Consider the following 69,518-nt stretch of genomic DNA (forward strand, 5'->3'; position numbering starts at 1 on the left):
ATACGTCATGCAATTGGGACGGGTTATATCTTGAATTTGGTAAGAGATAGGAAAAAGTTGTTTATGTAAAAGTTCAATGGTATGATAATGTATGTTTTTCTGTGATTTCATTTTCTTCGTGAATGCAACGATGCACTCAAAAAATGCAAATCCACTTTTTATTTAAATGGAATTGCATTTTTTTTTTACTTGTGTCAACTCCTTGAAACATTCTGCATAAAAAAGTACTATGGTAGTATTAGAACTAATAAATGGAGGGACCTCGCGTCTACACAGTAAAAGTTGAATATGTGCAACAATTCATATATTCAGCCGAGGTGTCGAATCTCGGATTATATGCGATGGCCAGCCAAGCGTGAACGTAGAAAGGGACAGACAGTGGAGGAGAGAGCGAGAGGTCCAATGATCAAAGGAAAGAGCCGAAACATATCGGTGTGACTAATACTAATTGAATCAAAAAACTTTTTTATTTTTGACTTTTTTTTAGTGAAACTTTTACTACCGCATTGGTGAAATTTTTCTGATTAAAATGATACCAAATACGATATAGTTTGAATGGGGCGAGGTTTGTTATGGGGTGCTGTGAAAATCCAGGCAGACGGCAGTCAAATCTTAGCGAAAAGGGACAATCTCGACATGCAGAATGAGAGAAGGACAGCATGACTGTAGTGCATCTCACTCAGCGTTCGGGCGTTGTTGCCTTTTTCGCTTGCCTTCGTAGCACAGTTCGAGTGACGTAATCAAGCTGACGCTTGATTCTGGCTACGAGTCCAGATCGGCAGCCTTTCTACTTAGACGCCACCTTATAACTACTAGCTGAACTAAATTTGTCACGTAACTTGCTCTGTAGTATCCAGATAATGGCGGAACTCGTCTTTGGGAATGCTTTTACGGGAATCGGTTATTCGTCCTTATATCAAAAGGTCTTGAGCTGAATAAGGGCTCATTCGAAAGAGGAAGGTTCAATGAAGGGTGCTCAACAAATCGTTTTAGTCACATAACTGTTATAGTTACTTAAAATGTACTTGGATTCAGCGGGCGTATTTTCTCGATTTTTCCTCTACTTTGGACACTCATATTATTAGATATCAACACAATCTCGTTAAACCATCGGTTGAGCCCCCTGCATTGGACCTTCCTCTTTCGAATGAGCTCTCACCCAGCCCTATGTGTTCTCTTATAAGGACAAATAACCGATTCCCGTAAACCCATTAATAGGCCCATTTTTGCCGGTAATGTCAACGCGCTGCATTACCCTAGTCTACCCGCTTAAAGCAACTGCATCGACAGCCGAAAATCGACGCAGCGTACAGGGAAAAAGCAAGTTTAAATACCCGTGTACGTGTGAGACAATACTAACGCAATCAAAATTTAAGATTAAAACCTTTTTATTTTTGAATTTTTTTGTTATGAAAATGTTACTAACGTATTTGTGAGATTTTTCTGATAAAAACAAGATCAAACATGACATAATTTGAAATATAATTATTTATTTACTTATTTATATCTAAATAAGTAAAAATAATTGCAAATTGTATGGTGTTTGGTCTTATTTTAATCAGAAGAACCTTACAATTACATTAGTAGAAGTTTCATTTAGCAAAAATGAAAAATAAAAAAGTTATTGTTGAATTAATATTGTTTCACTCAAATGGTTTTTCTCGGGCCCTTTAATTCTCGAACCTCTTTCTCTTTCGCTATTTGTCCTTTTCTACGTTCGCCAGCATTGAAGAACTCGCTCCAGCCGTGTTGTTCTTCCAGCATCACATTTTCGTTTCCTATTCATCCAATATTTGGGCGTAACGCAAAATCAGGAGAGTCCAGCATAATATCACATTCTATGCTGAAAAAACATACTAACTTATCTGTCTAAAAAAATTTTAATAACTCTGGCAACAGATTTATTTTCGGGGTGCTTTTCATAAGTAATCAGTATTTCACCAAATTGTTCAGAATATCAATTTTTATAACATATCAAAATATTGAAATCGGGAAGGACGTATTTGTTCTTCAGTTTCACTAAAAAAAAGAATAATAATAGCAACAAAAAATAATGATAGTACGTCTTGTGGCACATGGGTTGAAAATCGCTATTCTAGTCGATAGAACGATGCGTGAAAAAGAAATTCACGCGTCGGAGTTCATCGCCTATACAAGGCTCGAACATCCCATTCTCATCCCATCTACATTGTATCGTCGTCGACGGTTCGGTCGACGCATACATATTCACGAATAAGCGAGCTGCGAATAAGCGCGCGGTCTAGCGCAGGAAACGAACGAACTGCGCCCTACCGAAAAAACGAGGAACTAAATTTGTGGTCTGTTTTACCTTCTTGACGTCTTTCGCGAGTGAAAACTCAACGAAATCGTAGTTTTCGGTTTTTGTCTAAACGCAAGGTTGTACACCATCCCCTGAGTGCTCGTTTTGCTCTATCCGACCCAAAGAATAGCGCTCTGGTCTCTATTTGGACATTCGTTTCGCAAAAATGTTTATATTACAAATAAATTAATGCAGGTGAGTCCGATCCGCCATTTTCTTGACTGTGGACAGACACAAATTTCAATATTTTATAACTTTTTGACGATTTGGGTAAAATAAGAACCAGAGCACCATTCTGTAGGGCCTCCTGGACACGTCCCTCAAATTTTTTTGCATTCTGTTTAGAAATGACGACGAAAACCGAAAACTCGCGTCTAGGGATTTTTCTAGGGACTGTCGGTAAAGTTTTCGACGCTCGCGGCATACTTGACAATGAAACTGCCCATAAAATATAAAAGAACAGTGGCGCAAACGAGATTAGCAAGCAAACTGTATTTGAAATTAAGAAACCTAACCGCGACAATATGTAAAATAATGGAGGATGAAAGATGTGAACTATGTAATAGAGGAGAAAAACAAACAATAGATCATGTCTTAGGAAGATGCCCAATATTAGAAAAGAATGTAGGCCACAAAAATACAAATCCACCAGCATAAACCTAATTATAATAACACCGAAAGTAGAAGAGGAAGCAAAGGAACTATACTACTTTTTGGGAAAAATCCAGAGAATCGGGACACTTTGCTTGGAAGTGTAATCTGTAATATTGGTACAATCAAAGATTACTTTATTGCTCGTTCTTTATTGATTACTGTTTATTGATCATGTACTTACTTACAAGTTGTGAAAATTGATTTAACTAAAAGTTGATAAATCTGTTGAGTAAACGATTCAAACACTTATCCATCGAGCAGCTATGATATAGTTAGGATTAAAACACATAGGTGGTGTGTGTGTGTGCCTAGCGACTATGCAGATTGTTCTTTTTCATATGTACTGTGCACCGATGACAAGATGTCCCATGAAAAGGCCGCAAATCTGCCCTTCTCAGGGGACATCTTGTCATCGGTGCACTATAAGTAGATCGTCTTTTCACGTGCGATGCGCATTAGAAATTAGTTCTGGAAAAACCATGCGATAAATGTCTTAACTATTTTAATAAATTAAGGTATTTTTTGTTCCTTTCATTTAACCGATATTTCATGTTTCCACTTCCCAATACCTCTACAAAATCAATTTTAGTCAATGTTTGTAAATACAGTTGCTCGAATCATCTACAGAAAATATCGGAAATTAATTATTTGTCGATCTTATTTAAAATTCACAAACAATGAAATTTAAAAACAAAAATATACCTTAAAATTGATTTTAATTTACAAGATTGATTTTGTGTATGTTTTTAATGCCCATGATGAATATGTCATTACATAGCAGAGATATATTTAAAAATACATTAATTGCTTTAAAATTAACAGTAATGGTAAATGAAAGACAAAGAATTATTGACGTGTGTGAAGTTAGCCCCGCACTTTTCGAATTTTGTATTTTTTGAAATTGTGCTGCATTGTGCTACGTTTGTGCCGTATTGTACCGTAAACCGCAACTCTGTAAGTCAAAGCGTACTCAAGAAAATTAAAAAAAAAACAAAATTTTTGATAGCCCCGCACTTTTCGAAATTTGAGTTTTTCCTTTTTGTGCCGTATTGTGCTATGTTTGTGCTGAATTGTGCCGCAAACGAGAGATCGATAACATCAATAACAATTAAGAAAATAAATAAAAACAAAATTATACTAGCTCCGCACTTTTGCCGAAACGAACCTTTTTTTTTTAAATAATTTGTGATAATTTGTGCTACGTTGTGCCGTCGATAGAAACTCGATATCTCTATTCATTTTGAAGATAAGAAATGTTAAATTTTTAGAAGTACAAAATTTAATATTCGTATAACTTACGAACGGCGACAGATAATCGAATTCTGCAAATTGTGCTGAATTGTGCTGCTTACAATCTGCGAGATACATGCGTTAAAAGTTGATATTAGCTTAAGTGTCAATAAAAATTATCAAAAAAGGGTGGGGTGATTAAAAAATTTGAGATTTTCAAATTTTCTTTGATTGTGCCGGATTGTGCTAGACTAGCACAACAATTTTTTCTAATGACAAAATTTCGTCAGATCGCCAGATTTCGTAGCACTAGCAAAGTTAGGAATTTGCATGCGTTTAAAAGCTGGATAAGTGCAAGGTGGCTATCCCCTCCACATGGGGGGTTCCGCCTTGGCAACCGAGACGCTCGACGTGAAAGCCGTGTAATATAATCCGAACCGTAATATCGGTGTGACTAGTACCAATTCAATGATAAAATTTTTTTATTTTTTATCCGACTTCGAAAAGGAGGAGGATACTCAATTCGATCAGTATATTTTTTCTATTTTTTTTTTTTTATTATTTTTATTTTTTTTTTCCTGGCTTTGTTCACCGATTACTCCGAGACGGACGGACCAATCGGAATGAAATCTTTTGCGTCTTGTAGGATATGTCTTCCGATTGGTCCCGCTTTAAAAATATTTTGCATTTTTGCATTGCCAAGGATTATTATTGCAAAAAACAGGAAGTTTCTAATCTCAACATAGGTTGATGTCAATGACCCTTTAATATGTTGTCGGGGGCATGATGCTGAAGAACTTTTTTATTATGCATAATCAACTGATAACTTTAGTTTCCAAGATATTCGTGAAAAACTATTGTTACTACTACATTGAATTCTACGTATTCCTACGTGTATTCTACCGCCTACTCTGGCGGTGTATGGGTCAGAATGCAATCACCTGTCTCTACTGTTTCTATACACATATCGCGTCAACCAAAAACCAGTATACAGGTAGGTCTCGATTAATGCTAGTTCACATAGTGCGATATTCGGGTTAATGTGAATTTTAAAATGATACCAGGTCGCATTTAATGTGAACAAAAATTCAGTTAATGCGAGGTTTGCGAGGCTTTTTTCGATCCAGATATGGATCGAAGCATGCAAGTTAACAGAGACTTGGATAAAATACTGCGGATTCATCATCATATATACGGAGATATGAAAAAGCAGAAGAGAGTACAATCAACACTGTTAAAATACTTTAAAAAATAATAAACATGTTTATGCTATTATAATTTAATAATATACGTATGAAAGGTATATTTCAAAATTTTAATTGTATATTTTCTTTAACTAAGAAACAATTCCTATATTACAAATATTCGAATAGTACGAATTCAAATAATGCGCACAATTTCTGGGATTTATTACTCGCACTAATTGAGATCTACCTGTACATATATAATAACTATTGTTATTGCAAACTCCTATTCTTTAGCGCTACTCTGCAAGGAATGTACCGATCGCTATGAAACCTTTCACATCTAATCGGAGATATTTCCGCGATGAGCTCGCTTCCAAAAATGTATGGGATTTATTATTGTTAATAACTATGGTCATAGCAAAAAGCTTATTTCTTGGTGTTACTCTGCAAGAAATGAACCAATCGCGATGAAACTGTTTGTAACAGGCAATGTGTTTAACGTGGGCATTTTGTAAAATGACCGGGCATTGTGTAGAATGCCCGTTCGAAAAGACATTGTGCAAAATATCCGTAACAAGTTTCGGTCAATCTATAAAATGTCCGATCATTATACAGAATACATGCCGCGGCGCGCCGTAAGACGGCCGGCAACACTTTCCTAAGACAATAGTGTTGTTTAAATAATAACGAAATCGATGTCGGCCGCTTCGCGGTGGCGGCGGCCGGATTTAAGTGTGTGGCCCATCCTAACCTATCACATCTATGTATGTTTTTAATAATAATAATAATAATAATAAATTTAATGTCAGCGAACCGTGGATATTATATAAAATGTCCGGGCCATTTGTGAAATACCTGCCCAAAAAAATGTGCAATCTACACAATATCTGGTCATTTTACAAAATGCCAACATTGAACACATTGCCCGTAACACCTTTCACATCTAATAGGAGATATTTCTACGATGATCCCACTTGCAAACATTTATGGTATTCGTTATTGTTAATAACTGTTGTTGTTGTAATTATCCAATAAGAACGGTAAACCACCTTACGGCATCCTACAAATACTGCTCGTTCCACTAAAAAGTGTGAAATAAAATAATTTTTAATAAAAAAAAAATCCGACTTCGAAATGCACTAAAAAGTGTAAAATAATTTATATTTCATTTATTCCAGTATTCCACAGCTATTGATAAAATCTACTTAATCGTTAAATAGGATATTAAATACATTTCAACCTTTTCGGAGGCGGTGCAAAATTAAAAATACCCGAATATACGATCCTGCCAATAATGATTTGATTGCGGTATGACAAACTTGGTAATTAATAAGTCGTAAGAAAACAAATTCGAAAAGTTATAAATAGGGCAGAAAACATTCGTAATCGTAACGATTGATCAGTAGTCGGTAGCACTTCTGAGGTACATGTATACTGCATTTCACGAGAGACCATGCATAACTTACGCAGCCACAGCCGACTCTAGTACTAGCCGTGCTGGAGTAAAAATGGCAACACCGCGGGAGTCCGGTCCGAATATATCAACATCTACCCTACTCTATCTGCCTCCTGGACTCCCAGACTCCCAGCCAATCAACGTCGTCAGACTCGCGGCTACTCTCTGGACTTCACATAACCTCTTTGGTTTCGTTCCAATAATTTCGCTTGTTTCAAGGTTTTTATTCACTTATATACACGTTTATCAATTCTTAAATGTTTCAATTTGATCCAAAGATGGTTTCATTTTGCTTCATACCTAAATTTTCTTGAAACCACTGTAAATATTTCAAATATCATGCTTCACAACACCAAACTACTTCGAGAGTACACAAAATTTATATCACATTTATAACAATTTTATACTACCACATCACTTCTACTTGCCATAGTTGCAACGTTTATGTCTTGTTTATACATAATTAAAACAAAAAACAGCGTATGTTACTACAGCTTTTAATTAAAAAAGACGGTAATTACAATTCCGAGCACAGAACTCTGTTTTTGAAATTAGGACTCCCGATTATCACGTGAGCGGTGTTGCCACGTTGTTCAGCATGGCTAGTACTAGAGTCGGCTGTGACGCAACTCATTAGGTGTAGGGAGATATTTAATAACGTTTGTGATTCCCCTCTACAGCTTGCTTCGTACTTTCCGAACATATAAAATATAAATGGTGGACAGAAATATATGATGTACTATAACTGATAAGCGATGATGACGTGGTAAAGATACACGATACAATGAAATTAATCGTAAAGTAAGAGGCAAAATGTAGAGTGTAATCAAACACGTTATTAAAAATGTCCCTAGACCTAGTAAGCTGCGTGAGTTAAGTATGGTCTCTCGTGTATTGCAGAATAGTTAATCCGCAATGGGAATGTTGATTCCCGTTGAATATTGTTCGCTTGAAATTATCAAATGGGTTATTTGTCACAGGTTGCCGACGCCTGAACTAGGATCTTCCTAGTAGAAGAAAAGTTTTCAATTTTGCGCCGCCTCCGAAAAGGTTGAAATGTATGTATTTAGTATCCGATTTAACGATTAAGTAGATTTTATTAATAGCTCTGGAATACTGGTATAAATGAAATAAAAATTATTTTACACTTTTTAGTGCATTTCGAAGTCGGATTTTTTTTTGTTAAAAATTATTTTATTGTCCTTTTCTTAATCAAACTATTCCTAATGCATTTGTGAGATCTTTCTGATTAAAATTATATCAAACACGATATAGTTTGAATTATATTCATTTATTTATTTACTTATTTATTTATTTAGAATATGCTGCGGAACTATTGACTGCAAATTAGGTACTTTATGATGTTAGGAAAAGCCCGTGATCTCCATGAAACCGGACAGTTTCTTCCCATTGAAAATTAAAGTAATTTACAAGCTAACAATAGTAATAGAATAATAATAAAATAAATAAACAACACAGAATAGACTCCTCGGCTGAATACAAACGATGTGTACGAACGTTAAGAAGTAGTGCGGAATATTACATGTTTTTCATTTGTGTCCAGTGCAATAGCAACGTGACAGTAAATGAAAATGTTTATTTATCTGAAAGAAAATTCTGTGAAAAGTGATAGTGAGCGCGTGGTTGAGTGAGTTCAATGATTTCGTCTGAAGATCAGCTGTTCTTCGTAATTTGTTCTCTCCTCGAATGTTCAAGATCGACACATTGACCCAGTGGGAATTATCTGCTTTCAGCATAGCAGGTTAATTTAGGAACGAATGGGTAAGTTTTATTTCAATTGTTTTCAAATTTTTATTATTTATTCCATTTCAAACATTTTTATTTGTTGTTTAGAATCCTTAGAATTTCCTTTTTTACATTATGACAGACGACAAGATTCGTATTCATTTTAAACAACAACTAAAAATGTTCAACCAGTTCAATTTTTTTATTGTGCTATGCCAACGGGGTGCCGAGCCGTTCGTTCGCGACCTACGTCAAGCCCCGCTTTCGTAGCTGACGCTGCCGTCCCTGAGCCCGCGCGCTGTACGCGCTCGGATTGGTCAGTGTTTTCCCTTAATAATTCAAAAACGAAGCTTCAAACAACTTTTTTGCAAAGGAAAAAGTTGTTAAAAATCATCCCAGCTACCACCCCTTCACGGGACCAACGCGAGTTCTGGGATACCCTGTAGAATAATAAATGACCTTGAAATATATTCAAAGCCCTTATATAGGCTAATGAATAATAGGCTAATGAAATGGGTTACATTCCCTTTTTTTTAACGCGAGGTAGTCTTGCATAAGACCCCCACCGTCTGCTGGGGGATGGCGGCGGAAGAGTGCCGGATTCTTACCGGCTAAAACTCCATAGCGACTGGTACTAAAGGAGGACAATAGCTGGACGCTAAAGGAGGGCTCCAGAACCTTGTACGTGCTGCAGCGAGCTATAAAGATTCCACTTGGAAAGAACGCAAGTGTGTTTGGACATGCTTTACCTCAGATCACGCGTACTGTCCTCTGATCACGTACAGACGTAAAAACTAGATGTGGAAACAATAACAATCAAATAAAACAAACTACAATACGTTACCACCATCACGTCTGGCTTTGGTCTATTAGGATGACGTTCATGGAATTTTTTACACGCATCGCGATGGGATAAATATCTATCGCCTTGGAGTGATATAAATTTTACCTTTTCTTGAATAGTAAATGACATTATGAAAATTCACTGGTCTTTATATTACAATGAAATTCTGTACTTTACAAACACCAGATCACAATACGTACGCTCTGATGCTATTTCAGTGCAACTGGCGATAAATAAAACAGCATCAATATGGCTCAAGTTAACTGTTCTCACTTAGAAAGAGTTTCGCGGCATTGCGAATGTAACGGTTTATTGCACTAATTTAGAAGTACGATCGGTCATATTTAATGTGTCTCTCAAAAACTCCCCTAAGCGGGTCGGAATAGTGGTTTATCACGTATTAAAGGAATTATCACCCGAGCTTTAGAAATTTCGAAACAGGAAACAGAATTTCTAAAAGACAAGGACCCATAAACTCAGAACGTTTATTTCGGACACTCGTATTGTCCACAATGCTCGCGACTAGCAGTTTACAATCTGTTACGAGGTCTTGCTATTCCCTTTCCAGTTAATTCTAACTGCCTAAACAAAGGCTCAAGTCTCCTCCGTCGGGCTGGCTACGCAAACCATCATAACTTCCTTGTCTGTGTCTTACGGACCCCCTATGATGCACGTGACTGCGCAGTCTAGTTGACGGTCCCAGGCACCAACGGTCACCCGAACCATTAGAGCCCTTATGCCTTATCTACACTCGTAGCCAAAATCGTGCTACTGTCTATAGACAAATCGAGAACTTTGTCTATAGACAGTCGCGAACAATTTGCAACACAATCTATCGACTTTGTCACGTGTCCACATCTACAGTTAGTCGACGCAACACCATGAAATGATCGAAAACGCAATAATGGACACAGGTCTGGACAGAGACTCATTTGTTTCTGTCTATGAACACGTCCCCACTACGAGATCTAGCGCAACTTATTTCAAGTTTCCCATTCGAGATGGGAGACAATAGACTTGCAATTTTGGTCTATGGAACAGTCATAGACACCCGCTTTGTTCTCCATTTGTCTATAGACAGTTGCAGAATATTGTCTATAGACACGAGTTGCGCGATTTTGTTTACGAGTGTAGACAAGGCATTGTCGCTCGCATCTGAAACACAGCCGATACCTGAGCCATCAGTCGCGCATGCCTGTGGGACAACCGATCCTATCTAACTACATGACTCCCATGTGCATCGTGGCTGAAGCGGGTTTACAGCAGCAGCCTACATGGTTGCTTTGCTGAACCGTTAAGCCTATGGTCATTAGCCTATGGTCATAGGTTGTGCAGCAAGGCAGATTTTTAACGCTTCATATTTCGCACGCTCGAATTTAAAGGCGTTATCCTTAACAATATCGTAAAGAGGACTTGCAACGCGCGAAAAGTTCGGAATAAATCTCCTAAAATAACTTGCAAGGCCGATGAGTTGATATACTTGTTTCACGTTTCGAGGCACGGGGTAATCTACGATCGATTCTATATGCTTACTACTGGCACTAATACCATCATGATTCACCGAATAACCGAGGTAATTGATCACCGAGTATAAAAACGAACACGTCTAAGCGAACCTTGAAACGATACTGTTTCGCTAATATAAATATTTCATGTAAACTTTTGATATACTCTTCAATGTCCTCAGTGGCGACCAGAATGTCGTCGAGATTTAGTATAATAAAATTTTACCTTCTTCTACCAACGATCGAAAGATCTTATGAGTAGGTAAAACCTTGAAAAACTCGTGGCGCGTTAGTCAGACCAAACGGCATTCTCAAATATTCAAACTGTCCTAACGGTGTAACAAAGTGCGACGACAGCCACGGATCGGCGTCGCGCATCGCGGGCCCCACCACGGCGGCATCCCCACTCCCGTGCGATTATACTGTAAGTAGGACCGATCGATGCGAGGATCGAAGAGTTGCCTCGGGGCTCCGGCCCCGACAGGACCTCCTAGGAGGTCCGGACCGGAGCACCAGAGCTCTCAACGCCATGGGTTTCCTGGCGAAGAGATCTCTGGCCAACGGGCCGTAGCATTGCACTACGCTACGACCTGGCAGCTCCCATAGGTCCAGCGGCCGTAGGCGTCTAGCCTCGTCAGTCCCGTGGTTGACCCGGGGTGACCAAGCTAGTGCGCGTTCATAATCTCTGCTGGTGCTTCCGCGGGGATTCCGAACGCTAGCTTACACGGCACCGTATTTTGCCTTTGGCAGCCGATTCCGTCCAGCTTCGTGGCGTTACCCAGGCTGGCCAGGATTGGTCGTCGTCTCGTTCGCTGTTCGGTTCTACCTCGGCGTACGAGAAGACGAGCCGCGTGAGGCAAGCGGGCAACAACTCCACCGCAGCGCGAAACACCGCAGCGCGTTTGAATAAAACACCGTCGGCCCAATCGGGTCTTTCCTTTCCCGACTCTTACGTCCGCTTTCTCGGCACTCGATAGTGCCTCGGCGCTTTTGCTAAATTGTTCGCGTTCGCGCTCCGCTCGCGCCCGCGCTCCGCGTACACCAGCGTGCGTCCGTTTAGTTGGTAAGAGCGTTAGATATAAGTTCCGCGTGATTTCTGTGACGGACCGGGTTCCGACCGTAGTACGTAAGACCTGTACATTAGTTTTAAGGAAAACGGCTCCACGCGTCTAACCACCAGACCATCTTTTGATTGTAGTACCCGAGACCGGTGAGTACCGCCCGACCAGCCTGGCGAGGATAGCCGCCCGGCCGTAAAAGTAGTCACACCTAGTTTCTTTTTGTGAATAAACGTATATTTTTCCTACATAACACCGCCTCGTTATTTACCGACCTGTTCCCTTGCGAACCCTGGCACGGGGAAACCGACCGCGGTGCGCAACGCCGTGCGCACCGAACCGACCGACCCCGTTACAAAAGAAAGTAAAGGGTCTAGCCTTATAAGCATAGTGAATCGGCCCCAGCAACAATTTAGGTAGATATTTATACCACATAATGTTTTTTGCCTAAACAACTGTGGCGGGGTCCCTGTGTTGTTCGTTGGAGGTCCCGGGGTCCTCACTACAGCCCTGTGCAGGTTACCGTGGGGGTTTCAGCCGGTAAAAATCCTGCACTTCCACCGGCCCCTCCCCGGGGGGGCTGGGGGCGTCTTTGGAAGATTTCCCCCACGAAAAAAAAAGGTTAGGTTAGGATTCCACGACCGAATTTTCTCGAGGGTGGATTTGTGGGGGTGGGAGGGGTCGCGGTGTACCCTACCACCCCGGACGAAAGTAGCCCGGACCCCGGTCGGACTCGGGGGCGGGCGGGTGGGGAACCGTTCTCAATCGGGGGACCCTCTCCGTCCGTCGCTGGGGGGCCGGGTGACTCCGGGCGGAGGGTAGCCGTTCCTCCCACGAGGGGAGTAGCGCTGACCCCAGCGCTGGGGTGCCACCGCAGCCCTCAGGGGGACGACTCGGCGGGCCGCAAGCGCCCTACATGGGCGCCATTGCACGCGGACCCGTGGTGTAGCCGGCACCGGAAGCCGGCAGTGCGGAGGACAGCGCCCGGGCGGGCGGGTGGTTACTCCTCTCCGTAGCCTGTGAGGAGATCGGGGCGCGGGGACTGCAGACGGTACGGGCTGGGGGGCTCGGCCGCCATTGCACGCAGTTCCCCTGCGATGTGCGCCCCCGGTGTCGGCTGGGGGAGTCCAGACTCCCCCGGGGTTGAGCGTTTCTAGCGCGCGGCGGGGGAAGTTCCGGAGTTATATCACTCAGGTCCCTCCCCAGGGGGGCTAGGGGCGTCTTTGGAAGATTTCCCCCACGAAAAAAAAAAAAGGTTTCCACGAACCTACCTGGTTATCCAGGATAGGCGGGGAGGTGATACCCCGACGTGGCGCGTCCCGAGGTGGCGGATAGGGGAATGCTCGTCATGCACTTTTCGGAGTGCATGGAGGGTAGGAGTGAAATAAAATAGCTCCCGCGGACCAAACACCAAGGGACGGAAAACCCATCAAAACCTCCCCTGTGACTGGGGGATAGAATACAGGCACGGTAACCCCTGCCTGTCGTACAAGGCGACTAAAATGGGGGCGCTTGCTGCTGTCGAAATAGCCTCGCAAATGACGCGGGGCGATGCCGGTGGGATCTACGGATCCTGGCAGGGCCTCCCTTGCCGGTAAAGCCTGGGTCGGAGAGGCGAAAAGGTGGCTGCGGCGTCGTTGAGTTCTTAAGGGACCAGGCTGCGTGGCGGTCTGGTGCGAGTAGCGAACCCGGAGTCCCCTAGCAATTATACCGTAACCCAGTGATCATGTCTCGCTGGAACGGGGGGCTTGCCTTCATCGGCCGACCCGCGAGGATGACAACCTCTATAAAAATCCCTAGCCCCGAGCTGCAGTGCGCGGTGAGCAGGGCGTGCCGAGAGTAAGCGCCGGGCATGACTGATAGGTGCATCAGTCTCTAGCGGCCAACCCCGGGGTACCTGGCAACCCCCCGGGTGTACTAGCTTTACCCGGGCAAGGCGGCTCTGCCCGGGTGGACCCACGGACCGATTCACTCGTGAGAACACTATGGCTGACTTGAACACTCTAAAAAAACACAGGAGGGGATGATTCGACGACGACAACAGCGATGGACCAGGACATGGAACAGGATATGGCGGCGCTGACCAGCACCGAGGGGAACGCGAACTTATTCGCTGCTTCCCGCCCCCAGAGGGCTAGAAGAGCGGCCTTGCGACCCCGCGGAGGTAGCACTTTCTCTGTTTCGGGGAATGTAGCTCTGAGATAGGTTGACAGTGGGGAGGACACAGATGAGTCCTTTGTATCCGCTGCCTCACTGGACCGCCCGTCAAGGAGGGGGAGGGGGGGGGGGGCGGAAGGTCAGGGAAAAGCTACTCGCGGTGACAAAGGACGAGGCGGGGGTCAGTGACGAGGAGCGGGTCCTCGACCGCTCTCTCCCTCCTCCCGCCTCAAGCAAGGGCAACATTCCCCTGCCGAAGCAGGAGCTGCTCGAGCTGGAGCTTCGCTACGAGCCTATGACGGCTCTGGCGGCGCAGACGCTCGAGCTTACCGCGGATATCGAGCGGGTTGCCTCCGTTTCAAAAGGTCTGAACGGAACCTTCCAGAGGTCCCTCCGGCTGGCTGCCCGGCGTATCAGGGCTATCAATGTTGAGATGGCCAAGCGAGCGGCGCCGGACAGTGCGGCTGAGGAGGTGGCGGCGCTGAGGCGTCAGCTCCGTCAACGGGATGAACGGCTGGCAAAGCAGGGTGAGCAGCTGCGCGCCCTGGGCAAGGAGCTGGTGGAGGTGCGAGCCCGCTTGGGAGTTGTCGAGGCCCCCATCATTGTCGCCCCTGCCCGCTCTGATAAGCCAGCTAGGCCGGCCTCACCCCTAGATGATCAGGAGGGGGCCAAAAAGAGGAGCAGGCCCGACCAGGAGGTGGTAATGGCTGAGCCTGTGGCGGGCCCCTCCTGGATGGAGGTGGAGCCGCCCGCCACCATTCCGTCCAAGGGCATGCCCAAGGTTCGGGGAGTGGAGGCGATCGACCCTGAGGAGGGGGGTATCAGGGTGTGTATTGCTGCCTTAATGCAGAAGATCTCCTCCTTGTGGGCGGAGTTTGTTGCTGCTAAAGGAGGCGGGGTGGTTCAGCCCCCCAAGAAGCGGGGAGAGACTGTTGGGGGGGCCAAGGCCGCCCCCAAGCCGAAGCCCGCCGGTAGAAGTCAGCCGGCACAAAAGGCCACGCCCCTTTCGGATGAGGGGAAGAAAAAGGAGTCCCCTCTAGAGGCGAGGATGCAGGGTATCCAAGAGGAGACCCGCCTTGCCGCCCAGGGGGAAACTTGGGCCACTGTTGTTGGCCGTATGGCCAAGAGGGCCCAGAAGAAGGAGGGGGCTTCTGGTAGCCCAGCGGTGCCGTAGCAGGGGGCAGGGGCGCCCACCAAGAAGGCAGCTGCCCCTGCCTCTGCCTCGGCAGAGTAGAGGGTAGCCAGGCCGCCTAAGACAGCGGCCGTCACCTTGACCTTGGCCCCTGAGGCCTAGGCCACGTACGCCGAGGTGATGGCCACCGTCCGCGAAAAGGTCGATCTCAAGATTCGGCCCCGGCGGGCGGTCACTGGCGGCCTGGTGCTCGAAATACCGGGCGAGAAGCGCACCGGGAGGGCGGCTGCGCTAGCCGGCCGCCTTCAGGAGGTGTTCGGGGGCACCGAGGTGCGGGTGTCTCGCCCTATGAAAATGAGCGGGATGAGGATTTCGAGCCTCGACGACTCGGTGTCCCCAGTGGAGGTTGTGGCAGCCTTGGCCGCTGTGGGGGGTTATGCCCCAGCCGACGTTAAGGTCGGAGAAATCAGAATCTCCCCAGCCTGGCTGGGTACTGTCTGGGCAAAATGCCCCCTGACGGCGCTTAATACAATAGCTGCCTCGGGAAGGATCCTGGTGGGCTGGTCGTCCTCCATGGTCGGGGCGCTGCCTTGAAAAAGGCCACGTGAGGCAGCGGTGCACCTGCGAGGTGGACCGGTCCGACCGCTGCTACGTTTGCGGCGAGTCGGGCCACAAAGCCAGCTCGTGCAGCGCCACCCCGAGGTGCCCCTTGTACACCGCCCCCAAGTCCCGGAGGCCCAGTGCTAAGAAGGGCGCCGTTCAGGGGATTGTAGCCCAACAGCAACCAGCCAAGGCTGCTGCGCCAAAGAAGAAGAGGGGTGGCAGGTCTGCCGCCCCAAAGGGAGGTAAGGCGGCGGAGGCGGCCCCCTCGAAGAAGTACTGGGGCCCAACGGGATCATAATTCAGGGCAACCTGAACCACTCGGCCAGGGCGCAAGATCTTCTTCTGCATCACTTGGCCAACTGGAAAATTGAGTTGGCTGTGGCCGCGGAGCCGTACCGAGTCCCTGACAGACACGACTGGTTCGGGGACGATGACGGCTCCATGGCAGTGATTGGCACCGCCTTTGCCCTGCCCCCTACGCTAATAGAACGGGGGCGAGGGTACGTGGCGGTGCTGTGGTGTGATATCGCGGTGGTGGGCGTGTATTGCCCGCCCAATTGGCTCCTCGCAGCTTTTGAAGAGTGCTTGGGCCGGGTCGGAGACGCTGTCTCCCGTTGCTACTCCCGGCCTACACTCGTCCTCGGGGATTTCAACTCCCATGCCCAATCGTGGGGGTCCCCGAGGACTGACGCGAGGGGTAAGGCGGTACTCGAGTGGGCGGCGGAATTCGAGCTCCGGCTGTTGAACCGGGGCTCGGTTAGCACCTGCGTGCGCGCGGGGGGGGGGGGGATCGATAGTTGATCTATCGTTCGCGACTCCCTCGGCCGCACGCTTGGTTGAGAGTTGGAGGGTGGTGGAGGAGGCGGAGACGCTTACCGATCAACGCTACATCCGCCTCGGATACTCCACCCCCGACCGTCGCCCGCCGAGCGGCCCACCGCCGCGCCGCGGAGATGGGCGCTGAAGAGGCTTGACAGGGACGCGCTGATGGCCGCAGTCCTCGCTGTGACCTGGCCGGAGCAACCGGTCGCGGATATGGGAGAGGAGATTAAATGGTTCCGGGGCACGATGAAGGCGATCTGTGACGTCGCCATGCCCCGGGCCAAATGCCTCCCCAGACGGGCCGCCTACTGGTGGTTGGGCGAAATCGCCGACATTCGGCAGAATTGCAACGTCGCCCGACGCCAGTGGCAGAGGGCCCGTCGTAGAAGGAACCGCGACCCAGCGGGGGAGGAAGAGCTGTACGGGTGCTACCGTGTATTAGTGGTAGCTCTGCGGCTGGCCATCAGGGAGGCCAAGTCCCGGGCATGGCAGGAGCTCCTCGGCTCTCTGGATGCCGATCCGTGGGGGCGCCCTTATATGTGGGCGATGGGCAAACTAAGGCTGGGCGCCCCCCCGTGACGGAGAGCCTAGACCCCCAGTTCTTGGGCCAGGTGGTGGACACATTGTTCCCTCATGACGACGGTAGCCACCCCTGGCCCCCACCGGTCCAAGTCGAATGGACCGACGACATGGGGGTCACGGAGGGGGAGCTGGCCGAGGCCGTTAGACGCATGGGGGTTCGGCACACCGCTCCAGGCCCCGACGGCGTCCCCGGCCGAGCCTGGGTATTGGCCCTGCGCGTCCTTGGACCGCGATTGAGGCGTCTCTTCAGCGCCTGTCTCAAGGAGGGGGTATTCCCTCCCTTGGGGGGGACTGGAGCAGGACCAGTCGTCTTGCAGAGATTGGTGTGGCTGCCGTCGCAGCGGCGGTCCGGAGACTGGGGCTGCAGATAGCGCCCCACAAGACCGAGGCGATGTGGTTTTCGACAAGTACGTAATACGTGATAGGAAGTTGAACTGTTCCTTCGCTGCGAGCGGCTGAATCAGGTGCGCTGCGTTCCTCGAAGGCGCTTCTTTCCTTGGACAATCCTTGATGTGGTGGCCCATACTGCCGCAGCCAAAACAAGTTCCTTTCTGCCGTTGTGGTCGAGGGCAGTCTGATGGTCTGTGTCTTGGTTGGAAACAGTTAAACCATCGCCTTGACTTCGCAGGGCCCCGCTCTTTTAACTCCGTCCGGTCCCTCTTGCAGATATTATCCTGCTGGTGCACTCGCTCCCGACGATCTCCACGAAGGCTAATTTTCTCAAAGGACTCTAATAAAGCAGTTTTTATCGTTCTAAAGTTTTGTATTCTTGCTTGATCCCGCAACCGATAATCGGGGATGCCGTCAATAATGCAGTCGATTATCTCTTCTTTGTCAACGAAGACGCGGTTAGCCAAAATAACCTTGTCATGGAAGTAATCAGAGAACGGTTCGTTGCTCTGCCACTTACGCTGCTCAAATTCACGATGCAATGCGAGCCTATTTGGTCGGAGATTGAACATCGAGCGCATATCTTCTAGTAATTCTTCGATGGGCATTTCCAAATAACCGGGATTGGAGTGGAACCATCGCAGCGCTTTTTTCTTCAATTTCAAACCAATTAAAATTTATGTCGTATCATTGTCCAAACTGTATGTTCGACGAAGCAAGATCGCTTGTTTTTCCTATGTTTGAAAGTTGCCATTCCCGTCGAACTCGCTAAGGGGATCGCTAATAGCCCTAATCGGGACGGTTGAGTTTGAACTTTGGCCGTTGCCAACGGCTGCTACCGAGTCCGATCGAGAATCATTTTCACGATTTAACAACTGCAACTCTCTTTCCAGTACGGCCTTCTCTCTTCTCAACAGTTCCAACTCGCGGCGTACTGCATCGGATAGCGCCTCGTCTGCAGCATAACCCGATGGTGGATCCACCGTGTCCCCATTGGAAAATGCATTCGGCTCCGCCTCCAAAAGCCTTTCCAATAACTCACACTTTGTAGCTGAAGTCGGGAGATTTAACTTTTTCAATTTGTCCTTGAGATCCTGAACTGTGTAACGGTTCGCCATTGTGACAATTAATAACAGCCGATATGAATCCAACTTGACCAATCAGTCCAACAATAAAACACGGCTTCAATGTTTGCCACAACACAAGTTATCCGCGACACCTTCTCCATGAACAACGCGATAAAACGGAACAATCACGAAAAAACTTAAACAGTCGACTTAAAGTTTAATCTCACAATCACTCAGTATCATATACCGAACGCGGTCACACGAGCGAACCCCACACTTAGTTTCTGTGGAGGATTTTGGAATATGGAGGCGTCTGGGGGGGGGGGGGGGGGGACTAAAACACGAGTACATATTTAATTTGAATCGTTCGCTCTTTATTTATGTTGCACTCCAGGCACGTGTACATGTACTTGCTTCTGCTGCTGTTCCACAATATTTATACATATATTCACCTTCGACAAAAGAGGGCGAAAGTGGGAAAGAGCTACCGAAAGGCGCACCGGTAGGATTTCGCACCAAGTTTATCCTACAATTGTCTAAATATATTTCAATATATCAATTATCTTCAGTGCTACGCTGCACATAAAATAGCAATGTTAATAATCACCTCTGTGATTATTAAGAAAGGACAATGTTACTTTTCCAGAGATTTTTCCGTTGCCGAGTATCGAAAGTTTGCTTTTTGGTCTGTGATACGGAGGTAAGCAACGGGCCGATCTGAAAATTGCCGGTTTCTTGTCGTTCAAAGGAAAGGTTCGAAGACCACTTGGAGTGTAAAGTCGCGTACAGACTTGAGCATTTTTGCCCGAACGAACGCTTTCGGCGCACGAACGTTCGTTCGTGTGCAATTTCTTCGTTCTCTTGAGCGTCGCATTCGTGCGTACAAAATCGTGCTCCGGCTGTTCGCGCAAACCTTTCTACCTGGTGTGTCGTAAACCAGTCGAAGTCAATTGCTCACTTATTTACCCAAGCCTCCAGTTCTTTCCATTAAGGGGGTAGACACGGGTAATACAGCGAGGTGACATTACCGGCAAAAATGGGCCTATTAATGGCTTTACGGGAATCGGTTATTTGTCCTTATAAGAGAACACATAGGGCTGGGTGAGGGCTCATTCGAAAGAGGAAGGTCTAATGCAGGGGGCTCAACCGATGGTTTAACGAGATTGTGTTGATATCTAATAATATGAGTGTCCAAAGTAGAGGAAAAATCGAGAAAATACGCCCGCTGAATGCAAGTACATTTTAAGTAACTATAACAGTTTTGTGACCAAAACGATTTGTTGAGCCCCCTTCATTGAATCTTCCTCTTTCGAATGAGCCCTTATTCAGCACAAGATCTTCTCATATAAGGACGAATAACCGATTCCCGTAAAAGCATTCCCAAAGACGAGTTCCGCCATTATCTGGATACTACAGAGCAAGTTACGTGACAAATTTAGTTCAGCTAGTAGTTATAAGGTGGCGTCTAAGTAGAAAGGCTGCCGATCTGGACTCGTAGCCAGAATCAAGCGTCAACTTGATTACGTCACTCGAACTGTGCTGCGAAGGCAAGGGAAAAAGGCAACAACGCCCGAACACTGAGTGAGACGCACTACAGTCATGCTGTCCTTCTCTCATTCTGAATATTGAGATTGTCCCTTTTCGCTAAGTTTTGACTGCCGCCCGCCTGGATTTTTCACAGCGCCCCATTCAAACTATATCGTGTTTGGTATCATTTTAATCAGAAAAATTTCACCAATGCGCTAGTTAAAATTTCAGTAAAAAACAGTCAGAAATAAAAAAGTTTTATAATTGAATTAGTATTAGTCACACCGATATGTTTCGGCTCTTTCCTTTGATCATTGGACCTCTCTCTCTCTCCTCCACTGTCTGTTCCTTTTTACGTTCAAGCTTCGCTGGTCGTCGCATGTAATCCGAGATTCCACATCTCGGCTGGATGTATGCAACGTCTGGTTCCCTGTCTCTGTTGCATATATTCAGCTTTTACTGTATAGACGCGAGGTCCCTCCATTTATTAGTTCTAATAGTACCATAGTACAGAATGTTTCAAGGAGTTGACACAAGTAAAAAAAAATTGCAATTCCACTTAAATAAAAAATGGATTTGCATTTTTTGAGCGCATCGTTGCATTCAAGAAGAAAATGAAATCACAGAAAAACAGACATTATTATACCATTGAACTTTTATATAAACAGCTTTTTCCTATCTCTTACCAAATTCAAGATATAACCCGTCCCAATTGCATGACGTATCCTGTATACTTTTATTAATTAAGAAACATTTATTTAAAGAAGTTAATAACTTTTTCTTTAAATAATTCTCAGATTGCACGTTCCTTCGGTTCCTCAGAGTAGGTATATATTTTTCAGCAGCGAGGAGTGCTACGGTGCTCTATGTAAAACCCACGCGTTTGGTCAGTCAGAATTTATCGGAGCGGGACAATTCTATCATTTGGGTTGAAAGAAGGATAGCATGATCACCGTACATCTCGCTCTAAACGCGCGCCAATGTTTCGCTTTCGTTCTTCAGGCGTATCATCGCGATGCCTCTGGCGAGATGAGCGTTTGAATGTGTTTGTAAAAATACTTGAGGCGCTGTTGCCTTCCTAGATCGTGTTGCGCGCACGCTAGCTGAGAATTAAACCTTTCAAGTTCGTAACAAAACACGCAAGTGGCTCCACTAGGCCCAACGAAAAAGCTACTGTAATACCGACGTCCCGAATCGGTGACGTCACGTGCCATGTTTACCCCCTTAATTTCTTCGGCCGCACATGGTTCTACTACCAGAAACCCGTCCACACTGAGCGCTTGTTCGCACGAACATCCTTTGATGGACCGACAGCCGTCGGAGCGCGTTCGTTCGTGCTCGGGGTCTTTGCGCACACATTAATGGGTCGTACTCACTAGAGCATTCGTGCGCCGAAAACGTTCGTTCAGGCAAAAATGCTCAAGTTTGTACGAGGCTTAAGAACAACATACTTGAACAAAATGCTATGTCAACCGGAAACATGACACTTGAAACACGGATACAATCATTTCTATGCGAATGAATATGCATTTCTTGTTTTTTTTACATTTTCAATTTTTTAAAATTTCAGAATATTAAACTCACGTTATTTTCAAAAACCGTCTATTTGACGGCACCGGAAAGATTATTTTTATTACATCTACAAGTATTTTATTTTCCTAAGTTATAAACTGATTCCCAAAATTCTTCTTTAAACTTGCAAATGTAATGAAAGTTCTACAGTACTAATCGACGGACTCCTACAATAAAGAAACAGCACGCAACGTACCAAAACTCCTCGCCCGTAGCACCCCAGCCCTATTGCCCACCCCAGCCCGATATGCTACAATGCAGCTCCTACCTCTTCAAATGGATACGCAACGGTAATACGATACGGGCGTTTGATACAATTGCACGATACGAGCGAAAGTACGATCCCGAGCGTTTCGTAATTATCGAATCTTCACTGTATAACGGGAAAACTTTTTAAAATAAGTAATCACCGTGCTCGGGCATTCCCCGGGTCCGAAGGATAAACTGATAAAAAAATATATATATATATATATATATAGATACATATAAAACGACTTGAAAGTTAAGATCCAAAAATGTTGCCGGTCGCTCTCTGACTTATTTAATATTTTAATATTTAATTAATTGATATTGTTACGTCCCACCTTAAGGGTGGTTATTTTACTGTTAATACGTTCCTCGGGTTCTGCCGATTAAAACGCTAAGGCGTACCTTGATCTTCCTTGCGGGTAGTATAGGATACAGGATGGGCGTTCAGTAATTGTAATACACATATGGTTCTTCAATATTGGTATATATATTCTGTCTCTGTAGTTACATAGCCTTCGCTGACTTCAGATGTTGTGCGTCACTCGTTCGTTCTCGTATCATTGGCTGGTCATTCACACTAGAGGTCTTGTTTTACACTTACTTCGCGTTTCGGACGGAACACTAGACTCGCGGCGCGTGACTACGACTCGACCTTAGAGATACAAGCGGTTGGAGGTGGTCCTGCACAGCACACGGGTGCACTCCTGGGAACTGGTCCAATTATGGGTCTACTATCTCAGACCACGGCGATACACTCGTGTTGAACCGTCGGCCGAGCACGTCGTCGATGATCTTCCTGGTTTCGAGTAGCCTTACACGTGGGTCTATTGCGAGTCACGAACGGGCAGAACTTCGTCTCTGCTGTACGCTATCACGGAACTGGCGTACTTGCGTTGCACCTATAACTTATACTCCCAAAAGGAGAGTAGGCCACGCTATTTGCTTGCGAAAACCTGCAAGGAAAGGGTTTTCGCCATCGCATTCCGCGAGTTCCCCGATTTCGTATCGCGAGCATCGCTAATCAGGAGCTAAGACCTCCTTGGAATGGCGAAAGACGAAAATGGGTTATAACTAGGGACGTAACAATATTTAATATTAATTATTACTTTAATAATTAATATTTAAAAGTGAATTTGTTATGCTTCGAGATAAAAAGCAAAATATATTCATATGAACTTGTTCCGGACTGGAAGAGCGTTTTTTCCGCGGAACCGAAAATACTGGTAAAGCTCAGCGCTGAGCGAGCACGTTATAGGAGAGGACGTTGTACTGGAGTGCAAGAAGAAAAGACAAGAGTGGACGACACGATCACAATTTATTCAAAACGACGGACGACCGCGAAAATACAAAAATACACGAGACTCGGACAATCTTGATGGACAATACGAACGGAGAAACGCAAATAAGACGCTCGATGCGTGCAAAACGATTTCTCGCAAAATTAGCAAAGTTCGCAAAATTATTGGTTGAATCTGTTCAGTTTGACTTTCTTTCTCGATTATAATCGATTAGTAGTTTTAAGGACTATACATATATACAAAGCGGAGCGGTTGTGGGGGAGATCGCGATTGGCGGATTTCGAACGAAACCATACATGCCAGTTAGAATTCGAGAACACCGATATAGGAGACGAAGGGCGAAGGGGGTACCGAGGCGTTAGGAGAGCAAAACAAAGGGTCTAGCCGTATAAGCATAGTGAATCGGCCCCAGCAACACTTTCGGTTAATATTTATACCACATAATGCGTTTTGCCTAAACAACAATTGTATGCAATTTCAACCCCCTACCCCCTCTGATAAGGGAGATATGAGGGTAAAACCGAAAACCTTTATCATTTTTTTTCTCGCAAACTATTTAAGATATTTGATCACATTAAAGTGCAAATAGTAGGTATTCATTAGCTGTATATCATATTTTTTTTTCAAAATTTTTATTCGATGATTAAGGGTTGAAAATTAATAAATAAATTTTTGAAAATGATTTTTATAAACAATCCCTTGGATGACACCCACCGAAAAAATTACGAATAATCCTTTACTATTTAACTATTATCTGTAAAAATTTCAAGAGTGTCGGATTGGTACATCATAGTTAAAAAAAAATAAAACCAATGCAACGCCCTTTCATAAGGCAAAGCCGGCCTGAACGATAGAGGCGCTCAACCTAACCGACCTACAGGGGAATACGTAACGCCGACCCGCCACGTTTCTCGTCCCAGAAACAGCTCTAAGAAAAGTATGAGTTCTTCTTTCCCTAAACTGTGTGTTACTTAACAGTCATTTATTTAAATAATATATTAACAATTTAAATTTTTTAATTAAGTTTTCTGGTCCTAACTTTTAACGTCCGTGTTTTCATGGTGTTTCTCGTTTTAAGTATGTGGGAGCCCTAAATCACAGATTTATATCATGTCTTGAACAATGGCACTGTGTTAGATGCCATTAGTTGTCCTTTTAATAGTCGATAAAGGTATCACAGGTATAACTGCAATATCATTCTATTCAACGCTGTAAAGAACATAGACTTCTATAACTATTTCCGTCTTTACCTTTTCACGCACGTATTACTTTTAATTAAATTGTAGCTGGTGCCTGTGAATAGTTGTAACTAAGGTTTTCCTCGTTTTAAGTATATGGTCGCCCTGAAAAGGGTTAATTATATTATAGCGTACTAGTACTACCTGGAAATGTACTAACATTATTCCAGTTATTGATGAAAACAGCGACGAAGATTAAAACTTATTTACAAGCGTGTTTTTTTAAAAAAAGTTTTTGAGTGTTCTGTTTCAAATCATATACTTCAACCTGACAATACATAACACAATCAGCTCTTTTTAGGGCTTAATAATCAGCCCTTTTCAGGGCTCCCACATACTTAAAACGAGGAACATCTTAGTTGCATTTATCAAAGGGTGCCATTTGTAACGTACAACATAATCAGCTCTTTTTAGGGCTCCCACATTCTTAAAACGAGAAACACCGTGAAAACACGGACGTTAAAAGTTAGGACCAGAAAACTTAATTAAAAAATTTAAATTGTTAATATATTATTTAAATAAATGACTGTTAAGTAACACACAGTTTAGGGAAAGAAGAACTCATACTTTTCTGAGAGCTGTTTCTGGTACGAGAAACGTGGCGGGTCGGCGTTACGTATTCCCCTGTAGGTCGGTTAGGTTGAGCGCCTCTATCGTTCAGGCCGGCTTTGCCTTATGAAAGGGCGTTGCATTTGTTTTATTTTTTTTTAACTATGATGTACCAATCCGACACTCTTGAAATTTTTACAGATAATAGTTAAATAGTAAAGGATTATTCGTAATTTTTTCGGTGGGTGTCATCCAAGGGATTGTTTATAAAAATCATTTTCAAAAATTTATTTATTAATTTTCAACCCTTAATCATCGAATAAAAATTTTGAAAAAAAAATATGATATACAGCTAATGAATACCTACTATTTGCACTTTAATGTGATCAAATATCTTAAATAGTTTGCGAGAAAAAAAATGATAAAGGTTTTCGGTTTTACCCTCATATCTCCCTTATCAGAGGGGGTTGGGGGTTGAAATTGCACACAGTTGTTGTTTAGGCAAAAAGCATTATGTGGTATAAATATCAACCGAAAGTGTTGCTGGGGCCGATTCACTATGCTTATACGGCTAGACCCTTTGAGAGACAATAACAAACGGTCGCCCAAATTCAAGGAGCAACCAGAACGACTGATCTGGTTTGTTGGTGTTTTCGAGCTAAACCGTGTCGAGCAACGAGCCGTTACAATTTTAAACAGAACTGTAAAAGACAAAAAGTAATTGTATTACATGTTATCACCAGGCTATCACAATTGAGTTATTATAATATTAAAAGAGAAAACTAAGTTTTTTTAAAACTCCAATAGTCTTTACAATTTGTCTGCATAGACAATATGTAAATAAATTCTTTTATTACATATTGAACTGTACATATATCACGTAGACAATTTCTCCATTGAGAAAGTGTCTATATTGGTGAGCTCTGTCTGTCTGTCAAGTCTACTGGATGAGTTCTGCGAAATCTTTTTTGAATGTGTTGATTGTACATATTGTTAGCTAGTGGATTAATATAAGTTTCTTTCCTGCTTTTATAGTTTTTGGTTTTTATTATTTCTTCTTGAACTATGGCGATATTGAGATACTTTCTGATATCTTCATTCTTGATATACCATGGAACATTTAGTATTGTGCGTAGTGTTATCGATTGCTGAGCTTCGATTTTGCCTATGTGGCTCATTGCAGCTATACTTTATAGTGGAGTACCGTATATCCATATGGGTTTGATTATTGATTTGTATATTTGCAGCTTGTTATTTATATTCAGTTTGGACCTTTTACCTATTTGCCAAGACATTGTCTTCTTTTTAGCCGAATTCGTGTAACTTTCGCGGTAATATGTGGTTTCTAACTTAGTCCTGAATCAAGATGTAATCCTAAGTATATAACTGTTTTTGTTTTGGGTATCTCTATATTGTTTAATTTTACACCTAACATTTGATTTTTTCTTAATGTGAATATAATAAGTTTGCACTTGGTTGAGTTTACGTTAATTCTTTTCTTGTGGAGTCATTTTTCAAATTCGTCGATCTGTTTTTGTAAGACACTTGCTGCCTTGTGGAGGAAAACTAAGTATATTGTAATGTACACAGTGTCATCAATGAATACGTAAATATTCAAATAAAGCCATTATACGGCATAATAATTACCCTACTATAGGAGAAAACTATTTCTGTTTTTAATAAAATTTTAAATTTCAAACTTCTAGCAGCAGCTTTTCAAGGAAAATGGTCTAATGTAAGATATGTAGTTCGAAAGATGATAGTTCAAATGCCTACACGTGTGGAAAAGCGCACACTAGTTAGCTCAGCAGATGATTCGTAACAATAAAATTTCATAATTCGGCAATTTTGTGTGTTCCATCATGTCGATATCTATACCTTTCGATCTATCTTTTTGATACCTTATGATTTTTTGAAAAAAAGATGACTGTAAATTTTCAGCTCTCATAATTCAGAAAATTTAAACGATATCGAGCAACGGAACGTCGATTTTTAGGTTGTATATTGGATTCTACAAGCCCACCAAATTTTTAAAAAATCCAAAAATATGCGTTCAAAAATGTGATCACTTTGCGTGCAATGGTCCTCAATTATGTTAAGAGATTGTCTAAAGGAAAAAGTATTAAACTGGTGAAACATTAAATTTATTCCAAACTGTGAAGACAAATACGAAAGTATGAAATATTAAATACAAATCAAACAAACAAAAATATTACTAGAGACTACGCGAATAAATATTCAGCCGAATTTTTGAATAAAGTTCAATCAATATCACCACAACTACAAATTATTGCCAAAGGCCCGTAGGGCCTGAGGCTTCACTCTCCCAGTTGACTCCGTTTTGCGTTGTTACCTTTTTTGTGCAGAGATTTGCGCGGAACTGGACGTTACCATGCAGTCATCATTGGTGTCATTGGAAAGAACACGTTTTGAAGTTGTGCAAAAATTCTTGATACCTATGGCTAGATTTTGAAATAATCTCAAAACCGTTTTAGGTGTGTTCTCACTTGCTTTTGTACGGGCCTTCGGCATTCACCTGGAGTTTAGCCTGCTTACTCTAGGTTTTCTAGTATACAATAATGAAGATTATTCTATAAAGTATTAAAAAGTGATTTCCGTCGTGTTGCAGTTGTAATAATTATTTTATAATAAAAAATACGTTTTACTTCCTGAATTTGTGTACAAATCATGACAGTTTATTAACTTTTGAACAGCGGAGCCTGAATCAATCGTGACCCAAACTTAAAAACGTATACGAAGATACTAATCTAAAATTAAATACATAATTTTTAAACGAAGGGATTTCATATACTGAGGTGTTACATGCGGAGTAGGCGTAGTGGTAGGTGACTACTCTGCGGTATGTTATAACCCGACGCAACGCTTAAACACCTTCTTTGTGAAGGAAAAATAGTATAGGATTCGGATTTGGTCTAGACTTATACTAGCCTCTCGCTCGTTGGATACAAGGTTTGGAAAATACGCACTAAATAGTTATCAAAATTGAATAAATAACTATTATATATTATGCCAAAAGAAATGAATTGTTACAAAATCTGATTGTTACACTTCCTGGACGGAAACACAAGTATGATAATATGATGCGTAACCAAAAGATATTACAATTTTCTTAACTACTGAGGACAGAGTATCCAGATTTTGGTTGGAACTCACCAGATATTTAGACGAACAGAAACGGTTAACGAGTTTGATGGATTGCTCCCTTCTCTCTCTCTTCCTCTCGACGCACGGATGATGGAACAATGTTCTTGATAAATGAAACTATGGCTTTACACTAACGATAAGTCTAAATGTCTTTACACTAACAGTTCTATTTGCAAATGGTTTGAAACTTGAATCTTTCTTTAACGAGGAAAACTGACAAGGAAGGTTAGGGAACCCGGAAATTCCAAAAATTATGAAACTTCGCATACAAGTACAGTAAGTCATCCGTAATACGACCCTGTTTTCCGTTGGTGCCATAATTCGGTTTTAAAGAGTGAAATTACCCCTTGAAAAAAATTCGAAACTTTCTTTTTTGTGGAATATCTTAAAAACGGTGAGAGATATGAAAAAAAAGTTTAAACAAAAGTTGCACAGTTCTGTTGTGTTTACAAAATGGCGTCAAGAAAATTTTTGAAAAGTGCATAATTTTTTAGTTACCCCTCCCCCCCAACATTTTCTTGACGCCATTTTGTAAACACAACAGAACTGTGCAACTTTTGTTTAAACTTTTTTTTCATAACTCTCACCGTTTTTAAGATATTCCACAAAAAAGAAAGTTCCGAATTTTTTTCAAGGGGTAATTTCAACCTTTAAAACCGAATTATGGCACCAACGGAAAACAGGGTCGTATTACGGATGACTTACTGTACTTGTATGCGAAGTTTCATAATTTTTGGAATTTCCGGATTCCCTAACCTTCCTTGTGAGTCTTTTCGCGTGACACTTGGTTTTCACGAAACTCTGTTCGACGTATTTTGAAATACTAGGGGTTCCTCGGACAGAGAGACCGCGCACCTCGCGACTGTATGGCCGACTGTCCCGCTATTGCCCGTAATCGGTTTTTTATTATGGCCGAAAATGCTGATTTCGCATGGGTTGAGAAAAAGAGTTCACTAGTATATTGACCTGTTGGAATGTCGATGCATTGGCACATATTTTCGACGCAGCGTTTCGAGAAGAAGAGAGAATTTGTTGACGCTGGTGACTCTAAGGAGGTCAGTCAATGAACCGATTTCCTGATTGCTAACGCTTTCGTAACTTGAAATTGGAGACAATGGAATTTTCTTTGTCGGGACGTAACAGAGGTAATTATTTTTAAAAGAACATGTGTAAAATTTAGAAAATGAAAATAATATAAAATACAGAATTAAATTAAAATTGTGGTTCTCTCCATAGTCCGCCTTCCGAAAGTTAAACTAAAAGTTGGTAACTCAAAATTCTTATATGTACAGTTGTAAGTTAATCAAAATTTGTATAAATGTGCATTGTACAATACCGAGCATAGTAGGCTTCCCTAGGGAAAATGGTATTTTAATGGTAAAATATTAATGGTGCGTAAACGTTTATTAGGACAAATTTTGTTTAATATTTATTTTATTATCAATAGTTTTTAAAACTTTATATTCTGAAACTTAAAAGTTACAAATTTTGAAATTTAATGTTTTAAACCTGGACATTTGAATTTTGATATATCCTTATTGCACATAACGGTTGGAATAATATTATAATGTGTATACAAAAACGAATCTCTATGTTGAGGGACACTGACCATCAGACAAAGGCCTAGCTCTGTCACCAGAGTCGATAGGTTTCGAGCCGTACCAGACCTAAGGGTCTGGGGCAATAAACACATTGAAGGCCCGGGGCCGTTATTTTTCTTTCTGAAAGTGGCCGCTAGTTTTCTGCGTGCATTTTCAGGAGGTTTCATTCCTTGCTCGTTCACAGAACAGTAAAGACGTCCTTCTAAGTTTTTATAATAAATATAGTGAGTAAAATAGAATTACTGAGTTTTTTATTAAATTAAACCCATAACTCCAATAGGTTATGGGCCCAGTATCGTTTTAATTAATTAGTTTTTTTATATAGTGATAATTTTGTGTGTTTTAAACAATAAGGTGTAATTATAAAGTGATTAAACTAGTATTAAACTATAGTGAGTGTAGTGAAATTAAACTATAAATATAACCGTTTGTGTATTAATAATCGAAGATATTATTTAAGTGACTAAAAACAATGGAGACTGGATCAAACATGAAGAGAAACATTAAACCGTTTGATGGCGAGAAATATAGTACTTGGAAATTCAGGATTCGTGGACTTTTAACAGAACTGAATGTGATACACGTAATTGATGATCCAGTTCCAGGACAATTAACAACTGAATGGATTCAAGCAGATAGAAAAGCGAAGAATAATATTATTGAATATTTATCAGACTCATATCTGAATTTTGCGCAGACAAATAATACTGCAAGAGAGGTATTGAGTAGCTTAGATGCAATCTATGAAAGGAGAAGCACTGCTTCTCAGATAGCATTAAAGGAAAGATTGCTTGAATTAAAATTAAAGTCTGATTTACCGTTGATGAAACATTTCAAGAATTTCGACGAATTAATTACTGAGTTAGCAGCCGCAGGTTCTATATTAAAATAAAGTGATAAAGTAGCGCATTTATTATTAACACTGCCATCCTCTTACGATGGTATAATAACAGCGATTGAAACACTCGCTGAAGATAATTTAACGTTGGCGTTTGTGAAAACAAGGTTATTATATCACGAAGTAAAATTAGTGAATGAGTGTCGTAATAATAGTCTAAAAGTACTTAGTATTGGTTATAAAACAAAGGATACAAAAAGATACAATCCTAGAACATCAAGAAGGGTTAATAGAAATCAGTATCACGATAAAAATAGAGGATCATTTAAATTTAATAAATCGTACGTGAAAAAGTGCTATCAATGTGGTAGAACAAACCATTTGCAGAAGGACTGTTATTATTATAAAAGACAACAAAAAATACCAATAATATTGATGTGAATAAAACAGCACAAACTGTTCAATTAACACAACCATCCACGTCTACAGAAAATTATAATACATCAAGTTTCGCATTTATGGTGGGCGAATATCAGCAGGAAAATATAAATAATCACAATAAAATTACATTTATTTTGGACTCGGGTGCATCAGATCACCTTATCAATAACAAACTTTGAAGATCTACAAATGCCGATAAAACTCTCGGTGGCGAAGAATGGGACGTACATTGAAGCGAAGAAGAAGGGTTCAATTGGTGTTATTACATACCAACATGGGCATCCAAGGAACTCTAGAGGATGTGTGCTACTGCCCAGATGTACCATATAATTTACTCTCTGTCCGAAAAGTTCAACAAGCAGGGATGACTGTAACATTCGATGACAAGGGTGTAAGAATAGGTAAAAATGGGAAAACAATAATGTCAGGTAAGGTCTTGAATAATTTAACTGGCATCGAATTCATAGTTGTTTCTAATTTAAAAAAGCATGTTGTTCAAGCAATTAGTGCTGAACAAAATGATTATAAATTATGGCATCAACGTTTTGGACATATTAGTAAAAATAAATTTTTAGAATTAAAAAACAAAGAAATGTTTACTGATATAAAACAAATAGAAAAAGTTGATGTCAACGATAATTTGTGTGAAGCTTGTATTAATGGAAAGCAAGCGCGACTACCATTCAGAAAAGTAAAAGACAAAAGTCATGTGAAACGTCCACTGTTTATAGTTCATACGGATGTTTGTGGTCCAATCACTCCTAGTTCAATTAATGAAAGAAATTATTTTGTACTCTTTGTTGATGAGTACACTCATTATTGCGTCACATATATAATCGCTCGTAAATCGGATGTATTTTCTGTTTTCCGAGATTATGTTGCAAAGAGCGAAACTCATTTTAATTTAACATTAGTAAACTTGTATTGTGACAATGGTGGAGGGTATTTGTCAACCGAGATGAAAGAATATTGTATTGAAAAAGGTATTAGTTACCACTTAACAGTTCCACGAACCCTACAATTAAATGGTGTGTCGGAGCGAATGGTAAGGACAATAACTGAAAAGGCTCGTGCGATGATAGCAGGGGCTGGTTTAGAAAAAGTTTTTTGGGGTGAGGCTGTCCTTACTGCAACATTTCTAATAAATATAACTCCAACTAAGGCTTTAAAAGAGACGAAAACACCATATGAATTGTGGCACAATAAGAAGCCGCAATTACAGTATTTAAAAATTTTCGGTTCGACAGTTTATGTGCATAATAAAATTAGGCAATCAAAATTCGAAGAAAAATCATGGAAAGGCATCCTAGTTGGGTATGAACCGAATGGGTATAAAGTGTGGAATGTGGAAGGTGGTAAATTTGTTGTGGTTAGAGACGTTATTGTGGATGAGGTTAATTTTTTGCAATCTAGGCCTATAATAATACAGTCTAAAGGGGTTAATTCTGAAAACTCTCATGATAAAACTGATTTGGTATCGAGGCCTGTAGAGGTACAAATTGAAACTGATTCACCTGACATGCAGTCAAAATCAGTAGAGTCTAATAAATCTGATAGTAATAAATCAGATGTATCAAGGTTAAAGACTGTAGAAGTAAATAAAAATAACGAATTAAGTTCTGGACTTAATAAATCTGTAATTGAAACAGATATACAAAGCTCTTCATCTTGTAGAATTCAGAATAAAAGACAAATATCTCCGGAACCGAGAAGGAGTAATAGGATCAAACAACGTCCACCTATTTCTTATAATGAGATTGATGAGCAAAATGATTATATCATGAGTGCTCAATCTCTTGTGTGCAAAATTCCTGTTTCGTATCATGAAATTAAAAATAGGGATGATAGAGTTCAGTGGGAACGAGCAATTGAAGAGGAAATTAATTCTCTTTTAGTTAATAATACGTGGACACTAGTACCAAGACCTAAAAATCAAAATATTGTTGATTCCCAGATAGTACAGAAACATCGTTAAAACATCTTAAAGATATCTGTTCAAGATATTGAGGATATCTTATGAATATCTGAAAGGTCCTGCGAATGCCTGAAATACGTCCTGTAAATATCCTATCTTAGAAAACAGGTTGGCTTAAAGATATCGTACAAACGTCACAGAAAAGTCCTTAAAACATCTTAAAGATATCTGTTTCAGATATTGAGGATATCTTACGAATATCCGAAAGGTCCTGCGAATGCCTGAAATACATCCTGTAAGTATCCTATGTTAGAAAACGGGATGTCTTAAAGATGTCGTACAAACGTCACAGAGATGTCGTTAAAACATCTTAAAGATATCTGTTCCAGATATTGAGGATATCTTACGAATATCTGAAAAGTCCTACGAATGCCTGAAATACGTCCTGTAAATATCCTATGTTAAAAAACGGGATGTCTTAAAGATGTCCTATCGATATCCGACAGATGTCTTACAGACGTTTTAAAGTTGTCTTATGAATACCCTAAAGATATCTTACATATATCCTACAGATGTCTTATAAATGCTGTTTAATTAAAATACAATCGTTTTTAGTATAATAATATTTTATTCAAAATATGCAAAGTATTCATTCAAAATTGTTTCGCAATTACATTTTTTCTATCGAAAGCTCTTCTTAACCAATTTTGGAGTAACACCTCCGTTGTCCTTTCATTATCGGCAAGGTTTGCCGTTTCAGCAACAGCTAAAATAAGAATTTGTACATGTTCAATTATACAGAAATCAACATTGGAAACATTATAAACAGAAACGGAATCTAAATTATTAAAAGAATCAATATTCTATGAAAGATTTTCAGAAAATAATGAAAATATATTAAAAAATAATAACAACGAAATAATAATCACTTTATTTACTTACGCTCTTTTTGAATAATCAAAATCCAACAAACAGCAAATAGCTAATACTGCACGACACACAAAGCGAAATACAAACTTCAACGACTCGCAGGAAACTGACCTGACTTGTACTGACCGTCTTCTTTATAACACCCCGACTTGGAGGACCTTTCCTTAAGAAGGGGAAACGTGCTGACAGAACGCATATGACCTGCCTCAAAACATTGTCCGAAAGGGTCTAGCCGGATAAGCATAGCGAATCCTGCTTTTCTCTATCTTAAGAGGCCAAGGCAATTGGTTAAATATTGTATATTTCTTCAGCTACACTCCCAAATGATTGAAAATTGTATTAGGAATCGTAATGATATTAAGAAAAAAACGCGTTTACACATTTCAGTATTACCCTTCTTATGAAACTATGTTAGATTCATATAAAAATTCTTCAGGGCTACCTGAACAACACGAACTGACCAGTCACACTTATAAATACATTTAGCATTCGTTCCATTGAAATTCGTTCCATTTAACAATGCGTTCGAATAAATAATACGTTCGTTTCGTACGTTATAAAGATGCCTTAAAGACATGAATTTCAGCTGTCTTTACAACGTTCGTTTCGTACCCTGTAAAGATGCCTTAAAGACATGAATTTCAGATGTCTTTACAACGTTCGCTTCGTATCCTATAAAGATGCCTTAAAGACATGAATTTCAGATGTCTTTACAACGTTCGCTTCGTATCCTATAAAGATGCCTTAAAGACATGAATTTCAGATGTCTTAACGACGTTCGGGACAAAATATCGTAAAGATGTCCAAGTAAGGTCGTAAGACGTTCAGACCTAAAATGGTCGTAAAATGGATGTCTTTAAGACATCGTGTGCTATCTGGGTTGTAAGTGGGTATTTACTATTATAAAATAATTTTTAACAAAAAATACAACCGACTTCGAAATGCACTAAAAAGTATGAAATAATTTCTACTTCATTTATACAAATACCCAACAGCTATTAATAAAACCTATTTACTCGTTAAATAGTATACTAAATACATTTCAACCTTTTCGGAGGCGGCGCAAAATTAAAAACTTTTCTTATACTAGAAAGATTCAAGCGTCGATAACCTATCAAATCATTATTGACAGCATCGTATATTCGGGTATTTTTAATTTTGCGCCGCCTCCGAAAAGGTTGAAATGTATTTAGTATACTATTTAACGAGTAAATAGGTTTTATTAATAGCTGTTGGGTATTTGTATAAATGAAGTAGAAATTATTTCATACTTTTTAGTGCATTTCGAAGTCGGTTGTATTTTTTGTTAAAAATTATTTTATTTCACACTTTTTAGTGGAACGAGCAGTATTTGTAGGATGCCGTAAGGTGGTTTACCGTTCTTATTGGTTAATTGCAACAACGATAGTTTTTAGTGATAACAAGTTCCATACAAGTTATAACAATAGTTATTAACAATAACAAATTGCATAAATTTTTGCAAGTGAGATATCGCGGAAATGCGAAAGGTTTCATCGCAATCGGTTCATGCCTTGGAAAGTATACATGTATACAAGAAACAGTAGAGAATCGGCGACTGCATGCTGACTCATACACCGGTAAAGACACGTAGGCATACGTAGAATTCAATGTAGTAGTAACAATAGTTTTTTACGAATATCTCGGAAACTAAAGCTTTCCGTTAATTATGCATAATGAAAAAGTTGTTCAGAATCATTTCCCCGACAACATATTAAAAGTTCATTGAAATCGTCCAATTTTGACATTAAAAACTTCCTGTATTTACAATAACAATGAAAAAATGAAAAATTTTTTTTCAATGGGACCAACCGGAAGACATACCCTATAAGATGTAAAAGGTTTCGTTCCGATTGGTACACTCATCTCGGAGTAATCGGTGAACAAAAAAAAAAAAAAAAAAAAAAACGTACATACTGATCGAATTGAGTAACCTCCTCCTTTTCGAAGTCGGTTAAAAAATGATGAATACGGAAACCCATTAAAATATAAAGCTCGTTTAGTTGCACGAGGTTTCAGTCAACAATATTTAATTGATTATAATGAAACGTTTGCACCTGTTGCAAGAATTTCAAGTTTTAGATTTGTTCTGGCATTTGCTAATCAGTATAATTTATTAATTCATCATATGGATGTTAAAACTGCTTTTCTGAATGGTATATTGAAAGAGGAAATTTATATGCAACTTCCTGAAGGGGTTGATAATAAAGACAATCAAGTTTGTAGACTAAATAAGCAATATATGGGTTAAAACAAGCAGCGAGATGCTGGTTTGAGATTTTTGAACAAACAATTAAAAGTAAAGGTTTTAAAAATTCTTCTGTAGATAGATGCATATATATATTAAATAAAGGTGATATATCGAAAAACATATATGTGGTGCTTTACGTAGACGATCTTGTAATAGCAACAGCTGATATTGAAATAATGGAAAGTTTCAAAAATTATTTAATGAATAGATTTAAAATGGTAGATTTGAAAGATATTAAGCTATTTTTAGGAATTAAAATTGAAAGAGATGAAAATAGTATAACTATGTGTCAAAGTGCATATATTCAAACAATTTTAAATAAATTTAGTATGTCAGAGTGTAAACCTGTGAGTACACCTCTTGAAAGTAAATTAGATTATAAAGCATTGAATTCCGATGAGATATATGAGGCCCCTTGTAGAAATGTTATCGGATGTTTAATGTACGTAATGCTGTGTACCAGACCTGATCTGAGCACAGCTGTAAATATATTAAGTAGATATTTAACTAAAAACAACAGAGAACTATGGCAATGTTTAAAGCGGGTACTTAGATATCTGAAAGGATCTATGCATTTAAAATTAACATATATCAAGGGTGATTACAATGATCTTTTATGTGGTTATGTTGATTCTGATTGGGGAGGAAATGATAGATATGATAGAAAAAGTACCACCAGCTATTTATTTAAACTTTTTGAACGATGTACGATATGCTGGTCTACTAAGAGACAAACATCGGTAGCAGCCTCATCAACGGAGGCTGAGTACATGGCTCTCTTTGAAGCAGTCAGAGAGGCAATGTGGTTAAGATCATTAGCTAAAACTATTGAAATAAATATTTCCGAACCAATCACAATATATGAAGATAACAATGGATGTATCAGTATTGCAAACAATCCAACGAACCACAAAAGATCTAAACATATTGATATTAAATACCATTTTTCCAGGGAGCAAATTGAAAATAATATAATAAAATTAAAATATGTTCCAACAGGTGATCAATTAGCAGACGTATTAACGAAACCGCTACCAGCCATAAGATTTCTGCAGCTCAGAGATGGGATGGGCTTAAAATAAAACTATTATAAAAATATTTAATAATAATAAAAAAAAAAAATTTCTTAGATTTAAATATATATATATAACCTAGTACTATTAATGGTCTAATCAGGTTTTCCTGGGTTTCCCTGATTCTTTGCAACAAATGTTGGGCCATATGTAGTTCCCAGGGAAGGCGAAAGAAGGATAGTCTTTATTGTTGTTTAAATACAGCCGATTCATTTTTGAGGAGGCGTGTTGGAATAATGTTATAATGTGTATACAAAAACGAATCTCTATGTTGAGGGACACTGACCATCAGACAAAGGCCTAGTTCTGTCATCAGAGTCGATAGGTTTCGAGCCGTACCAGACCTAAGGGTCTGGGGCAATAAACACATTGAAGGCCCGGGGCCGTTATTTTTCTTTCTGAAAGTGGCCGCTAGTTTTCTGCGTGCATTTTCAGGAGGTTTCATTCCTTGCTCGTTCACAGAACAGTAAAGACGTCCTTCTAAGTTTTTATAATAAATATAGTGAGTAAAATAGAATTACTGAGTTTTTTATTAAATTAAACCCATAACTCCAATAATAACTGTACCTCAATTTAAAAAAATTAATTTAATTTTTATATTTCTTAGAAAAATAATGTAGAAAAAAGTTCATCTAACCAATGGCTCTTTAATTGTCTGTACAATTTTCAAACAATTTGTTATCTTCAATACCTTATATTTTGTAAAAAAAATACACACTTCAAGAAGATACCTTGCATAATAGTGGCGGTTCGTAAAAATTAGTAGTGTTGATACTGTAGCAGTAAAGAAAAGTGCAATATAAATTGAAAAACATTATTACCATTAATAAAAATAAAGGTAATTATTTAGAAAGCGGATGACATCATCAATTTCGATGATTTTTAAATACGTATATATATTTATAAACCAGAAACGCATTTTACAATAGAGGAATTCCAGCTTTGCAGTCCTTATAAACGAGCCATTACTGCTGTATACGCATAAAACATAATCATATTATAATCAAATTTTCTGATTAATAGTGTGTTTTATATGAAATTATTAGTTGTTTTAATCAAAAGATATACTTCCTTTTCATTAAAAAATTAGTTTAGATAAAACGATTGTTTTATTCTTTAGTGCAAATTGTCTTCAATAATTATTCACAAGTATTAACAAAAGAAGTTTATTATTAATCTATTATATTCTTTCATGTGAATATATCATTAAGGAAACTCTTTAATATCTAAAATTTTACGTGACTAATAACAATAACTTTGAGAACTGTAAGAAAAGAAATTTGAATGTGCTATATTAACTAAATTATTTGTACACTCAAGTTTATGTTTACAAAACATTGCCATTTTAATCTTTACAACTAATATGTCTATTTCTCACATGAAATTTTTACATATTATTAATCTATAGTAATATTCATCAACTTTAAAATGTGTTTTGAAAAGATAACGAGTTTGATACAAAGTACATATTTATTAATATTCATAAAAACTGTTGAATTGAAATTAATAGTTAAATAATCTGAATGAAAACTGATGAAACAACGTGTTTAAAAAACTGTATTTTGTAAACCAAATAAAATTTTTCGTCTTTCAAAGTTTAATAACTTTCAGATATATAGATAAAAAGTACCAAAATTAAGCGTACCTTGATGAATGATTTTTAATCACAGTTGGAAAAATGTTTGACAAAATATGATTTATAAATAATTGGATTGATCATAATATTGTGACAAATTTTTCTGTGAAGAAATATATTGTATATGTATATAACAAATGAAAAGTAAGAAAAGTATGTAAAAAGATATATTTAATATGATTATGAAGTTGTAAAACAAGCTTTGCTACTTTTTCTTCTTCTTTTTTCACCAAAATTGCCTCTATCTTAATCGTTGCACCCAAAAAGCAGGGTCATTTTGACCCAGCATACAATACATACTGAATCAAAATGAGCTGCTATTAGGAGTGCATAGGTTAACCTTCACACTTTAAATACAGAGACTTTAACCCATACCGAATCATACGCGAGTATACAATACATACAGAGTCAAAATAACTTGGCATTCAGTGTATGAGGATTAATTAACTTTTATTGACTTAACGCACGATTTGGACTTTAAATTTAATTTTAACCTTCACACGCGTACCGAATGCCGTCATTTTGCAGTATAAATTGTATATTTGCATATGTACTTTTTTCAGCGTGTATACGTATTTACTTTATGTTTAAATGTATTTTAAGCTTTGTATACAATTATGACATTGTTACAGGTCAAAGTAACCCTGTGTCCATCTATCGTATCCGTCTTTGATGGGTCAATTTGAATTTGCAAAATTTTGGACATATGAAAGAAAGGATATACTGAAACATGAAAAATCCAAGGTGTCCGAAAGGCAACTCAAAAATTTCACTTATAAATTACATAGATGCTTTATAGTAATTTTTTTATGTAACAATATCATACTCTGATTACATTTCTCTTCAATCAAGGATATGATAACTACATTCTCATGTACAAAGATGCATTTTACAAGAAACGATGCCATAAACAAATTATTAATGTTTATTTGTTCGCAAAAAATTACCTTAATATGCAAAATATAAGATTACAAGGTAACTGTAAGTCTGCATTTCAAACGTCCTGGATATAATATAAAACAGGAGCACGTAGATAATTCTTTTCTAATAATGGGTTTTTAAATATTACATTACACAAAACGTTACATAGTGTTTTCTTTGGATCTCGTTATATCAGTTACAAAGATTTTACGTGGCAGGATCAAAAGTAAAATTTGAAAAAAAAACTGTGATATCTTTCTACGAAGGTAATATTATATTACATTTATAAATACCTTTATTGTTTCCCCACACGAGTGCTTTCTTCATTTTGCAGTTGTAATTATATAGTTTTAGAAATAAAATGCGTTTAATAAATAAATTATTGCTCTTGAAAGAGCCACATGCCTTATCCTCAACAATATTGATCAAATTAATTTGCCAGTGGGAAAGGCGAAATATTTACGAATCGAAAAATTGATTTTCACTGATAGGAGAATGTTTAATCCATTGTTGTTGAAGCATAATGGTTATCGATGGAGTATTGTCGATCCGGCCATTACATAAAATCCCTGTCGATTCGAAAGGGAGAACTTCCATGATACATAAAATATCATTACATGATCAGTACAATTTCTCAATCCATCGTATACAAAGCGTAGATTTACCTTTCATTAACATGATCGTAACGTTGAAATCGCATATTATTTGGTTGAAGAACCGAATAAATACATTATCCAACCATCGCATGTAAAACATAGCTTTTTTGTTTACTATAGAATCGTGTAAATTATATAAGTGGCTGCCTAATTTTATTTTTCTTCGTATGATGAAAATTTAGTTGTAAATTTTAATAGCCTTTTCGAGGTAGTTGATACGAGAGCGCTTTGGCGCTTTGTTGACATGTTCTAGGCCAAGCCAAGGCCTATGTGGCGATGTGCCTGCGTTTAAAAGTGGATAAACTACAAAATTTATTCTTCATCAGCGTCAATTCAATATTTATAACACATAAATTGTCACTTATTTCATTAAATTTTAACATTCTCTAATGATCGCCGATCTGTTTTTTAAATATATACTTACTCTGACTTGGGTGAATACGAAAATCTGCGAGATCCATGCAATATTCTGGTGAATCCATAATAAAATGTGGTTTTCCCATTGTTACCACCGCGAACTTAAACTTCAAAGTTTTTTTATGAATTCTCATAAGATATCAAATAAAATTAGATTAGGATGCCTACCTTTTCGAATTCTTTTTCCTGTACCCCTAATTTCTTCAACAATCTTTCCTTCATCTTTGGGAAAGGTTCACCCTGTAAATATATAAATAACAATACTATTAATATATTTCTTTAAACAAATTTTACTACACGATCAATTATACTTACATGCTTAATTTTAAAGAAAAAAGGTATGCCAAACGTTGAGAAAACATCTTTGTGAAAATGTGCAACAGGAACCAACATTTCATCTTCTGCTAAATTTAATTCATCATTTGGAATCTCTTCTATTCTGTATAATTTCGTACCAGATGTATTTAAGTTATCTAAAAGTACATCCTCTCTTGGACCGGGTGAAACTTTACTACAATTTATTTCTAATATCCTTAACTTTCCAGACCCATTCTCTGATAGCTCAATTTGTTTCTTAGCTTCTTCGAGCAATGTGGCTACTGTTCCATTCTTATTAGGGTAAAGAATAATTTCCTTCTCTTCTTTAAGAGACGGACCAACCCATATGCATTTAAACTGCTTTTTATTTTCAAGCTCATTTACTCTAATACTAAGTTGCTGATAATACAATTTTTTTGTCTTCGGTTTACAATATGTAACCAAATCTTTAAGTGAACCTTCAAATGTACATTTTAATGGATGTCCAGGTGAATCTTTGTAACTATAAATAAAATGAACATTGGATTCTATATAAATAAAACGGTATTATATCACATACAGCGTGTCCAAAAAATATCAAATGTTTTTGGAGGACGTAAATTGCAAAACAATACAGCATATTTTTTTCATTACAAGAAATTTGAATTTTTCAATTCCTGTTCATTTTTAAACATCCTATATAATTATCTAAAATGATATGTTCCTACCTTTGGCATTTAAAGAACTGCAAAAGATATGGATCTGTACCAAGCCTTTGCGCCACAGCTCTTGCCATCTGATCATACGTCATTCTTAATGAAAGTTCCATTGTGAAACCCGGATCATTAGGAATCGTTTTATCACAAAATGTTACATCTACTCTATGAAATAAGTCCCTGCAATACAATATAGGGTGCTTTTAACGTCTTTTATATAAAATATAAAGTTTTATAAGTATTTTTCTGATTTACTTGAAATATTCTCTACACGTTGGAAGTTCATATAACTGATGGTCCCCTTCTTTCTGAAAAACGATAATATCACCATCCATTAATTCTTCAAGGACTTTTTCTAATGGCTCCGTTAAGCTGTCTATCTTTTCAACCAAGTTAGGCTTGATCTCTTCGTAAAGAGCTAGTTCAGTATCTGGTGGAAATCCAGCTCTTTCATTTAAAATTGGTATTAGGTCCTCTGCACAAACATTATACATAACAATTATTTCCATTGTTATAACAAAAGAGTTTGAAGAGGTAGAAATATTGATAAAAATTGTGACAAAAAATGATAAAAAAGCATAAGCCCTTTGGAACATTGAATTTAACCAAACTTTGCGCTATTATAAAGAATATCAAAAGTAAAACTGTGCAAAATTATCTGTGTGCACTTCTCCAAAATAGAAGAAAAATTAACAATTTAAATTTTTGCAATGTGCACTTAAAAACAAAAGTATTACTTTAGTTTTTTAATATAGTACTATACAATTTAATTAAATACTTAAAATGAAACTTACGGACTTTAGCTGTGACAGGCATATAATGATGTCCACAGTAGTGTATCTTTTTGTTCTTGGGATCATATAACTTAAAAAACAACAAAACGTCTGTGTCTTTATCAAAAGGCGGCAATGCTGTTAGATCAGAATCTGGAGGAACAAGTTCAACGAATACATTCCAAACGTTTGGATTCTCTGCACATTGATAAATAGATTTTGGAAGATCGGTTTCTAATTCAATTGGCATTGGCCTACAAGTCTGATTTGAACGTATATTCAGTGGCCACAAACGAATTTGTTCTATTGGATATTTCTGTAGAAAAAAACCCACAAAATTAGTTAAGATTACAATTACTTAAAATAAAATATTTTGTTTCATTTAAATACTGCGTTTGCAATCACCTACCGTGTTCGTAGATAATCACAAAAATAAAATATAAACAGCACGTATCATATGATGTCACACCAATATTTGATATTTAAATTATGCATGTACTGATATGAATATATATGATTTTAAGTTAATACCATCAGAGAAATACAGGATGAAAAATTGTTGAACAATTACACTTACCAAGCTATCACTCAGCAATTTGAGAAACTCGTGCAAGGCACACTGCTTACGTACGCGAAATACACGATACAAAGCATGCTCCGGATCATATAAGTCATTTCCTTGGTGACCGTCAAAATTATCCTCAAGAAGGACGTTGACGGTTATATACAAGTATGCTTCTGTTCTTTCCTTTCTTCGTATTTGTTCCAGCCTCTTCTCCTCTTGCAGCCTCTCCACCAGCTAGACCAACAAAATTAAAATTATCCATATAAATTCATCTCATTGATAATTTTTCCTCATCTGTCTTCTAAAATTTCAACTTTTAGAAAAGCAGCGTACTAGTATCATACTTTTGAGATTCGACAAAATAGTATTCGAAACATCAAAAGAATGAATTTTGTTTGCTCTTTTTTTTATATAATTTTAATTTTGTTCATCTGCCGCAATACAGACTACTAAGTCAAACAATTACACAATATAAATTATTCAGCTATAAATGATGGTCTCATATAATATACTTTAAATTGATATAAATAAATTTAAAAAATATTAATTAATTTATATACAGAGATGAAAGTTTAACTAGTTAACAGTAATACATTGGTTTTATCAAATTTTCCTAAAGTTTTCATTTCCACCATAAATCAAACTTGAAAATTAATTAGAATGTATTGATGTATGTACGTATGTATGTATATGTATGTATGTATGTATGCATGCATGTATGTGTGAAAAGTATGTATTAAGAATTATATCATTCTAATAACTATTGTATGTAAATTCAGAATCACTATACCCACATTTTTCCTTTAGATATAAAACACCATCATTTATGCCAAATAATAATAAAATGTAATGTATAACCATAGTAGTGTGGAGATGCTTTACAGTCTGAATTGCTGTTATACGATTATTTAAAATAAAACTGTAACTACACTCTTAAAAACTACAAATCAAAAATATATGTAACCAATTTCTTTAACATGAATTCTGATGTGTTAAAATTCTCTAGCATTCAGTTCTGTTTTCTTATTTAAATATTAATATGTTTAGAAGTAGAAAAAAAAAAAAAAATATATATATATATATATATGTATATATATATAGGTGTTTTATAATATTAGTATTGATTTTGTTCATCTGGCATTGACTTTTTCTGTTTATTAGTATATAACAACAAATAAATAGGTAGCATCTGTTGATGGTCATACTGATTATTAACATTGACAAAATATAATGTATTAACGACTCAATTGATTCAGACCTTATTACAAGGTGTAATATCCTAATTTTATCATTAACGTTACTTTAGTATCGATTCTTTAAAATTACTGATCTGATAGAGTAAATCACATTTCATCTCACTCACTAAACGATCATTAAATAACAAATACATCGTAGAAGACGTGTGAAGGAAGAAGCTGACATTAATAAAGCCTACTTGTTCATTTTTCCCTTTTTTTCTTTTCAACATTTATCGACTTCATGAGACAAAACTCATGTTTTAAACCAGATTTTCAATAATAATCTTACTATTAATTAAAAAGACCTTCCTGCCCCTGTTCTTCTTATAATTATTCACACATTTTTTCATCTATTCTGCGATATGTCTGTGCATTTGTTACCCAAAGCTTTAAAATACTACAATACAATTATTTTGTTTAAGGTATAATATTATACAATATTTATTACAATAAACATTCCAAAACGATTCTAAGGCTCATCATAATAGCATAATAATCAAATTTTTATGCCAACCCAATTGTAACCTTTTCTCATAGTACCTGAAGTGCAACGCGTACATTAGTTAACTGCAGAACGTTCAGTCAGCCAATTAATTTTTGATTACCCCCCTCCCCGCAAATATTATGAACTGACAAAAATGCTATCCTTATACGACTCAATCGTCCATACAAAAAAATCCTCTATCAAAAACAAATATATTTTTATCAGGATAAAAAAAAACCTCTATATGATAGAAACTACTAAAAATCTATTAATTATACATTTTCGATAACTACGACAAATTTTCGATTAAATATTCATTATATCAGAATAAACCATGTTTTGTATATAAACATTAATCATTTAAGTTGACATAATGAGATGTTTTTTTCATAAATGATAAATATATCAGCAAAATAATGCGCGCGTAACACTTTAAAACTATCATGTGTGACATAATACATATAGATGTCGTATTGAAAAATGGGCACAATGAATGCAATATTAACATTTGGTGGTATAACAGCATTTAGCTGATAACGCTATAAATTTCTAATTATTAAAAAATATGAAGAGAAAACTTTATAACAAATATCTGCACACAGACGTGTGCGTGTATGTGTAGGCGCGCGCGCGCGCGCGTGTAAGTGTACATGCTAAAAAAAAATTAATTTATTAAATGTAATTTATAAATCTTATTTTTCTGATTAATTCACATATCCAAAATATTAAATCTATTCAATATGTTCCTATTTCATTAAACTCATTTCATCTTTGTAATGTATTTATGAATTTGGTGATTTTATGAGCTACTCAGCCCAAAACATATTTAAGAAATGGGAACTTTAGTGGGAAAAGAATTTCAAATAATTTACAACTTTCTTTCCTGTTCCCTTAAAAATCATGAATATAGAGATTTGGATTTCGAGGATTTTGTGTGCACGGACGAAGTGTCGTAGTCTCTGTATGTGAGTCTTTAATCGAGTCAGTCGCGTCTTTGTCACGTTCAAGGTCGCTCAACTCCTGGGAAAGTTCTTTTTGTAGCACGTTTCTGACCTCTTGAGGTATATCCTCTTCCTTAACGTCTTGCAATACGTTTTCCAACTCGGAGTCCCTTATATACACCAACATGTAGGCGTTTGTACAATGTTTCACAGCTATAGACATATCCTCATCTTGGCCACCGTAGTTATGTTCAATGGCTTCCTGTTTTGTACATCTTGATACGACATCATCATCGAATTTGCACCACTGTTTGAAAAATAAGTACATACAAATTAGCAATGATACGTGAATTTATCAATAAATGTTATTCAGTAATCAAACTGAGTTATTATAAGTTTTTTAAGATTAAAATAGTAGTTTTTTTTTTTTTAAATATATTTAAAACAAAATTTTTCAAACATGTAAACTATATTATAACATACTAAATAGTATAAAAATAGCACATACTTTTCCATCGCCAGCTGGGTTAATAAACACAACGTAATGTCCACCATGATTATCTCCACTATGAACTAAGACTGCATGCAATGTATAATCTGCACTTGTTGCTTCTTTATTTTGTAAATATTTGCCAAGACTTATTTTTTCATAAAATTCAAACCTTTATAAAATATAAAATTTATAGTTTTAGAAGTGAAGAGTATTATAAAAAGTAATGGATACAGTGAATTAACACGTTCACAACTCCATGACCGATATGATTTATGATAAATCTAATTTAAACACATTTCTGTTTAAATTATTCAATAATATAAATAATGGCTATAATATACCTGAAATCTGAAATCTCGTAGAAAGTTAAATATTTTTAAAAGAGTAATTTATTAGGGTGTACCGAATTTTAGTTTATCTGCTTATATCGTAGCAATGGAAGCAGTTATTGTAACTTATATTTACAAAAAATTACATACATGTATTAAATATAAAACACATTAAAAATTAAATATGCAAGATGTATGTGAAAGATTGAAGTTGGCCAAAATAACAATGTCGTAAATTATAGCATTTTCAAATAAAAAATAACATTGCTCAATACGTATTTAGACCTCACATTATAGCGTAGCGCGCATTTATTGGTTCTGTCATGCTGAGCAGCAGAAAAAGGGGCCGCCGTCGATTAATACCATTGCCGGTTTCACGTATTTTACAAAACTATTTTGTTTCTATGTCGAAAACAAAAACAGATCAATAACCTTCTTTAGTTTCCGTGGAAAAAATGTCTGCTCTATCGTCTAGTGTTATTTGGTTCTCTCTTACAACTTTAGTTTTTGAAATAAATTGAAAAATATCTACAAACATTGATGTTTCAGATGTCATTATTTACATGTTTCTAATGTAACGACTTATATATATCATTTCATTTGGGAGAGTTCATGAAATAATTTCGTGTTGAAAGAAATCGAATAACTTAGTGTTTAAGCACAAATCGTCCTCAAAGTTGAAAATTTGCATTTTTTTTTTCAAAATCAAATTTCTGAAAAACTAGAGCTAATGGTTAAAAATGGTTTGCGGATTTATATTCAGCACATAAAAATCTGCAAGAAATACAAATTGAATATTCGTGGTCCAGATGCGTGTTGTACAGTGTAATTTAATCTAGATAATCTTGGTTGTTTTTCTTATTATTATCACAATTTTTTTTAAAATGAAGAAATTTTATCAACGAGGTAAATTCATCCTAGGTCAATGGAACGTGAAAAACATGCTACTTGATATAAAACCTTAGATGCTTGAAATATTTGGTATATCAGTTTTATGTCGAGAAAATAATATGTAAAGAAAATACGTTCAAACAAGGATAATAATATAAATAAATTGGATTGTACAATTCATCCACCTGACACACATAATTCAGCGCTTATAGTTTCTTTACAAGAAACATTCATAAAAATAAATATACAAATAAGCTGGAAATTGCAATCAAAAAGATTTGGAGAAAGATCGAAGAGATGTAATTAAAAGTTATACAATATGCATTTTACACTAAATTTTTGACAGAATAAGAATGAGCAATAAACGTGCAAATTATTGAAATCAAAAATTAATTATTATAACAATGATACTACACTTTAATTGTTTTTTATATCTTATATTGTGGAGGTTGAATATATGCTATCTGTGTTGGACAGTATTTTAACAAATACGAATAATATATAACCAATAAAGATATAAAACTTGTTCAATCCTTTCAGTAAGAGTAAGGTAGATAAAAATTAATAAACCAAAAAATATTTAAACTCTGGACTGTGAACGTATTAAAATCACATTACTATAACATCACTTACCTATCGTTAAATTTGACAGAACAATCTGTAACTGGATCATATTGAAATCTCATTAAATGTAAATGTAAAACTGGTGGAAACGATGAAAAGATAACACCTTTTTCTGCCTCTTGCAATCCATGTTCTCCCGCATCATATTTATTATCACCATCCAGACTTTCAGTACTTACATAGTCATTAAAGGACTCATAAACTAAATTATAATTAGTGTTTATTTAATATATGACCTTTATATGTAATAAGAAGCATGCAACTTTTACTTCAATCCACATAACATCAAGAAAAATGTATTTTCATGTACTTACTATTTTTCTTGCCTTTTATATTTAATTGTATATCATAGAAAGTCTCGACTCTAGTTGACTTGTAATCGATGTTTTTGCATTTTATAAACGACACCATTTTTCCTTCAAATAATTTTGGCACTGTACCTTCAACACATGTTCCTTTCATTTTACTTTCCAATTTATCTAAAAGCTAAAGTAATTATTAATAAACAATCAACAAATATTGATTCTGATACATTAGTATAATCCAAAATTAGTAAGTTCCAATAAATTAGTTTCTTACCACTCGTAAAAATTCTTGTACATCGTGTTGCATGAAAGAATCCAGTGTTTCCCAACCAAAACTTTTAGTTAATTTTTTTGTACCAACTGGTTTATCGGAGAATTGTAATTCATGAAAAACCCTTTGTAAAGCCAAAGCAACGCTCTTGCTAGAATCATCACTTTCTGTCGGCATTTTGTAGACTGCTTTGCGCAACTGAAAACAAAAATATATGTGTATTTAAACATTTACGTTCCAGTTGATTAACCGAACTTGAATAACTTCAAAATTCATTAATACCATAATATTTATAGTTAACAGATTATTTATAGTTTTGGCATTAATATTATTACAAATTAGTTAGACTGTTTAGAGCATGATTTAAATTTATAATATTAGGACTTACCTGATTAGTAAAATACAAAGTTTGAAGCAAGGAATTCATGTAACATGTAGCACCTTGATTTTTTAATCCTACAAATCCTGTATGCTTTTTGCTATCCCAACTGACACCATGTGGAGCATCTGCCATTACATGAACCTGCCAGAATTAAAAGAATATTTATAAACACTTAGATATTTATATATCCAATATAAATTAATATAAATATAAATTGAAATAGAATAAATGTATTAATTAAGGAATTACATTCTTGTATGAAATTATGTTATCAATATTTTTAATATGTAAAATATATCTGACTAACCTCAAGTGTAATAGAATCATCTTTGATGTAGCCTTTATCAGGATCCAGGACATCCTGCCACGTCATAAAATGACTGAAACCCCAATCGTTTTCTTTACTATAGAATAGATGCTGAATTCCTAAAATAAAGTCATGTATTTAAATATACCTAATGTTACATAATCATAATGCTAAAAAATTAAAGAAAATTTCTGTAAATTGAATATAAATGAAAAACAATTTTATTGAAAGTAAAAATATTAGTATATAACAATATACTAACTTCTGTTAAACGGTTCTTGTCCTTCCTTGCAAGAAAGTAATCGAAGATCTGCAACTGCGTAACAACTCCATGTTGATTCACTTTCTCCATTACATTGCAGAAAAAAACCAAGTGACTTTTGAGGAGTTCTATCTTGAGTTTGGCTTGTCCTTGGCATTACCATTATTTTCCATGGCAAATTGCGTACATAGCATGGAGGAGACAATTGTGTTTCTTTCATTTTCGAAAGGTTTTCTACTGTATAGCGAAAGGTAGCTTCTGACCTTGCTTCGTCTAGAAAACAAGAGTAATATTAAAATACCTCTGTCCATTATGATTTTTAAATTTTATACTATAACTAAACATCTGCTTAAACTGCCTTAGTTCACTTTTTTGATTTTTATTTGCATTTTATTTTATATTATTAACCTGTTTCAATTAATAGTGAATTTTAAGTTTTAAAATTATACTGAGATTATAATAAAGTTTAATATCATAATTATATTTTTTGTTAACATAATGTCACAACTGATTTAGAAATCAGATCATTGTAAGAAACTTTATACCATTTATAGTAATTAAGAATATTTTAACAAATAAATTAAAAGTAAATAATTGAACAGATCTGTAATAGGAAGAACACCAGTAAGTACAATATATTATGCAAAATTATTGTAAAAACAAAACAAATATAACCTGTATTGTTTTTTACCTTCTTCCATTTCCTGATCTTGAACAATACAAGCTAATTCTGATTCTCCATTCATAGGACTTGTATCGTTTCCATCTCCTCCACCATCATTTGGTGTTTCTAAAAGATTTCAGTTGTTATTACATACTTTCTTAACTACATAAATGTATGTAACATAATTGTGATTACTTTTTGATAAATAAATGTTGACACAAAGAATTATCTATAATATATAACAAAATATACAATTTACTTAGTACTTGATAATAATCTTGAAATAAAGCACCCATATAATTATACAAATACTTAATGAAAAATGATGTATCACATTTTAGTTCTTATGACATCAAAAACAAATGAATATTTCTATCAAATGAAAAACATATATTCAAATTTCTGTATATGTATAAAAACTGACTGAACTGACTGAACTTCTCAAATATTAAATATTTGTATTACTATAAATCGTGTGCATGTATATGTGTGTATATATTATGTATATCACGGTACATTTTTGTATTGTAATAAAAACTGACGTACATTATTTTTTAAATGAAAATATACAAGTGCATAAATTGAAATTTGTAATAAAACATCTGTGTTGATGTATAAAATTAAACATATTCTGTATAACCTTTAAAGTGATAAGTGAAACGTATTTAAATAAATTTAAATATGGGAGTTATAATAAATAACAATAATGAAATTAAAGTATACCTCCTTCTTGTGTATCCATTTCTTCGACTTCATTAACCTGAACTGGTGCCAGGTTGAGCTGTTTAAGGTTTTCCTGATCGTTAACGTGGTTCATTGCAATGCCGATATTGACGGTCGTTTTGATTGTGCCGGGAACCTCGGAGGCGGCTTCCGCCGTCGAGGTTACTTCAAGTTAATTTAATTGATGCAATCGCAAAAGAATTTCTAAGAACAATCGACTGGTGTTGGTCAATTTACTGATTACTTTCACTAAAGAGGGAAAATTTTGGTTCAAGAAAATTCTGTTGCAGTAGTTGCTCGATTCCAATTACGACTGAAATACCGTCACTAAAACGACTTGATAGGGAGGTCGTTTCACCACAAGATGACGATTGATATTTGCTTGCGATGCGCCCAATTTCTGCGGCTATCAAATGCCCCTGTTTTTGGGGGGGACGCCCAGACCATATATTTCACCCTTGGATGATATCCTTCGTAATTCTTACGTTGTTTTTCTTCTTGTCGTCACGACTTTCGTTTCTCACTCTTTGTAGCACCTATATCTCGTTTACACTTTTCACTTTTTATTCCCTCACTTTTTCTCAACCGATCCGAGAAACGTATTCCGCACCGCGGTACCGGCACGTTTATAATCGTAAGAATTGCGTACTCCTTACCAAACTTTGGATTTTTAAAGTTTTGATCTTAGGTACTTTCTCCAAACTGCCAATAATCCCCTATACAAATAATTTCTTTCTGTCCGGATAATCCGTTCAACTTTCTAACGTAACTACTAATGCATTCAGCTGATCTATTCACGGACAAAGATAAAACGATCTGCTTAGGTGATCTCTTAAATCTCTTTTACGCGAAAATAAACAAAATGGCGACGGATCACACTGTTCTGCCGCTTGTCTGAACTGTGCTGTTCTCCATGCAATTTCTACAGATCACGAAATTTTCATGACTTTTCAGATGGTACACTAAACCGTATGTTTCAATTCGCCAACGCGGGAAATATAAATGATTACCTACAAAAAAAGAAGACTCATAAAAGTTATGGTTTTTAAAAATTAAAAATTTTATTTCAATGCAATATACAAAAATATATTTTTAGAATATTGAAAATATGAAAATAAAATTGTAATTTTTAAACTTCCCTTACAAATCTTTTATAAATGTAGCATTTGCTACTTATTATTGTATTGAGACTAAAATTATAAATAGAATTGAGAAAAAAAAGTTGATTTCATTAACGTTTCTTAACGTATAAATTAAAAAAGAGTAAATAATAACTAAATAAAAATAATTTATTTTTAATTTTCTAAAGACAAAGTAAAATATTTAGAATGTATTTAAAATTACAAAATATTAATTTATATGGAAATATATACATATGTTGAAACTTTTTTATATTACATATGAAATTTTTACTTATAAATAATTAATAAAATGTATTTATAGTACTTAAATATTTTCAAACATATAACAATGTGCTCAATTACCTTACACAAATAAGATAATTGGAAAAGATTTATCTTTGCTGAAACACCATCCACAAAGGAGTAGGTTGCAAATGATGAACCAGCTACAAAAATTAAATATAACTGGCTTGTATGTATGTAATATACATCACACGCATATAACGGTACATTTTTATTAGTTTATTCTGTTTTTGAAATATTCTGTATATACATATATATGTACATACAGTATGTATATACATACATACATTGTATGCATATACAGTATACGTTTATAAAAATCAGAAACATTTTTTTAAAGTATATAATTGTGTGTAGATATATAGCAAAGCAAATAATAAAAAATATAAATTTGTCTTTATAAATGTCTTTTAGGATTTCAATTTATGTTGATAAGTAGGAATGTGTATAATACGTTATATAAACATACTCTGGAAGCAGTGACTTACTTGTATATGTACTTATATATATATAGAATTTTGTTTGCAGGTTATTATGATTTTATATAACAATTATTAAAAATTGATATGAGTAAACAGTAATAGTATTCAGTGAGTCATAAAAATATTAATATCTTCAAAGCAAAGTTGAAGAGAAAAAGATAATTCAAAATGTTAGATAATATTTGTTAAGCATTTGTAACGTGCATGTATGTTACCATGAAAGCATAAAATGTAATAACTATACTCGTATTAGTCAATATATGCAACTACATAACGATTTTAAGAAAAATGTCAAGTAAATATAAAAATATCACATTTGTTCTAATGTAAATGTATACTTTATTAGAAGTTAATATGTATATATCTTGGCTAGTAAGTGTAAACTTTTTTAAAATTAACATATCTACTGTGACATGTATATTAAATGTGAATGACAAAAGTATATAAACATATAAAAGATTATTGAAGAAATATTGAATATTTGAAGTAGATGTAAAAATTAATAGACATAATTGAATTTGAAACATTGCACAAACAGTTTACTTAATTTTGAATATAATAATTTTTAAGGAAAATTTTAAAAAGGCATTGCAGAGTTTTTTGATAAAAATAAATATATTGTGCACTATATTATTAAACAAACAAAAATTGAAAACTAAGAAATAGTTGTAAATATAATCATTTTAGTCATTCAAAGTGTTTAACAAACTGAAACAAATATATTATTAATATATATATTATTATTTACAAAATTAGAAGAATGTATATCGCGTTTACTAGGCTCATGGTATATATTAATTAAAAAATAAAAAGAAGTAAAAAAGAAAAACTTAAACTTTAAAGTACAATTGTTAGAATATTCAGAAAAAATATCCACATCAAAATAAATATAAAAAACTTTAGAAACAAATATTTGACATGAAAAATTTCAAGAAAAAACTATACATATATTAATAGAGTAAGTTAAAAAAAGTGAATAATTTTTGTAAAGAAATATATTATTATGAAGATGAGACACAAAACAAGAATTTGATATTATATTGTATTAGCTTCTAGTGAACACAAAATATTGATTTACAATTAACTTTACTATCCAGCTGAAAATGGACTTAGCCTACATTCATAATTAACAGTTCATATTTATGTATCAAGATAATTTGTTCTGAAATTAAGAAATATTTTTATGTAAAAATGAAGTGAACATTTTTAATTTTGATAGTCTCAATTATGGTTAAAGAAAACTATATTTCAAAATACAAGTTGAAAATTTTAGATGAACATAAGTATCCAAACATATTTATAAATGATTTGATAGAAAGTATTAAAAAACTAGGCGCATGGGAAGATCTTTTTTTTCATTATTATTGTGATAATAATTCAAAGTACAATTATAATGTTAGTGCTCAAATTGCAAAGGTTACTCTACAATAAACTTTATTAATGATTAATAAGCTGAAATAAGTAAAAGAATTAATTCCTTCCATATTAACAAGGGGTACTACCCAAGTGTTACACTCACTTATTAATGAAACTTTGCCACCTTATAGAGTTAAATACCCCATTTTGGGGGTAGACGATTAATTGTCTAAAAGATATTAACAATTAAAGTTAGTTACTCTACAAACAGCTTCCCGGTTAAACACATGACTCGCAATCTAAACGTCCCTGGTTCAAATCCTTGGTTCCTAACATATTTTTTTTTTTTAAATAGTAATTTGTCTCTTTCGTTGCATTTATTAATAATTAATCACATATGCTGCAATTTTTATAGAATTTAAGTTATATTTTCTATTCAGCATGTATGTACATTAACATCCTTATCGCATTCGAAATTTACACAAGTACTTGATACAAGTATACAACTACACGCGTGTCAACAAATAAACGCGTGTAAATTTCGAATGCAGTAGGGATGTTAATGTACGTACTGGATAGAAAACATAACTTAAATTCTATAAAAATTACAGCGTATGTAATTAATTATTAATAAATGCAATGATAATAGCATAGCTGTAATAGTTATATAAAAAGAGAAATTATCATTAGTTGAATAATTGTTTCTGACACTTTGAATGTGCGTGTGTGTGTGTGTATGGTACAGCAAAGGGGACACCTTCCAAACGGTTTGTCTCCTTCTCCCCTCTCTTTGTTTTTTGTCTCTCGCGAATTCGCGCACAACCGTCAGTCGAGAGCAGGCTGCTAAAATTAAATATATTACTAAAATAGCAATGTAAACAGTTATGTTTTCAGTAACAATTTTAAAAAATTCTGTACTTACTTAATTTCTATCTTCTCCTGTTACTGCATCTCATCAGCAGAAGTTATTGAAAAACCTAAACACCTAGAAAAAACTTTAAAAAAATATCTTTTTCAATAATAATAATAGTAATAATTATAATAACGGAATTCACAAACCTAGAAATTCAGACACCTACGCTTCCACCATCACACCATGTGCAACCATAGACATATGAAAATATAGACGGAGCATAAACTGCTACTTTAGGTAAGGGGGGCTCTGATAATCGGGGCGAGGAGAAGACTCGTCTGACTTCGACTTATTCCGGCAAGACTCGGTAGTATTCGGCTCACATTTCACATGTATGTATAATGATGAGTTGCATTGAACTTGTCGCAGTGAAGTTGGCCACGCATTCACTCATCGACGCGGCGTGAATGCGTAGTGAATTTGTAGCTAACTTCACTGCGACAAGTTCAATGCAACTCATCGTACGAATGCGAAAAGCCGAACATACCCGAGTCTGCGCTTACGAAAATAGTCGAAGTCAGATGAGTTTCCCCCTTACCGCGATTATCAGTTACCCCTCGTAGAAAGGCTCCGTCTATATTTCATATGTCTATGTGTGCAACCATGTGCGCCATATTTCTTTAGGGGCCACGCGAGATGCGATTGCGCGGGCACCACACTAATGTCAATGAATAAATAAAACACAAGATGAATGATTACGTTATGATAATACTCTTTATTAACAAAGACTCCCGATCAAAGATGGCAATGGAAGTAGGAAAGACGCGTGTCCCTTACTTCCGATCGCGTTGCCGGAAAAGTACAGAGTGGTCAAGGGAAAAATGGGGGTGCGTTGAAGCGAGGGCGTCAGGCCCCGAGCACCCTAGAAAAGAGGGCGCGGTTGAAAGGCTTGCTTCCTTCTGTGACCGCTAGATGGCGCGAGGATCGAGGGCGATGTAGGGGCCTTCACGAGTGAGGATAAATTAGGCCTCTACCATATCATCAACCGTTACACAGAATGAATAAATTAAATACTCTTTGTCTGTAATGCACATGAAACAAGTCCTTTATTTTCTCTAATAAGTCATTCACCTAACTGATGCTAACCCTAAACTCTTATAACTAAATAATTGAGTTTATAAATTTGAATTAATATAAAATTATAAAAATATAAAAATATGGAAGTATTTTCTATACAAGCGTCTCCAACCAACCGCTTCGAGATTTCCGGACAGAATGACCCACGCCAACGCTTGACGTGGGGGAGGAAAAACATTTTCCCGCTTTTCCTAACTATAGAGTGCGCTCGTGTAGTCGGAAATGAACTCTCCGACGAGACGGCTCACCGGACGTAGGTGCCGCTACACTACTCCCCTCCAAGTCACTCGACCTGGCAAGGAGAGCAGACGATTTTCGCGAATAAACTCTTGGTTGCGAATCACAATTTTCGTCCATTTCTATATACGCCGGTTTTAAACGTTCGGTGGAAATTATAGATTCTTTTCCGCGGTAATCCACCAAAAAGGTGTTGTCCGATACATGTTTAATAACGCGATACGGCCCTTCATACGGCTGTTCCAGAGGTTTCCTCGAAGCATCAACTCGAACAAAAACATGAGAAGTAGTAAACAGATCTTTTGATAAGAAATGCGACTTTCGGCTGTGATGTAACGTCGGTTTTGGTCGTATCAGTTGCATGTAACGTCTAAAATCGTCAGTGCAGAAATCGTCGCGTGGCTGTGTGTCAATAAAAAATTCTCCCGGCAATCTGAGGGCAGTTCCATAAAGCATCTCTGCTGCTGAGGCACCAATATCCTCCTTGTAACTGGATCGCAATCCTAGCAAGACAGTTGGGAGGATAGTGATCCAATCTTTTGATTCTTGACACATTATAGCTGCCTTAAGTGATCGATGCCACCTTTCTACCATACCATTTGATGCAGGGTGGTATGCAGTTGTGCGAATATGTTTGGTACCAATAAGCTTTGCCAATGAGTTAAATAACTGTCCCTCAAATTGTGCGCCTCTATCAGTAGTTATTGAGGCAGAAGAACCAAAACGCGATACCCATGTGGCATAGAAAACTGTGGCAACTGTATCTGCAGTAATATCTCTAATTGGAACCGCCTCAGGCCAACGGGAGAACCTGTCAATCATAGTAAGACAGTATCTGTAATCTGTAACTATTGGCAGAGGTCCTATTATGTCCATATGCACATGCTGGAATCTGCCCTCTGGAACAGCTATATTTTGGGGCTTATTAATGGTATGCCTGGCTACCTTGCTTCGCTGACAACGCAAGCAAGTTCTAGCCCAGCTGACAATGTCCCTATTCATATGCGGCCAAACAAAACGCTTACCAATCAATCTCTTGGTGGACCTACCGCTTGGATGAGACAACCCATGCACGCCATCAAACACACGCCTGCGCAATTCTACAGGGATATAAGGCCTAATAATATTGGTAGAAATATCACAATATATTATTGTTTCAGCCCCATCGACTTTTAATGGTTTGAGCTGCAGTGCAGTGCTTCCTTGCAATAATTGTGGAAGCTCGGGATCGTTAGCAAGAATCAAAGCCGAATGGTGGGGTACCGAGAAACAGAATAGCACGAGGTAAGTTTCTACTATTGAACGATTCTTGGTTATGACTGTACCGACCCCTGCTCAGCTGACGTTCGGTGGTCGGTGCTGAGCGGATTGCAGGTTTCTGGCACTTTTTACTCGAATTTTCAAACGTTAATAACTGGAAAACAAAGCCGTAAACGCTATTTCGTTATTCTTGATTTTCGTCTTATTTAGATCCCTAGAATCACCCCTTAAAATATTGCCCACCTGTTGTGGAACACCCTGTATATAGAGGTGTGCGGGGGACAGCCGGTATTCGTTATTCGTTATTCGTTATTCGTTACTCGGTGATTGATACAAGGCGTATACATAAAAGAAAGAATTCATAAATCGTCTAATCTGTGCGTTAATCCGTTATACAATAGTTTACATATGTTCCTTTTGGTCATAACAATTGTTTGTTTGTAGCATAATTTAAGTGCTTGTAATAAAAGACCCATCGTGTGAACTGTGACTGTGTTCCGACGTGGACTTTTTTTATCCACCTAATCGCGTAGACATTCTGGTCCTTCGAGCCGGATTTTTCCGGCATTATACGGGAGTGGAAACCGCTTTTACAAAAGTGTCGAACACTAAGTGAACCGCGTTCCGTTACACGCCATAGTTCAAACGCGTGTGCACGACCTTGCGTGAATATCAGTGCCGATCAACACAACGGACAAGTTTTAAATTCGTAATCGTCGGTTAGCCGCCTTTTTTACAATGTCTACAATCAGCGGTCTCATCGAACGACAACAAGAACTCTTCACCTCTATCAGCCGGGCAGCTATTAATTTGAAGAAAAAGGGCGAAGCCAATATCACCGAAACCTACGTCAAGGCACGTCTTTCCATTCTGACGGACAACTGGGCAGCGTTCCAGCGAAATCACGCATCAATTTCGGACCAGAAAACTGAGGTCACGAAGAAACTGAGTTATTTTGTCGACGATCTTCGAACTCAGTGCGAAGAAATGGTCATTGAAAATCAGTCAATAATCAACGACTATTTGGCTCTCTTCACACCGGCCGCTCCAACGTCTCTAAGCGCAGATTCTCATCTCATCGCACCCGGCGAACTCAATCACGTTCTTTACCAAAACTTGAATTACCTCACTTCTCCGGGATTTACAAGGAATGGACGCCGTTTCGCGACTTATTTCACTCCATCGTTATCGCAAACTCATCCATTTCCGACGTAGAGAAATTTCATTATTTGAAAATGAGCCTCACAGGTGAAGCGGCCCAGCTAATCAGCAACATGTCCGTTACCGTCGAGAATTTTGAACTCGCTTGGCACGCCCTTTCTGACCGCTACGATAACCGTCGCGTCCTAGTCAACACGCAGCTCGAGTTGTTGTTTTCTATCAGACGAATACAGCGCGAATCCGCAAACGAGCTCAAACGGTTACATGGCACAACAAACGAAGTCCTTGGCGCGCTTAACGGTCTTAAATGTGATACTAAAAACTGGGATCCCATCATAGTATACTGGGTGTCGCGTAAATTTGACCCTAACACCTTGCGGGAATGGGAACTGCATACTGGCAACTCAACCGAGACTCTTACAGTTACGCAATTAAATGAGTTTTTAGTCAAGCACATTCGTGCCACAGAGGCCATAGAACGGGTTGCGGGAACGGCTCAAGTCACTTCACGGAACCGAGATGGAAAGGTCCAAGTCCATCAAGCATCGATCGCCGCGACGGTGTGCCAAGTTTGCCAAGCCTCACACTTCGTACAATCGTGTCCGACATATCTTGCTAAGACTTTGGAACAGCGCAAAGTATTTGTCACTCAACAACGGCTCTGCTTTAATTGTTTGGGTTCCCACCATCGCAAGTCTTGCCGCTCTACTAGACGCTGCGTCACTTGTAAGGCCCGTCACCACTCCACTCTTCACGAGGCGTCCAAGCCGGTCGTCACGGCGACTCCGTCAAAGCCGGAGCAGCCGTCCTCCACGGAGCTGGTCTCCACACCAACGACGTCTCATTTGGCTGCGCACCATGGACGGATGCTGCTGGCAACTGCACTAGTCAAGGTCTCGTCTCCTGGTGGCGACGTCTGCGTCGTCCGCGCCCTTCTTGACCAGGGCTCGGAGGTTTCATTCGCCACGGAGTCGCTCGCTCAGCAGCTCAGCCTTCCACGTCGTCAGGCTAACGTGCCTGTATCTGGTATTGGCGCAGGAAGGACAGTGGTCACCCGGGGATCCTCCACGTTTAAGATCTCCTCGCTCAAAGATCCCCCGTTCGACCTCAAGGTAAATGCACTTATCCTGCCCAAGCTAACCGATTACGTTGTAGATCGCCCCCTCAATGTCGCCGAGCTGCCCCACCTCCACGGGATTCAACTAGCAGATCCGGATCCGTCGCATCCTAGGCGCATCGATTTGATCCTCGGGGTCGAGGTGTACAACGCTGTGCTACTTCCGGAAGTCATACGAGGCCCTCCACACACACCCATTGCTCAGCGAACGCACCTTGGGTGGATCGTTTCCGGTCCCACGTCGCATCAGCCCGATGACGCATTGCGTGCAGCACCATCAAGTCTTCAATGCAGCGTGGACCGCGACCTACTTGATCTGTTACAGCCTTTTTGGACTCAAGAAGAGTATTCTACGAACTGTGAGTCCCAATTGTCTGACGCTGATCTGCAATGCGAACAACATTTTGTAAATACACATAAGCGCGACGAGACCGGGCGGTTCATTGTTCGCTTACCGTTATCTCGTGACGTGTCTCTTCTCGGCGATTCTCGCAGCTCCGCGTATCGAATATTAATGAGTTCCGAACATCGTCTCTCTAAAAATCAAGCTTTATGTAACGCGTATAATCAATTTTTAGACGAATACGAGCAACTCGGTCATATGCGCCGCGTTTCCCCCCGTGATATCATAACCAGCTCGTCGTATTACTTACCACATCACGGGGTTTTTCGTGACACCAGCTCCACAAAAATTCGCGTTGTATTCAACGGATCATACAAAACCTCGTCCGGATACTCCTTGAATGATTGTCTTCATTCCGGTCCGAAACTGCAAAATGACCTCGCCGATATTTTGCTGCGCTGGAGACAATACGCGTTCGCGTTTTCGGCGGATGTTGAAAAAATGTATTGTCAGATCCGCGTTCATCCTGACGATCAAGCGTTGCAGCGCATTCTGTGGCGGCGCGATTCTTCCGCTCCTGTATCAGAATTTTCACTCACTACCGTAACATACGGACTCGCGTGTTCGCCATACTTAGCGCTTCGGTGCATGCGTCAGCTCGCGACAGATAACGGTCATGAATTACCTCTTGCACGCACTATTCTCTTCACTGAAACATATGTCGACGACGTGTTCTCCGGTGCCCACAGTATCGAAGATGGGCGAGAAAAGGTCTCTCAGATCTGTCGTCTTCTTGAGCGTGGTGGCTTTCATCTGCACAAATGGACCGCGAATTCTGATGAACTAATTTCTAATGTGTGTAGTCTAGTCGAATCGAAATCTGAACGTGCATTAAATCCAGATACATCGCACCGAGCGCTAGGACTGTTATGGAACATAGATCGCGACGCGTTTGTATTTTCATTCAGTGCGAGCAGTCAATCACCCGTTACTAAACGCACAGTATTGTCAACAGTGTCTCAGCTGTTCGACCCGCTCGGATGGATCGCGCCAGTTATCGTTCACGGTAAAATTCTCATGCAAGAATTATGGACGCTGCAAATGGGATGGGACGACGCGCTTCCCTCCACTTTCGCGAAACGGTGGGAAGGGTTTACCGCGGGACTCCCGGACTTACGAGAATTGTCCATCCCGCGCTGGGTAGGAATCGCCCCCACGAACGTCGCCACGGAAATCCACGGGTTTGCGGACGCGTCCTCACTCGCGATGGGAATTGCCGTGTATTTACGTACAACAACCGAAAACGACGCAATCGAAACTACGTTATTGCTCGCGAAAACGAAGGTCGCGCCTCTTAAGCATGTGACAATCCTTCGACTCGAACTTTCCGCTGCCGTGTTACTTACGCGTTTCGTTGTTCGAATCCGTCGCGTGCTTCACCTCGACCACGTTCCCGTGCATCTGTGGTCCGATTCTGCAGTTGCCCTAGCTTGGGTACGAAGCCACCCTTCGCGATGGAAGGAGTACGTTCAGAATCGGGTAACAGAAATTAAGACCGCTCTTCCGGATGCCACGTGGCGTCACGTCCCCGGCTCTCAAAATCCCGCGGATCTAGCCTCGCGTGGCGCGACGCCTCAACATCTTGCTGGTGATCTCGTGTGGTGGGAGGGACCCCCTTGGTTACGCCTTCCGTCTCCAGCGTGGCCATCCGACGAGCTACCACCAGACAATCGTATTGACACTGAAATGCGTCAAGTTCGTGGACACACTGCGTTGATGGCGATCGAGAAGTCGTGGACTAACATAATCTCGCGTTTTTCAACACTGACTCGACTGTGTCGCGTGACGTCGTGGTTTTTCCGAGCCGTTGGCAAATTCCGATCGCGCTTATCCCCACCATTCGCAGCTCCGACGTTAAGCGTAGCCGAAATCGACCAAGCGCGTCTGTATTGGGTCAGGGAAATACAAAAGGAGTATTTCCGGGATGAACTAACCGCACTTTCCGCGGGGTCGACAGTCGCGAAATCCAGTCCGTTATACAGACTAATGCCCTACGTTGACGAGCACGGTCATCTTCGCGTCGGCGGACGGCTACGTAATGCGGCTCTCCATCCCGATCAAAAGCATCCGTTAATTCTACCGCGATCGTCTATATTCACATCGCTCGTTATCGACCACGCCCATAAACTTGCGCTACACGCTGGTCCTCAGCTCACACTAGCAACCATTCGACAAACATACTGGATTCTCGGAGGTCGGTGCCCGATCCGCATGTTTATAAACAGATGCACAATTTGTACACGACAGCGAGCGCGTACGGCGGAACAGTTAATGGGACAGCTTCCCGTGCGTCGCGTTCCCCCCCCCCCCCCCCGAGCGTTCTTGCATTCCGGTGTAGACTACGCCGGACCCTTTAGCATAAAAACTATCCGCGGTCGAGGAGGTAGAATCTTTAAGGGATATATTGCTGTTTTTATCTGCTTCTCCACCGGCGCGATCCATCTTGAGCTGGTCTCCGATTATTCCGCGGAGGCGTTCATCGCAGCATACAAGCGATTCAGCGGCCGTCGCGGAATACCGGCCACCATCACTAGCGATTGCGGAACAAACCTGGTCGGAGCCGATAGGGAACTGCGTAGTATGTGGAAAAAGGCGCCTCGCGTTTCGACTGCTGTCGCGAATTCGCTGGCTAACGACGGCACTGAATGGAAATTCAACCCCCCCTCGGGACCTCACTTCGGCGGTAAGTGGGAAGCCGCCGTGAAGTCGGTAAAATTCCATCTGCGTCGCGTGATCGGGAACACGGCACTTACCTTTGAAGAATTCTCGACTCTCCTCTCTCAAATCGAAGCGGTGCTAAAGTCACGACCGTTATGTCCGCTAACCGATGATCCGTCCGATATCAGTGCTCTCACCCCCGGTCACTTCTTGACCGGAGCCGCGTTGACGACTTTACCGGAACCGGACCTCTCGGACGTTCCCACTTCTCGCCTCTCGCGTTGGCAACTAATGAAGCAATTCGTCGATCACCTTTGGCTGCGATGGTCTCGCGAATACCTCTCTTCTATTCAATTAGCCACCAAATGGCTCGTCCGGCACGACGGGATCAAGGTCGGCTCTCTGGTACTGATAAAAGACGATCGCGTGCCCCCATCCAAATGGCCGCTCGCACGTGTAACTCAGCTGCACCCGGGACGCGACAATCTCACTCGCGTCGTTACGCTACGAACCGCACACTCGACACTCACTCGTCCAGTCACTAAACTGTGTTTGCTTCCAATCGACGTTCCGGACACCGATACTACGCATCCAAAAGTCGGCCCGGCTACGCGTGCCAACTAGTCCGAGTTGCCTCCGGTACGCCCCGTCGGCAAGGGGGGCAGGAATGTTGCGGCAGATCACCGCAATTTTAAACTCTCTTAGTCTAACTGCCAGCTTCCCCCTTCCTTGCCGGCGCACGGTGACGTCGGCGGGATCGCGACACTTATATATAGAGGTGTGCGGAGGACAGCCGGTATTCGTTATTCGTTACTCGGTGATTGATACAAGGCGTATACATAAAAGAAAGAATTCATAAATCGTCTAATCTGTGCGTTAATCCGTTATACAATAGTTTACATATGTTCCTTTTGGTCATAACAATTGTTTGTTTGTAGCATAATTTAAGTGCTTGTAATAAAAGACCCATCGTGTGAACTGTGACTGTGTTCCGACGTGGACTTTTTTTATCCACCTAACTTTATTTTCCTTCCCGTACCTAATCGCGTAGACACGGAGATCCACCAAGAGACCGTGCCTGCGCAAAAAATCTGCGCCGATAATGGGCTGCTGAACATTGGCCACGATAAATTCCCATGTAAACGGACGCCGTTTAAAATCTGCGGGAACAGATACTCCTGTCGCCGATCTATGCGGTAACACGGAGATATCTGCCCCTGTATCTACTAAAAAACTTAAATTATTGGCGCGATCAGTAATTACGAGACGGCAATTATTGTGCTGACCCTCTGCTGCCGTCATTATGCGGATAGACTCAGCTAGTTTTCCGGCAGCTGTGCTGGGCTCCTATTGCCCGAAGGTCCGTGTGGTGGTGGTCCTGTCCAACTGCATGGGATAATGCACCGGTTCGCCCTGTCCGCGAACCGTCGATGGTAAAAACATAGGCCATCGTTCGACCTCGATCGGTGAGGTGACCTGGGTTCCCTCGAGTTGCTACGCCTTCTCCGCCATTGTCGCCATGATCGCTGATCCACTCGGCTGACTCGTGTCGTCAGCGTTTCCACCATCTTGGTCAATGCCCCGATTTGTTCCTGCAGCGCCGTCATCTTGTCGGGCGGTGAAGACGCCGTTGATGTGAACGACACCGCCGCCACGTTTACCGCTTGCATTTCGGCGATCTTATCAGCCTGCAAAGCCAGCTTACCCAAATCCTGTGTCTCGGTAATAACCAGGATGCTACGTATATTGTCCGGTAGCTGCTCCAAAAACAAAGATCGCAGCACTTTCTCATTGATCTGTCCACTAGCGAGGTTCCTGATTTTTTGGAGGTAATGAGACGGCTTCTCGTCCCCCATTCCACGACCACGGAGAACACGTCGCAATTTGGATTCCGGCGACTCGTCAAAAGCGCCGATAATCTTGTTTTTATCGCCTCATACTTCCCTTTCGCCGGTGGGTCGGTGAGGATATCCGCCACGAAGGGTAAAACCGTCTGGTCCAAATGTGTGATTACGTGACGATATTTTGTATCGTCACTCGAAATTCTCGCCAGATCAAAAGCCGCTTCCACTTGTGCAAACCATAGTATCGGGTTTTCTTTCCAAAACGGTGGTAGTTTTTTTAAAGTCGCCGAATATATAGCCGCATCAGTCCCGGCCGCAAGCGTTGAAAGGGTTGCTTCAACCGACTCGTCCGCCCTTATGGCGTCTCCATCGAGTCGCGCCGGAGAGCGTGTGAGGGGCATCTTGTGCACACTTTTTCACTTTTTCTTCCAAAACAAAAAGGTCTTGAATCACGTCGGGGTCACCAATTGTAGGGGCCTTCACGAGTGAGGATAAATTAGGCCTCTACCATATCATCAACCGTTACACAGAATGAATAAATTAAATATTCTTTGTCTGTAATGCACATGAAACAAGTCCTTTATTTTCTCTAATAAGTCATTCACCTAACTGATGCTAACCCTAAACTCTTATAACTAAATAACTGAGTTTATAAATTTGAATTAATATAAAATTATAAAAATATAAAAATATGGAAGTATTTTCTATACAAGCGTCTCCAACCAACCGCTTCGAGATTTCCGGACAGAATGACCCACGCCAACGCTTGACGTGGGGGAGGAAAAACATTTTCCCGCTTTTCCTAACTATAGAGTGCGCTCGTGTAGTCGGAAATGAACTCTCCGACGAGACGGCTCACCGGACGTAGGTGCCGCCACAGCGATGTGGCGGCCGCTGTCGATAAGACAGATTGAAGAATTTTCTCACCGCCAACTTTTTATAACAACGTTTATTGTTCTTTTGTTATTTTAAACAAATCAGAATTACTTTTGTAACCATTCATTCTTCGTTGTACTTCATTGGTACTTAAGTTGTACCAATATAAATCATATTGAACTACAGGGTCTCAAAATATTCCCGTATAAATTGTAACGCGTTCAATATTCTTCACTTGTTAGACATATTTTATGTCATTTAATAAAAATTTGACTCAAAACTGTTAATAACTATAAGAAAAACGGATTTAATAATTAAAAAATAACATGACATGTGTTATTATAATATATTTATTTATATTTATTATGATCAACACCACATCATTCGTGAAAATAGTTTCGACAATTATGAAAATTTATTATGGCATATTGCAAGCACGAAATAAAGTTTTGGATGACGAATATGCACGTGGAATGCAGTTAACTGGTTAATAATCGTATCTGGTACTGTTTTTCTATCATCGTGCGCAGCGGCCAAGATTTGTGTAATTTCATTTAATCGCCATTTTCTTGAAAAAGTGCAAAAAAGTGCACCCGATTTTTTCAGATTCTGATAGAGGAAGGTTCACTCTTTCCTGTAGTAATAATTAAACATGTGGCAAGTTGTGGCATTTTTTTAAAATCAAGCTCAAAGTTGAGATTTTAGTTAAACGTAGGTACTTCGTTTCAATCAGATCCTATTATTTATAAATAGTTGTTACAGTATTGCCACGAAATAAGCAAGTGGCTCGGGACCGAACCGTTGCTTATTTCGAGGGAGGTAGCTATTCGGCTTGACTTTGTTCTCGAAACGGGACGATAGAGAACGCGAGAAACGAGTGAGAGATCCGAGGTAGCGGCAAATCATATAGTGATCGGCCGAGCAGCGATGTTATTTTTTGAACAAGGATAGAAAGCATTATATACATATATTCCATCCTTCTTCTACTAACCGATGCCACTGCTCAGTCGAGCGTGAAATTTATTGCCCTAAACATCGGCTTCGCCCTTTCATGGACCTCTCACTCACTTCTCGTACCTCTCACTTTGCGGGCGACTTCAAACAAAGAAGAGGGGATAGCGACTTGCTTATTTCGAAGTCGAGACCACTTGCTTATTAGGAGGCAATACTGTATATTGAACACTTTTATTAAACCGAAATAAAGTTTTGGATGATGAATATACACGTTGCAGTAATTAATAATAATAGTTAATAAGGCAGTTAACTAGTTAATAATCGTATCTGTTACTGCTTTTCCATCTTCGTGCGCAGCGATCAAGATTGGTGTAATTTCATTCAATCGCCATTTTCTTGAAAAAGTGCAAAAAAGTGCAATCGATTTTTTCAGATGCTAATAGAGGAAGGTTCACTCTTTCATATAGTAATAATTAAACATGTGGCAAGTTGTCGCATTTTTTTTAAATCAAACTCAAAGTTGAGATTTTAGTTAAATGTACTTCGTTTCAATCAGATCCTATTATTTAAAAAGTTGTTAATATTTTAACTTACTTTATGCACTGAATAAAATCTATACTATCCTAGTAAACTTTATCATTCATTTGAATTGTATCTTTCCGAGTAAAATTCATTAGAATCGTACATTGAAGTTACGGATAATATTATCAGCGTTTCGTCTTGACGAATTTCTACTGACTTTGAGTGTGAACCACGACAAAACAGAAGCAAATATGAAAAAACGGATTACACTACGTTAAACTACAGTTTATTCTCTATCGATGTATGTAATTAGTTTTTCAATTTTCGAATTCACGAAAATCGACTTTTGATCGCCGAAAGCCGTTTTGTCCCACTGTGCGCCGGCCACCGTGTACGCATCTACGGCGCACCCAATGTACGGAATTACGCCGCACCGCCTATACGCATCACCGCTGCACCCCATGTATTTTAATAATGAATATTAAAAAAAATGTTTTTAAAATACACTTTTTTGCTTTTAAATACCTGTCCCACATTATATTTTAAAAATACAATTATTATTTATCATTACTGCATGCATAAATTGCATTTTCTGTTCACTCCGTACGAACGTCTTACTTCTCTGAAATTAAAATTATTTTTTCAACAGAAAAACCATGTCCGCATCTAGAAATTGAGTGGAGCTCGATAAAGTAAAAGATCTCGCGGCATTGCTTTGACATGTATTTGTCTCACGATCAGTTTATTTCGTTGCGCGTATTCTCTTTCTTTGTCTAGTGAGATATGACAACACTGTGCTGAAGGCTGTAAGCAAAGGGGTACAATCCTGGGTATCGAAGCAATCTTCCGTTACCATCAACGCGTGTTACACTTCTCTAGTGCGAAGTGTTTCACATTTTTATATTAGGATAGAGCAGATGGCGCTCGTTCTCGAGGCACAAATTCACGAGCCTTTGAGAACAAAGGCATGTCCAGTCTTCTACTATCTATAGTCACTGATATATGTATATATACATACTTAAGGGGGTAGACACGGTACGTGACGTCACCGATTCGGGACGTCGGTATTACAGCAGATTTTTCTGCACCGAAATGGTAATACCCATAGATATAGGGCAGGCCGATGAAAACGAGAGGGCGCTTTTGGCTAATTCTATATTCTTTTCTGAATGTAAAAGAAATAGTCAGCTGTCGCATTGTACTTGACAAAATTTAAACGCAGAGTTTGGTTAATAGTGCAAGTGTAGAAAATTTATTATACTTTTAATTAATTAAAATATGCTTATGCTACAATATATTACGTTGCAGTGAGGAAGTATAAGTGAAAAAATCCCACAAAAATAAAGTTTCTTAGCTTATACATTGTTTTATATAAAAATACTAAATGGTTAGGTTAGGGTTATATTAGGAAATAAATAGCGAATGGATATTTAGACAAAAAGGGATTAAAATACTGCTCAGTAAAGTACAAGCCGTTTTTTATTAGGAAAATACTACACCAGAACATGAACGCTATACGCTTTGAACAAACATGTCTAAAATTGGGTTCAGACGATACAGGATCTCTTGAACTATCATGCTGTACACCCTGGTTTGATCTATAAAAATAAATAACTTTAATAACAATTACTTTTTGAGTTTATACTACTTCAATGTAAACACTGATACTTACACTTCCTGATGAATCCACTATTAGGAAACTAAAAATTAATAGGAGAGTGAGGAGAGACCCACCACCACCCCCGTCAAAGACGGTCCTCTTCACTCTCCATATCTGTACTTTTGTGCCTAAAAGTATAAGTGTCATTGTTAGGATGGATAAATGGTTTTATTTAGTAATAAAACATACAACACCTTTAACATTAATTAATAAAAAAGAAAAGCAAAATCTGAGCGTCTTGACCACGGACTGACTATATTA

General features: G+C 38.6%; 2 protein-coding genes and 2 long non-coding RNA genes across 7 annotated transcripts; 1 reads left to right on the forward strand and 3 right to left on the reverse strand.

The window, feature by feature from the left end:
- The first annotated feature begins 36,710 nt into the window (after positions 1–36,710).
- On the forward strand, positions 36,711–39,771 carry LOC123988198. Its single transcript, XR_006829755.1, has 3 exons — positions 36,711–36,890; positions 37,345–38,256; positions 39,687–39,771. It is a non-coding gene; the product is annotated as an uncharacterized LOC123988198 (long non-coding RNA).
- Positions 38,289–52,859, reverse strand: LOC114881511 (ubiquitin carboxyl-terminal hydrolase 7). Of its 4 annotated transcripts, none has more exons than XR_006829754.1 (20): positions 52,798–52,858; positions 51,314–52,323; positions 50,618–50,716; positions 49,927–50,199; positions 49,665–49,783; positions 49,364–49,498; positions 48,979–49,173; positions 48,714–48,885; positions 48,409–48,601; positions 46,571–46,724; positions 46,175–46,369; positions 43,412–43,633; positions 42,856–43,150; positions 42,317–42,536; positions 42,074–42,241; positions 41,364–41,868; positions 41,217–41,288; positions 41,056–41,155; positions 39,064–40,934; positions 38,289–38,389 (listed from the first exon to the last, which is right to left on the reverse strand). XR_006829754.1 is itself a non-coding variant. In XM_029198323.2 (19 exons), the coding sequence occupies exons 2-19, from the start codon at positions 51,405–51,407 to the stop codon at positions 40,810–40,812; spliced, it is 3,330 nt and encodes a 1,109-aa protein (XP_029054156.1). In that variant the 5' UTR covers positions 51,408–52,323; positions 52,798–52,859; the 3' UTR covers positions 39,831–40,809. The 4 variants fall into 4 exon arrangements, 2 of the variants coding, with proteins under 2 accessions (XP_029054156.1, XP_029054157.1); XR_003790286.2 differs by lacking the exon at positions 38,289–38,389 and having other exon boundaries at positions 39,831–40,544; positions 40,641–40,934; XM_029198323.2 differs by lacking the exon at positions 38,289–38,389 and having other exon boundaries at positions 39,831–40,934; positions 41,056–41,149; positions 52,798–52,859.
- A 2,068-nt stretch (positions 52,860–54,927) lies between these two features.
- Positions 54,928–55,699, reverse strand: LOC114881510. The gene is made up of 3 exons (XR_003790285.2): positions 55,635–55,699; positions 55,498–55,570; positions 54,928–55,418 (listed from the first exon to the last, which is right to left on the reverse strand). It is a non-coding gene; the product is annotated as an uncharacterized LOC114881510 (long non-coding RNA).
- A 9,021-nt stretch (positions 55,700–64,720) lies between these two features.
- Positions 64,721–65,257, reverse strand: LOC114881160. Its single transcript, XM_029197858.2, has one exon. The coding sequence runs from the start codon at positions 65,255–65,257 to the stop codon at positions 64,721–64,723; it is 537 nt and encodes a 178-aa protein (XP_029053691.2).
- Between the last annotated feature and the right edge of the window lie 4,261 nt (positions 65,258–69,518).

The sequence above is a fragment of the Osmia bicornis genome, chromosome 10 (genome assembly GCF_907164935.1).
Source record: "Osmia bicornis bicornis chromosome 10, iOsmBic2.1, whole genome shotgun sequence".
NCBI classification, from domain to species: Eukaryota; Metazoa; Arthropoda; class Insecta; order Hymenoptera; family Megachilidae; genus Osmia; species Osmia bicornis.

Bases quoted from the DNA above. Each gene is read 5' to 3' on its own strand.
- LOC114881511 (XM_029198323.2), bottom strand. From the start codon at position 51,407: ATGAACCACGTTAACGATCAGGAAAACCTTAAACAGCTCAACCTGGCA. The intron at 49,499-49,664 runs GTTAGTCAGATA...TAATTCTGGCAG, and splicing joins ATGATTCTATTACACTTGAG to GTTCATGTAATGGCAGATGC. The intron at 42,537-42,855 runs GTAAGTTTCATT...ATGTTTGTGCAG, and splicing joins GCCTGTCACAGCTAAAGTCC to AGGACCTAATACCAATTTTA.
- LOC114881160 (XM_029197858.2), bottom strand. From the start codon at position 65,257: ATGGGGGACGAGAAGCCGTCTCATTACCTCCAAAAAATCAGGAACCTC.